The 72089-nt window shown below is 35.0% G+C and overlaps 1 non-coding gene across 1 annotated transcript; it reads left to right on the top strand.

Moving 5' to 3' along the window:
• Positions 1–65015: 65015 nt before the first annotated feature.
• LOC118151815 (U6 spliceosomal RNA) lies at positions 65016–65122 on the top strand. The gene has a single exon (XR_004740222.3). It is a non-coding gene; the product is annotated as a U6 spliceosomal RNA (small nuclear RNA).
• Positions 65123–72089: the final 6967 nt, after the last annotated feature.

Below are 72089 nucleotides of genomic sequence, written 5' to 3'. Positions count from 1 at the left end.
GGAGAGATAGAAATAGTGAACTTTCGTTAAATCCTGGTCAGCAAGTTTTATATGCTAATTGAAGAGCTAAGTGCTACTGACATGCCTGTTTTCCAACTCACTTTCAGTTGTGTCAAACTTACTTTGAAAATTTAAAACCAATAAAACAAATTATTATATCATTGGCTATATATATATTTAATACATTAGGGAACACTCCAATACTTTTCAAAATTTGGAAACTTTAAGGTATATAAAGGGTTTATTTCCTTTGAGAGAGGTAGCCATATGTTTATTTGTAGTGTGGTAAATGAAAGCATAATATTAACTGTGTTTAAGAAAACACGTTTACAATAAAATACACTTTATATGTGGGAAAGACTTTACCTCCCTTTAGCACACACACACAAAACCAACTGTATAGTTACTTGTCTGCAAATGTAGATTTAAGATCGTTAACAAAATTGCTTTTCACAAATCACAGTATGAAGCAATGTGATAGAACTTAAAGGGGTAAGAAATGCACAATTACAGTTGAAAATGTCAATGCTTCATTCTGAGTTATTGATATTAAACAGAAAATCAGCAAGAAATAGAAAATTTGAATAGATTTCTAACTAGACCATCCAAGAAAAAAAGGGGACAAGCAAAATTTTCCTGTATTAAGTATAATATAAGGAATACTATTTCACATTCAACAAATTGCAAAATCAAAAGTATATATTATGAACAATTTCATGCCAATAAATTAAAAAATAGTGAAATGGAAAATACCTCAAAAGAAACTAACCACCATATTTCATTAAAGAAGAAATACATAACATGAATAACCATAAGTCGATTAAATAAAATTCATAATTAAAAATCTTTTAGTAACAACAACTATAACCATCATTCTCAGCAAACTGACACAAGAACAGAAAACCAAACACCGCATGTTCTCACTTATGAGAACACATGGACACAGGGTGTTGAACAATGAGAACACATGGACACAGGGAGGGGAACATCACACACTGTGGTCTGTTTGGGGCTGGGATGCTAGAGGGTGTGGGGATAACATTAGGAGAAATATCTAATGTAGGTGACGGGCAGATGGAGGCAGCAAACCATCATGGCATGTGTATACCTATGTAACAATCCTGCAAGATTTGCACATGTACTCCAGAATTTAAAGTATAATTAAAAAAAAAAAAAGAAATCATCATGCGTGCTTTGAATCTAGGTTTTCTCAAAACTGTGTTTCATCTTTTCCTTAATTTTATTGTCTTTATTTGTATAATAACCTGGGTACAAAAAAATACATAAAAATATTTTAGATTACTTTATACATATACATATTTACAACATATTTAAGCCACAAAATAATGATTTTGTTTTCATTCTCATACCTTAAATAATTAAGAACATTTAAATATTTTACCTTTTGACCTATATAACAATATATATACCTCACTTATATTTGCGTATTCATTATAATTCAATCAATATTCATTGAATGTGATGTCTAGTAAGATGGAAGCGGTTAGCACTGCTTCTCTGGGGTTCACTGTTTTTCTTTCCACCATATAGTGCAATTTGCACAGATGTAGATTACTTTTGCAAATAGAAGTTGTTAAGTGATTATAAACCTAGAAGATGTATATTTAGATTTACTTTAAAGGATTTTCCTACTGTCACTTGACTAATGCTAATCCAAATAGTTTTTGCCCCCTTTTCTCTGCAAACCATGCAACTGAGTAGAGTAGGAATATTACCTTTAGTAAAGTATATACATACCAAGTCACCCCTATTCAAGAGGCTGCTAATTCACTTTGAAGTAGATAAATCAATTTTTCAATTCAGTTTGAAATAGATAAAAGTTTTTTTTAACTGTGTGAGAGAGACAGAAACCTACTGTTCTCAGCCATAAGGAAAGCTGCCCGGGCTCTTAAACACCTTCCTTCATGCTTCAAAAAAACCTTTATTTCATTTTCTAGGTATTCCGCTGAAAAGCAACCTGGCAGATCCTTCAGTATATGTGATTGTAATATTCAATAGCTGAATAAGTTAAATCCCATTTTCTAAACAGTATAGCCTTCTTCATATATCACTGTTTGTTCTTAGGTAAAGAACGTGTTTGCATGTTAAAGAAACAGTACAAGATAATCAATGAGAGGAAGCTTAATAACATAAAATCTAGACTAATGATAACAGAAAAAAATCAATGAAAGACAATATTAAGCAGATATATGTGTGTGCATGCATGTGTGTGCATATATATATGTCTAAACACACATGCACACACAGTCAGTGTTAGGTGAAATAGAATTTACAAAGAAATTTATAAGGTTTTGTAACTAAAATTAATTTATTATATAAAATTGAAATGTAATTAAGTACAATTTATTTCTATATTACATATATTTGATGCTTATCAAAAGATGGATTAAATTGTATAATTCACTGTTGTAGGATCTGTTTTTTTTAATGATGATAATGTTATTTTTAACCATTAATTTCACATTTTAATTTAAAAGCATTTTAATCGTTTCATTTTTATACTTAAATAATCCTATTCTTTTATTTTTAGGTTTGATGTTGTTCATTATTTAATTGTAGGAAAATTCGTCACAAGGTTTTTTTTTTTAATTTTGCTAACATTGAATTAACATTCTTGCCATAATTTGCAATTTGAAGGTTCATATCAGATTTATTTCTAAGTTGAATATCTAACCAAAACAGCTCTCCTATATTATATGGTTTAATTAACCATTATATTAGATTTTCAAGCAAATAAAATGTATGAGATAGCTTTATTAGAATACTAGAATGTATATTGAATACAATACTAAAATGATAATTTATTGAATCTTCTGAATCACTCTGAAAAGTTGGAAAATACACAGTTAATCCATGTAATCTTTTAACAGTAATTATATACATAGTATTTGTGTCTACTTATTTATTTTAATTAGAATACTAGAATATGTAAAGTGTTGTACTGATTAATTTATTGCTTTAAGCACCTGAAAAAACTGAATGTAGATTGATTTTCAGACAGGATCCAACCAAGGTTAATCCATTTGCTCTTTCCTACAGTAATTTATCCAAACTTTCACTGTGGTGTGCAAAGAGATAGTGTTTCTACAAATACTTCAAAGACTTCTTGCTCATAGGGCTCTTTACTGGCCCTCATATGAAAGTAACTAAGTAAAACTTAGTCAAGCAGCATTAGAAAAAAACAAGATAAATATTGCTAAGTACTAATAGACTCCTAAGGGAGTGTTTGCAGATCATGCCACATTTGAAAGATTTGTTTTATTCAAAGAAAAAGTCTGGAGGAGGAAAAGATGAGTGTATGCATCACTGTTTTATATAATATATATATTAGAAAAGACATGATATATATATTATGTCATAATATAAATAACTATATATAATATATATTATAAAGGACAAATAGCTGTTATGATTAACTATTCTAAAATTAATTTCTCTTTTTAAATAATATGTATAAAGTCAAGTTTATTGACATTCTGCTTTCATCACTGAAGGAGTTATGGAAGTGAAAACTCACTATAAAAATGTTAAAATCGAATCCATCACAAGAATTTTAAAAGAAATAAGATTTATTTTAACCTTTTTAAATAAGTATGATCCTATAATACATAGTAAAAAAAAAAAACATTCTTTTGTATTGAGTTTTCCTACTGAGAGCAAATGTAGACATTTTATAGTTTGCATGTTTGTTCTAGAATAACAAACTCACTGAGAAGATTAACATTGTGTTTCTTCCACAAACCCCAGAAGAAAGGTTTGACAATAGCAGACACCCAACAAGATAACTGCTGAGTGAGTAAATAAACTGCCAACTATACTAAGAGAGGAAAGACAATGAAATCACAGTTGTGCCAAAAAAAAAAAAAAAAGGTGGCGTGTTCATTTCCCACTTACGTTTTTCTTGTACCTTTTCTACTGTGACCTGTTTTCTCTGTGGCTCAGATGGAAGGTCACATTCTTATCTCTGTGTCGATAAAATAGATTTAATATCCAGACATTGTTGAGAAAAAATGGAATACTTCTTTTCCTTTTTTATTATTACTTTTGCCACCTTTTCAAGCCTAAGAAACCCTAAAGACCTGGTCTTTTATATATTTGCTATGTGTGAGAGTTTCTTACTAGGCATGAAGAAAAAGGGAGAAAACTCCCCCTCTATTCCCAATAGATTTTAAGCAGAAAAAGAAGAGAAATAAAGTACACCAGGTTCCAAGCTTCTGTTTTGTTTTGTTTTGTTTTCTCTATTTAGGTGGAAGAAAGTTCTAGGATAGAGACATTTTGGAGCCATTAGATATGAAGGAAAGGATGGAGAATACCATGTTTATGAATAGTCCCATAGAATCCCCCGAAAGAGGCTATGAGAACTTAGCAAAGACTCATGTGCCCAGTAATAAATTATTTTTTGGCTTAATACCTGTATCTAATGTCCATCAGCCTTGGGCTAAAGTATAGCAGCATGAATGGCCTGTGTCCAAAATTGAGTTTGTTGCTCTCCTGGCTCAACTTCAATGAAAAGGAGAAGCAAAGGTTCGGATAGAGAACTGCAGTGAGATGTGCCAATGCTGAGTCCATGCTGGGAGTGAGAATAAAGACTCAGGTTTCAAGATCTGAGGTGATGTGCCACCATCACAGAGCAACAGTGAGAGAAATTCACTGTTCTCAGAGAATAAGTGAAAAGAGAAAAATCATAATCACTCGCCACATTTCTAAATGGTTAGCTGTTGTTTTTCATCACCAGAGACCAAGATGACCAAGAACAGATACTTTGCCTCTGAGGATCCTGTGTTCTGTGTCTCATATACGAAGATCATAGAAGCCATATTAATTTCTTACATATGTGCACACCTTCTTATGTAAGGCAATATGAATGGAGAGGAAATGGGTTAGCTGAGCAAACACTTTTCGAAATGACTGTTGGTAATTGGTACTAAATTGAATGCTTTTTCCTTCTGCTACCCTGTTGTGAGATTGGATTAATTATAAAGAATAGGAGTTGTGAGATTGGATTCACTATAAAGAATGAACTAGGTGTTTTTTTCTACATGTGAACGAGTTGACATGAATGAGTTGTTTAAGCACACCTCACTAATTAGTCAAATAATCAGTGTATTATTGATTGACTATGAGATACAAGTTTACTAATATAATAATGTAAATTTATCCAACATGCTTCAGAAATTAACATTGTAGATATTTGGAAAACTGTATTATCAAATTATTATTGTCATCAAAGTAGTGGCATATACCTACCAATGGAACCTATAAAAAAAATGAGAAAAGTGTTGTTAACACAACTAGTACTAACAGTCAGGGACAAAAAAGCACACTTACATCTTGTAATTGTGTGATTTAATTAGAGGACTAGAGAAAGGAAACCAACTTGAGCGGATTGGGTCAAAAGTCTCATTCAAAGGATGAAACTGTTAAGGTTATTGGAAGTTTAAATCTATGTGCTTTAACCAAATTATCATTTATTTACTGACAATTAGTGGATATTTTTCTCCTACATTTATAATTTCAACATGAAAAGTGCTTTATTTCTGAAAAACTGGATATATAAAAATTCAACCTATAGCTTTAATCTGATGTATAAGTAATAATTCTTATTTTTATAGTAATCCTTACCTAACAATAGTACAATATTTTAGCAAATATATACATATATAATAGTTTTAAGACTAGTAGAAACTGATTTCTAGAAAAAAAATTGAAAGAGCTAAGATTTCTTTTTTAACATCTTCTTTAAATTATAACCAATGTGTTTGATTTTGTATTTGTCACAAGTCTTTTGAAAGGTATAGAAAGTAATAGTTTAATTTAGGGTACCAATCTCTCTCTTTTTTTTTCTTTTTGAGATGGAGACTCTCTCTGTCACCCAGGCTGGAGTACAGTGGCATGATCTCAGATCACTGAAGCTTCCACCTCCCCGCTTCATGTGACCCTCCTGCCTTAGCCTCCTGAGTAGCTGGGACTACAGGCTTGTGACACCACACCCAGATGATTTTTTTGTGTTTTTGGTAGAGACGGGGTTTCACCTTGTTGGCCAGAATGGTCTCTATCTCTTTACCTCAGGTGATCCACCCATCTTGGCTTCCCAAAGAGCTGTTATTACAGGTGTGAGCCGCCATGCCTGGCTACCAATCTCTTTTATTAGATTTATGCCTATGATGAAAGACAGCTGAAGTGTTTAAATCTAGTGTTACTAAAGTGGCAAAATATTAAATATTAGGATTCTTCTTTTCGTTGGGTTTCTTTTATAAACTATGTACTTATTGTTTTTTTAAATAGTAAATTACTCCACTATAGAGTCTTCTTAATATCAGTGTCTTGGCATTCTAATTAAGCCAATTGTAGCAATTGGGAAATATTTAAATATAAATTCTATGATTGTGTTATTGTCCAGTTCACTAAATACATACAAACTCAGTTTCACATCTTGGCAAAAAATTTTTTAAATATGACTTTGAGTAGAAATAGTTAATTGTGATTAATGTATCTTTTAATTATTTTAATTAAGTTTTATTTAACTAAAACCTAATTGACACAAAGTATATTTTGGGTTAAAAATGGAAAACTGAACTCAAATGCTTAATCACTCCAAGTCCTAGGTCGACAACTAAACTAACGGTACGCAAAAACACTTACATACTTACAAAGACAAAATGAAGAAGAGGGCAAAGCAAATGAAAAGATTTAAATATTAATGCAAATATTTATCAGAATGAAAGATCATGAAAGAGTGAATCAGCAAGATTAAGGGAGTCACAGTATAAAATACAGGTAGGCAGGGATTATACAAGAAATTGAGGCCTCTAGAAGCCTGGAAAGGCTCAAAACTCAACAGGTCTGGTGAAAGCCGAGGTTGAAGATGATCCATAATAACTAAATAGTCAATAAATGCAATAAATTTTAAAAATAGTTTATTCTGATTATTATGTTGGTCTTGGCCTGGGATACTGTTTGAAGTTAGTTTGACATGGTCAAAATGGAAATTTCTCCTTTTTTACTGGTGGGGTTTTCAAATAGTTTAAAATGCCAGCTGTTTCCATATTAATAAAATAATTACACATGGCAAATTATATCTGCAATAATTTCCACCCAACAAGACCAGCATGCCATTTAGAATAAATTAACTTTCAGATTGCTCATTTCTGGAGTACAGGAAAATTAATTGCTAGAAATCTTTCTATTTTAAACCAATTTGCAAATTACAAAAAACTTAAATACAACTTGTGGTTTCTTTAAAGAGCAAGATAATTTTCTAGAAATTAGTTTTCTCATGTTAAAATCTGGAACGCCTGTAAGTTGCAAAATATACACTGGCTTAAATAAATGCAATTGTATGGTATGTTACTCAAATGTCAAAACACATTGTCAAAATATACTTTTAATATATAATTTTCATAACTATTCAATAAGTAAATTGAATCTGATGCAAATAAAATGTTACTGAAATTTTTGTGTGAGAACTTTTCTTGATTTTTTTCTTAAGCATTTTTTTTTGTTTTCTTGTGTTCTATCGTCTAATGCTAAAAGATTTTAATAAATAAATATTTTAGCAAGCATAGCCAGTAGAAAGTCATATTTTTCTTGCATAATAACATTAGCTACCCTAAATATTTAGACTAATTTTTACCATCTTTATAAAAATAATTCTCAAAAAATTCACCCAATCTGTGCATGATATATAGTCGTAAATAAAATGGATCTTTTTAATTTAAATTTGAATATCTCTAGAAAGTAAAATATTCTATTCCACAGCCAGTCTCTTTAAAGTTAATCCCAATTTTATGTATATTTATTTAAAATTTATTTAAAGTTTCAAACCTCTGCTATATCATTTCTGGAGAGTCATCAGTATATTCTTCACTTAAGAAAATTGTGCCTTTTTTTCTCATTCAGTTGTCTCAAGATACAATTGCAAATATTTTCAAATATTGTGTGTTAACTTTTCCAAACTATCCTCCTCACTTCAAATTGTATTAATTCAGTTGCTTCCATCCATTTTAAGAGACATCAAGTAAAGAGCTATGTATCTACACCCAAAATTTCAAGAAAATGAAAGATAAAACTTTTATATCATTCACTTTTCCAGAATTTTGAAAATAATACCACTTGCAAGGCACTCTAGTGAATACTAAAATGATCCACAGTTATGTGTGATACAATGTCATACTATTGATCATACATATGATTTAAATTAACCTAAAAGCTCATATTGCAGGTAAAGTTCGTTCAATAAGATATTATTTAATTTCATCCCAACCTCTGTCACTTCCTTACATCTTAAAAAGCAGAGTGACATATTCAAAGAATGGAATAAATAAGTTTATATTAATAAATGAATTTTATGATTTTTACAATGTGTTATTTCAATGATTTCTTCCAATTCTTGGAAAGTATACAATCAATTTATGTTGGGATTGAAAATAAAATGTTTTTGAATAAAATTATTGTGAAGATAACTTCAGTTTCCAATAAGCAAAATGAGCCATTTTTGGTTAATAAAGCAAGTTCTATGAATTTCATTTTTCATATTTCTACTAAAATTTAAGAGCACAGAAACCCAAGAGTGAATCTTAGAATAAAAATAAATTAGCAATTGTTGCAGAGAACTTGATCCCATACCAATTAGAAGCAGGAGCCTAGTTTTAAAAGTCATATGAATTTGAATGAATAATGAGTAGTTACTGACAGATCTCATATTCCCTTGCCAATGTTGCAGCTGAGAAATGCTTTCAATGTGTTTCAAAACAATTCAACTATCTTTTGTCTTGGTGTAGGTTAAATATTTTTTTCCTTTTGTTATTTTTATCCATTGCTATTTTTCCTGTTTCCCTTGTGTTTTCAGAAAAGGTTAATAATCTTTTCCTAACTTACTGCATCTAGACTGTGTCATTGAAGGAATTATTTTTAGCTTACATTTTAAAATCCACAGATTAAAGGTTGCAATAAAATCATTTGTTAAAGTATGTAACAACACCATGAGACTTGATGAATAACAAACTTGTTTCTATTAAACTATCGAAAATAAGATTGTATATAAAATATAATTTATAAAATAGTAATAGTACTTTTTTCATATCATCAATAAAATATTTTCACTGGACAAATAACTTATGCTTAAATTCAAGACACCAAAATGAATATATATATATATATACATGTATATTTATATACCTACATAAATTGGTTATTGTAGCTATCAGATTCCTAGCCAAAAAAAGAGCAGCACAACTTAAATGATAATATAATATAGTTTTTAAAGGTATCACTTATAGAAAAATAGGCAAGACCAAGTGGGTTAACAAAGGGTTTTGAAATATTATTTGATAGTTAGATTAGCCATTAGTTTACCTCAGGTCTGACAAAGCAATGAATGCATAAAATTACTGGAATTTGGAAGGACCTCTTGCTCTGGAACTTCTGACTATAGTTGGAGAAACATCATTACAATGAATACAGTGGCATAATAGGTGAATGGATGCATGGGAAATTAATATCCTGTACTCCCTGCTTCTCATTCTCCATTCTCTCTCTCAGTGTCTCCCATTGCCCAATCCAATTAGAAACTACAGACATGTATCTGGGTAATTATTTTATAGAAGTCAATCCACTAGAGCATTGGGAATTCCTCAAAATGGTCAAGGGTAGAGCGAAGACCTGGGTGAATACAGATTATTTAACACAATATTGATTTTCAAAATTCACATGGGAAAGTCTGGTTTCTTTTGAAATATATTAATTAAGTTTAGACATTCTATCAATAACTCTCATATTATATATTTTGGAGGACTGATAATCAACTACCATCTCAGAAATTTTTCTTAACGTGTCCACCAGGAAAGTAAATCTGCAAAACTTTTTTCCCATTCTGTTGGTTGCCAGTTCACTCTAATGATTGTTTCTTTTGCTGTGCAGAAGCTCTTGAAGGGGGATGGATGCAGCAAACCACCATGGCATGTGTATAACCTATGTAAGAATCCTGCACAGTCTGCAAATGTATCCCAGAACTTAAAGTATAACGTAAAAAAAGAAGAAAAATAAGAAAGTAAATCTGTTAGAGTTAATGCTCATGAAAATTATTTTATATCAAAATATTCTGACAGAATCAGAATCTCCGAAGTTCTTCACAGCCATAAGAAGCAGGCTGAATTTGACAAGGTGAAATGTAAAAGATATAATTTCTGTTGGCCAGGTTGAAAAACCTACTAGTTCAAAGCACAGTATGATGCTCAGCAGAAGTAAAGGTAAAACATTCTTAGGAAGTTCTTCCTGTGGTCAGTCAAAAGCTTAGGAATTAACAGAATTCATGACTGTTTGATATGGAAATCAAATCTAGAGTTAGAGGTGATGCCTTAGGATATAGTGTTCCTCTCTATTTTGGATTTGTAACGATATACTGAGTATCCACTGTCAAGATAATTTGTCTATTGGTAGTTCTATGTGATGGCTTCTTCCAAGTGTTAATTTCATAAAACTAATGTGATGAAATAAACTTTTAAGTAATAAATCACCTTATTCCAGAAGGATCTAGTGAAGAAATACAATAAATCACTCACTATACTACCAAAAATAAATATGAAGATAAATATTTATAGCCAATGCATTTAGGTAAAAAGTGTAAAACTAATGACTAACAAATGCTGAGAATCTACTTTCTCTCAGAAATCTCTTTAGCATTTTTGGATATTACGTTATTATTACAGCTAATCTACTGTGTACTGCATCACCAGATCGCAGATATGGACACTGGCACAAGTACCTTGATCAAGGTCACAGAGCTAATGGCAAGGTCAGAATTTGAATGTGGCAATCTGGTTTCAGAGCCTTTGTTTTAGCTATTATTTTACACTTTTCCTTCATCAGAGGTATTTATATGCTTGAGCAGATTACTAAAAATCATATATTTTTGGCTTGTTGGATCAGACATGCTTCCCAGAAGACTGGAAATTGAAAGTGCTCTTGAAACATGAGTTAGATTTCCCTTGGTATCATCCTGACCCCTCTACAATTCCTCCCCTCACAATGTTAGTGAGGCTCAGTCCTCCAGCTGATCCAAAGTCAGGTCATGAACTATAAATTCGAAATTAACAATCTCAAAACTATGTTTCTAGTCCAGAGCTGCTGCACTCCTATTTAGGAGGCTCAAAACTTCACCTTTTGATTCTCAAAAGTTCTGCCTTGTTAATATGTCTAAAACTGAAATACTGCAAACACTCCCTTCAGAATCAGTGGGGCCTAAAAATAATGGTTCCTTTTTCTTTGTGGTAGGAGAATCAAAGTATAAAGTATAGCATCGGGTTTTTTACTTTTGCTTGACACTGCAAAAAAGTCTCCAATTTGTTAGCAGCCTTATTAATTTGGGGGGTATATCTCCATTATGTGTCATGTATGTGCCCAACCAATATACTCAGAGCATATCACATTTTTATTTATTAGGACATTTAAGCAAGATGTCGTGTATCTGTGATGAAAAACAGATCTGTGATATCCTGGGAAGATAATCAATATCTCTCCTTGCTCAAAAAATAGAGAGTAATATAAACTGAAGTCACAGAGCGAAGGAGTACTGTGACTTGTCTTCATGTATACGTACATGCATGCATACATACATGTATACATATGTGCATGCGTACGTACATGTATACATAGTGCAATGTGCATCCATGTATATGCACATACATTGGTGATTGTAGCATGTGCTTTCTGTGTTCTCTGTTTATTGGTATATAGGATGCCCATTTGTCAGATCAAGTTGCACATCAAGTACCAGAAATTGCATTAATTTGCTTCAGTAAAGATATTTTCTAAAGCAGAAATCCTCTAAAGCAAAACGGTTGCAAGGCTTCAGATCATGACTTCAGTTGTGAACTGATGGCCCTTAAACTGTCATTTTATTCCCTTTGGCTGTCCATTGCTCTCACACTTCCAATGTTTTCCATGTCCCTGAGACATACGTGCTGTATAGAACTGGTTGACTTATGACCCATAAGACTGACCTTTAAGGAACACTTCACTTCATGTAACATTTATTAACTGCTTGAAAAACACATCCCAATGTCTGCGGGATTTCCATGTTCTCCTCTTGCCCCAGCACTGATTTGTCTCATATAATTCTGAACTGGTCACGGTTCTTACTTGAATATGAGTATAACTCAGTTAACTTAAACAGAAATGAGATTTATTGGCAGAGAATTCAATTGCTCCAAATATGGAAAAGTTGCTGAAAAATCAAGCTCAGTAAGAGTTAAATAGAAATCAAGACAGGCACAGAACATCCGTGATCAGCCACCTCAGAGCACTGATGCTATGTGACAGGACACTCACTGCCTTGTCCACTCTAGCCACTATGTCTGGACCGCCGCCACTGCCCTGCTGGATTCCATTTCACCGGTACATTAGGTACTATCTTACTAGACTCTCCAGTCGGTTGATTCTGCTATCAAAAATCTCTAAATGTCATCGTGCTTTGGCTTCATTTACTCAAGATTCTAAGTTGTCAGTGGTGGGAGAGAGGGAGGGCATGGCTGTTGAGCTCAGATAACACGTTGCCAAAAGGAAGGGATTATCCAGCCTTCTTCAGCTTCCATAGCAGATGGCTTGGTTGGCTGCCACCTATCTTGAGATTTCTCCCAAATCAAAAGGGTAGCCAAAACAGGAAAAATGTTCAATGAACTTATTAAACAAAATAGTAAAAGTAAATGAGGTAAAAAATAGAAGAAAAAAGAAAATTAATGATAGCTCAAATCTTTAGATCAACTAGTATCAGCATTTTAGTGTTCTTTATGAATATCTTTTCATTTTAACGTGACAGTTGTTCAACTTTGCTCTTTTTAGTGGTATGTTGTACACATATTTCAAAGTTTTAAGTAAAAGTTGTATTTTTATTACATTTTATTTAATAGATGTATATATGCATTTCGATTTATTTTCACAAACACTCAAGCTCAGAGATGATGAGGATGCATCCAAAGGACACATGTACGAAAGCAACTCTCTCTGAGAGATATTGTAGATACAGATACTGCAGATCTATAACAACCATTTAATTAAGAGTGACTTGGTTGGTGGACAATAGTTATGGTAAAGATGCCCTTCCTGTGTGCTGAATCATTCCAAGCCCTTTACTTGTGGTAGCTTACCTTTTTTTTTTCTTTTTTTGAGACGGAGTTTCGCTCTTGTTACCCAGGCTGGAGTGCAATGGCGCGATCTCGGCTCACCGCAACCTCTGCCTCCTGGGTTCAGGCAACTCTCCTGCCTCAGCCTCCTGAGTAGCTGGAATTACAGGCATGCGCCACCAGGCCCAGCTAATTTTTTGTATTTTTAGTAGAGACGGGGTTTCACCATGTTGACCAGGATGGTCTCGATCTGTTGACCTCGTGATCCACCAGCCTCGGCCTCCCAAAGTGCTGGGATTACAGGCGTGAGCCACCGCGCCCGGCCGTGGTAGCTTACTTAATCGTCACCGTGACCATTTGAAGCAGGCACCGTTAATAGTCCACGTTTTACAGAGAAAAAACCTGAAGGCACAAATGCAGAGTAACTTGCTGAACAAGTCACCTGGCTACTCAGAGACAGAACTGGCATAGGGAACAAGCAGTCTCCAAGATTTGCTGCTAATCACTCTATGATGTGAACTGAGGAGGTGAGTGCATTTAAATGGGTCTATTTAATCAACTGCATGGCATCATTCTGGCTGAAATATTATGCCTGGTATGTTTATTTAGAAAAAATATAAAGTTATATAAAAACATCCAGCTAATTATTGGTGATAAATATTTCTGTGCATTTTATCAAATACAAGGCAATGAGGGATGAAAGGGGCAATTTGTATGGATCTTACAAAATGCAAGAATAATACAGGTTTAATGTCAACTATTTTTATTTTGCAAATTGGATTAATGAACATGTATTTCATGTTAACCGAGAAACAGAAAGTTAGCCTGCCATATAGTAGGTGTTACATTGAGGAAAGGACTCCAATGTCAGGTCATGAGCCAGGATTCAGGGAGAAGAGGTATATATGAGTTAGGAAATAATGGCAGGAACTAGACTCCACTCCAGCACAGATTAAGAGTCAGTGTGAGGAAACAGCAAGGTGTGCAACAGAAAGATGGGTAAACAGTAAGTATGGCCTGACATTGCACAAGAAAGAGTCAAAGCACATAAAAGCTAAACCAAGATGCCGGCTGATGGGTGGATTATGTTCTAACAGGTTTAGATCACACCGCTCCCTTAATTCTCCATGATTTTTAGTGTGGCAGATCCTAGCTCCAAGTCACTCTCAAGCCACTGGGCAACTAATGTAGATTGCATAGTCCTTGTGGCTCAAAAAGCGAAATGGCTGGGCGATTCCTCAAGGCCTTAGAAATAGAAATTCCATTTGACCCAGCAATCCCATTACTGGGTATATATCCAAAAGACTATAAATCGTTCTACTATAAGGACACATGTACACGAATGTTCATTGCAGCACTGTTTACAATAGCAAAGACCTGGAATCAACCAAAATGCCCATTGATAATAGACTGGATTGGAAAAATGTGGCACATATACACCATGGAATATTATGCAGCAATCAGAAATGATGAGTTTGTGTCGTTTGTAGGGACATGGATGAATCTGGAGAACATCATCCTCAGCAAACTGACACAAGAACAGAAAATGAAACACCGCATATTCTCACTCATAGGTGGGTGATGAAAAATGAGAACACATGGACACAGAAAGGGGAGTACTAAACACTGGGGTCTATTGGGGGGAAAAGGGGAGGGCCAGTGGGAGGGGGAGGTGGGGAGGGATAGCCTGGGGAGAAATGCCAAATGTGGGTGAAGGGGAGAAGAAAAGCAAAGCACACTGCCATGTGTGTACCTACGCAACTGTCTTGCATGCTCTGCTCATGTACCCCAAAACCTAAAATCCAATAAAAATTAAAAAAAAATAATAATAATAAAGCGAAATGGACTGCTAGAAATATCACCAGGCCTTTGTTTATCCATTTGTAATAACGAAACTGGAATTGGAAGATTTTTACTAAGACTATTAGGAATTTATATTTATAATGATAAAGAATTTTCCCCAATGTCTTAATTGCCCTAGTTATTGTCTGATATGGACTGAATGTTTGTGTCTCCCTAAAGTCCATATGTCAAAACCTAGTCCTCAAGATGATGGTATTAGAAGCGGTGCCTTGGTGGTTCACGTCATGAGAGTGGAGCCCTCATGAATGGGTTAGTGCTCTCATAAAAAAATGAAGAGACCAGAATTCGCCTTTTCTATCATTTGAGGAGATGGAGAGAAGGTGTTTTCTATGCACCAGGAAGTGGGTCCTCAATCTGCTGGCATCTAGATCTCAGACACCTCAGCCTCCAAAACTGTAAAAAATAAATATGTGTTGTTTATAAGCAACCTAATCTATGGTATATTTTTATAACACCTCAAACAAAATGAGACCTTGTTACATTTTGCTTGGAGAGAAATTTCAAGTGTTTTCATCAGCATGTTGACAAATAATACCTAACTGATATGATATACCAACAGACATTTTTGGACCCCAGTTGACACAGTCAGTGAACATTTCACAATGACCAAATCTTTAGATGTGCACAATGTTCTCTGGTAACAAAGGGTTCCATGAAGTACTAACTCTGTGGAATCCATTGCCTAGATGAATGCTTGGCATGACCTTCAGTAGCCAGATAAAATCACAGGCCCTTTATAAAAAGCTCTCAATTATGGCAAATGGGATGTTTACTTCCACTAAAACCTCTCTTCATCTCTCTTCTTATGCAACATCTTCGTGAAAGAAAAATTCAGTTTCAGGAAATAGCAAAAGACAATGCGTCTGTCTTCTCAACATTTTCTATTCTAGGAAATGTATATGCTTTTTTATGAAGGAATACCATAAATCACTCACTACACTACCAAAAGTAAATATGAAGATAAATACTTATAGACAATGCATTCATGTAAAAAGTGTAAAACTAATGACTAACACATGCTGAGAATCTACTTCCTCTCAGAAATCTCTTTAGCGTTTTTGCATATTACATTATTATTACAGCTAATCTACTGTGTACTGCATCACCAGATCGCAGATAAGGACACTAGCACAGAGGGAAAGTACCTTGATCAAGGTCACAGAGCTAATGAAAAGGCCAGAATTTGAATGTGGCAATCTCGTTTCAGAACCTTTGTTTTAGCTATTATTTAACATTTTTCCTTCATCAGAGGTATTTGTATCCTTGAGCAGATCACTAAAAATCGGATTTTTTTGGCTTGTTGGACCAGATATGCTTTTTTATTCTGAAAGATTATTCCACTCAAAAGTTTCTCATACAGTAAAAAATAATATATTGTGTTCAAATTTTTCATTTATAAATATGTGCACACTTTTTACTTTTTTTAACATTTTGCAGTAGACACATAAGAAATACAAAAGATAATTATACAAAATGAAGAACTTGATTCATTTTAAGCTACAGGTAATTATAAAAAGAAAAACAAAGATTTTAAAGGTCAAGGAAACAGCCATCTGCTTAACAACCTGACCATCTGTGAAAAATAAATCAAGGCCAGTTCAAAACTCAGAGGGCCCTAACTGTCATCCGGAAAGATGCCTTATATGTTATTCTGTACCTAACCTCAAGGTATTAGGCACAGATTGGATATTATTATCATCCATTTTTATTTATAAAGCAATTTAGATTTGCCTTGTTAATTACAAATGGTGCCCAGTTTTTCATAATTAAATTACTATGAAGAGAAATTAAAGTTAAGTGAAAAACATCATATTAATATGCACATTTATTAGAATTAAAAACAATGCTCAAATACATTTGATATTTTGATAAAATTATATATGTACAAAAGTATATATTTCACTTATATCTACTATTATCTTTTTTAATTTAAAAATATCTATTAGTATAAAATATTTCTTAAATGCAGGCATAAGTAAAATTGAGTTCATCTGCCAGCCATATAATAAAATGTAAGTCTGCTATTCATTCCCTCTCAATACAATCCTTGAGACAAAATAAATGTATCAACTTCTAAATACAACATAAATATAAATGTGCATGGGTTTGTGTCTGTATGTGTAGTAGGTGTTTTGAGTGGCTAAATTTAAAATTATATAATATTTTGAAACATCTTAGAGATTTCCTAATAGAATATAAGGTACACTCTTCCATTGTACATTTCTGTTATTATATTTTTTATTGTTGTTTAGTTAAAAATACTTTTCTTTCAGGTTAACTTATTCTCAGCATTTGTAACTTTTTCTTATCTTCTGCAAGTATGTTTTTCTTCCATTGTTTAGACTAATTTCTTTAATTTTTATACAATATGTATTGTTCATTTGAAGGTGAGTTATTCTCATAATAAATCAAATTAATGGCTTATTTTATGATTGCTATTAGTACCTTGGTCAGTCTTAGATTTTCAAACAATAAAAGTGCACCATCTGAAAGTATCCTTCGGTAACAAATGTTAAACACCATGTCTGCACAGAATGCAGTTCTAGACATTGAGGAAGCAGAAGTGAACAAGAGTTTCTCCTTTTCATGAAACTTGCACTTTAAAGGGCCAACTTAAGATAGCAATGAGGCTAGGTGTGGTGTCTCAAGCCTGAAATTTCAGCACTTTTAAGGCAAAGGCATGCAGATCACCTGAGATCAGGAGTTCAAGGTGAAAACATGGTGAAACCTTGCTTTTACAAAAAATAGAAGAATTAGCAAGGTGTGGTGGTGGGCGCCTATAATCCCAGCTAAACAGGAGGCTGAGGCATGAGAATCACTTGAACTCTGGAGGCAGAAGTTGCAGTGAACCAAGATGGTGCCACTGCACTCCAGCCTGGGAAACAGGAGACTCTGTCTCAAAAAAACAAAAAACAAAAAAAATGGCAGCAAATGCACTATAGTTAAGTATGGAAAATCCAAGATTAAATCTTGGATTATAAGTATCTCTTTTCCGATCTCTTCTGTTGTTTTCTCAATTAAGCATAGGCACCTGTGTCAGCATTCTCTTCAAACCAGCTTTGTTATGTCTTGTTTAAGAAATCTTTCAAGACTTCAAGGTATACAGAATTTCAATTATATTTTCTAGTCATTGTCTTCACGGTGGTTTGCTTGCTGTTGTCACTGTTGGAGATTTTGTAACTATATCAGTCCCTATGAAGTTGGTTTTATTAGAGCATACATTATCCATTTTAGATTCCATCTTTTTGAATGTCATTTTTTTTCCAGCTCAATTTCTTTCAACTGTCCCTTCTTTCATAATTGACCTGACAAGGAACCTCTGTCATCTACCAAAGTTGCTTGTGTATAGACTCTGTTCTACTCCATTGAATAATCCTGAGTCAATATTATGGTATCAACATTACCATTGCTTCATAATAAGTTCCAATATCATGAATGGCAAGTGGTACCTCTTAACCCTTTTGAGAAATGACCTGATTATAGTTAATGCTTATTATCAAGTTCCATGAATTGCTTTGCTTTGAAATCTATAACTACTTCACTGATTATATTTAAATTTGGGGACAATTCTCAGCTTATTATTTATTCTTCCTATTGGTGGCATGGGATATGTCTATCTTCAGTTGCATCTGTGATAATAAATTTCAATAAAGCTTCATTTTTTGGAAGAAGTCTCAAAATCTGCTTTACAGATTAACAAGTGAAATGGGATAACAAAAAAATGTAGCTTTGAAGCTGTAATTATATTATGTGTTGATTAAACATTGGTTATGCTAAATTTTTGAAACTCTTTAAATGTTCATATGACAGATGACAACTTAAATGCAGTATTTTATTTTCACTAGGTGTTTTTTTAAATCATGAGCATAAACAGGATCAACCATTTTCTCTGACACCTACTTCTATGCATACAAAAATATCCAGAAATATTGTATTATTAATCATCAATTTATCTGTATATTCATTTGATAATTCATTTATTAAGTAGTAATTTACTAAGAAACTACTATGTATTTAACATTGTCATAAACATTTATGCAACAAATCATAATGGCAAGACTAGATTGTAACACTGACATTTGATTTAATTTTCTTGCTCTTAAAGTATATTCTGATGGCACTACTTAATTTTTTTAAAGTAACTCTGTGTATAAGCTCATTTAAATAAGTAAAAGTCAAGTTTGATAGTAAAATATTTCACCTCTATTCCATGAAGAATATTGTGTGTCTGTGACTTAAATATACAAATATATAAAAGGAGAAAATAAGAAACAAAGTAGGCTTCTTAGTGAAAAGATATTAAGAAAATAAAAATCCATTTCCTGTTGACTGTTTGGAATTAAGGAGCTTTTTTGAGATAAGGTTATTTTAAGAAAAATAAGAATCAGATGCATTTGGTAATCCATAGGTTGTATGTATTTATTTTTGCATTAATATGAAAGCTTTATGATTTTGATGAACAAATATATAAGCATATTATAAACGACATTCTCAAGTCTCTTTAAAAAAAAAAGCAAACACAAATATCAGCTGACAAAGCATGTTTATGACCTAGAAACGACACTGTCACCAGTGATTAAGACCTACAAGCAAGACCAGTTTGTGCCTGTAATTTGAAACTCACTTGAGCATCAGATACCTTTTATGTGTGTAGAATAGCCAGGAAAGTAATTGGTTCTACTTATAGCAACAGCAAGTTCAGCATTTTGAGTATTTTTTCTTTCCCTAACTGATGTACATTTTATCTCTACTCAGCTGAGGCAAAAGGAAAAAAAAAAAAGAGGTTTGACTCAGCATTTGTGCTTAGATTCATTAGTGAACTGAAGAAGGGAAAATCTAAACCCTTTTCAGATACTCCCTACTTAAAAATTCAAATGATATGAAGCAGAAATATTCCCAAAGTATGTTAAACAGGAAGAAAAATTCCTTTTTATTAAGGTAAATTCTTCCCATCATTAATATAGTGATTTATAAGGAGATAGTCTATTTCTCTTAGAATTTAAGCAACATTTGGGGAAATTTTAATCACCTACAGAGCATTTTAGAAAATAGTATTCCAAGGACATGCCCCTAGAGATGATGTTTTAATTGATCTGTTAACAAGTCTTAGACACAGCATTTTATTTCTAAAAGCTGCCAGTGCATTTCTCATGTGTGCCAAGGATAAGAACCACTGTTCTAATATATTCCCCACTGCTCTCACTTCACTTTGGAAGTCATTAATTTCTTTAGAGCACTAGGGTATTTGAGTCAGCTATAGATTATCTAAATCTACATGCCTAATCTCTGATGATGAATAAGTAAAAGGGTATTTGTCTTTGGATTTTGAATGTAAGACCCATATTCAAACACAGACATGTAAGGGCCAATAGTGTAAAAGCAATTATAAAATCTATCTGACTTGCACACCTCAGTTGGCCCCTCTGTCAACAGTTTATGAAACACAAGTTGATGACTAAGACAGAAGGAAGTCATAGGGCATCTATAAAAATATTATCAGGGTAAAACTGACTTAGCATCCTTATAAAACCATAACTCTATCTCGATGCAGAGGTGTAGTTGCCTCATTTGCCTTCTCTATCTTATTCAAAGACAGGTGGCTATAAATAAACTGTTTAAAGGACCTCAACTTCTGAAGATTATGAAAGTAGAAATAGAGTCCACAGCCTCTGCTAATAAATGACTTTAAGAATACGATGGGAGAGAAGACAAATTTTTATTGTAAAAATATGATGATTGCGTAGAAAATAAAGAGTAGAGTATCTTCCTCTACACATATGCAAATTATTATAATAGTTCACAATTGTTTAATGCTTTTGTGATGGACATTTATTTCTTGCCTACACAGAGCCCATCATTAATATACAAATATAATACAGGTAACACACATATAGGTATTTACAGAGCTTTCTCTCTTCTCCCCTGCCATGTTTCATTAAGGAGTAATAGTCATGGTACCACAACATTCTGGCCACAGGGGAGGATGTTTGATCCAAATCGGTATGCTCAAAATTCTTCTCCGTGAAATAAAAGCAAGCAGAGAGAGGCATGATAACAGGCCAATACTTTATTCCAGACATTGCTGATTCCTAGGCATGGTCTTGCCTGTTTTGCAAGTTTCTTCACCAGATATATAATTTCCGCTATTGGCCTATGCCAATTGGAGTTGTGATTCTACTAGTTGCAAGACAATTTTTTTTCAATGCTGTACTACTATAAAAGCATCGTGACATTTAGTACTACATTTGGAAGTATGATGCAGAAAATTAAAAAGAAATCATGATGTTATTGCTTAATAGTTGTAAGACTTTTAGGTAAGATATTTAATTACTTTGAAACCTGCATGTCTTCATGTCTAAAATTGAGGATATGTAACAACTTTCTTCATCATGTTATTGTGAATATTAAATGGGATTCTGTGCTTAATGCAGGAGGTCAGGTACATAAAAACTAATAAAAGTGTTAATGTTATTCTTCACAGATAGTTTAGTTTAGTCATGTATTTTCAGTTTCACATATAAAGAACTAACTCAGAAAGGTTAAAATAACTTGTCTAACTTTGTTATGATACATATGTGATTGGAAATCGAAATTTATTTGCATAACACCAACCCAAAATCTGTACTTTTAAAAATAATTTAAAGTAAAGCATGAATACAAATACACAGACATCAAAACATAAAGTAACAAGTCATCATAAGTACAGTTGTTTACACAAATAAGTGTATAGTAACAATTCCTACATGTAGAGTGAATAAACCACGTAATCTCTGCCCATATATAAAAATAGAACATTTGTAGCACCCTAATATAGCCATCCTATAATCCGTGTCAAAAAAATTCTCCATTCTCATGACCACCACGTCTAAATTTGCCTGTTTTTAATTTTTGTACAAACGAAATCATATAGTATTTACTTGGTGGTACATGAGGGTCTTTAATGAGATCTTTCCATGTCAAATGTAGGATTAGCGTGTTGATTTAAATTGCTGTTTAGTGTTACATTGTATGTGCATTGTATACCTATTTCAAAATGTATTTATCCTTTCTACTTGCGAGAATAACTTTCTTTTCCACTTTGAGGATACTGGAAATAGTGCTTTTATGAATATCCTTATACATGTCTGTTGCTGCATGTTCTTATGCATCGCTATTATATGTATATCTGGAGTGGAATTTCTGACACACAGGTTGTGCTTATGTTCAAGGCAATGGAGTTGTTGCAGTATTTACTTTCTCCTTCTCCTCATCAACTTTTGGAATTGTCACTGCTCCCCCCACGCCCTCTCCCTACTTCCTCTCCCTCACCTACCACATTGCAGAGTGACACGTCACACTGAGTTTTAATCTTAATGTCTCATACGTTGGCTAATATTTTAGCTATTTTTGTTTTTGTGAAGTGCCGTTTAAGTCTCTTGGCCATTTACCTTTATATTTTATTTTATTTATTTATTTTTTGAGACGGAGTTTCACTCTTGTTACCCAGGCTGGAGTGCAGTGGCGCGATCTCGGCTCACCGCAACCTCCGCCTCCTGGGTTCAGGCAATTCTCCTGCCTCAGCCTCCTGAGTAGCTGGGATTACAGGCACTCGCCACCACGCCCAGCTAATTTTTATGTTTTTAGTAGAGACGGGGTTTCACCATGGTGACCAGGATGGTCCCGATCTCGTGATCCACCCGCCTTGGCCTCCCAAAGTGCTGGGATTATAGGCGTGAGCCACCTCGCCCAGCCTATATTTTCAATCTTATACTTTCATATTTTTCACCTTTTTCCATAACGTCTTCTTCTTCCCTTCCACGGCTCGTTTCTTGTTTCTTTTGCTTTGTTTTTTCCTCTTCACAGCATCATTTTGTAAACAGAAGTTTTAAATTTTAATATGATTCAAATTATCGATCATTTTGGTGTCGGATTTAAGAAACCTCTGCCAGTCTTATAATCATGAAATGTGCATTATCTTTAAATATCTAAAATTTTCTATTTATCTTTCTTATTTTGACCATAGTCCATTTAATTTATTGTTATTTGCTTGAACCCAGATACATTTATTGATGAAGCTATCCTTTCCCATTATTGTACAATGCAAATTTTTAATAAACCAAGAGTCTATGTTAGTATAGATCTCTTATGGGACGATTTACACTGCTATAATGATTTTTTATTTACTCTTTACCAATTACAGCCTTCTAATATTTGTTGATTTATAACCAATATTTTTATATAGCAGTGTACATCATCCAACATTGTTCTTATTTAAAAACTGACCTATGGTATTATACCGTGACTCATGACCAATACTCCTCCACCAGTATCACCAGCATGTGAATCTCAAGATGAAGGTATTCAATAGGTACTGATTGGATTGATATAATTTAATTACCAGAAAAAAAGATCTTCCATATCAACAAATTTCTACCTGTGGCTTATGAAACAAGTCATTAACCTCTGAAGCACTAGCAGAAAAAAAAAATTAATATTTTTTCCTTTAAAAAACAGTGTTACTAAAATAATTTTTTTTTTGGACGTGCTGTGGGAGTTTGTCTTCACTTCTCCCCACCTTCCAGGAAGCCAGTGAGAGCTATCAGTTCATTTCTAGCTGTGGATTTAGAAAACACCCATTCCCCAAGTAGGGTGTCCTGGAGAGGTGGTTGATTTTCTTTTTTTTTTTAAGAAAGAAAGAAAGAGAGAGAGAGAGAAAGAAAGAAAGAAAAGGAAATGAAGAAGAGGAAAAAAGAGGAAGAGGAGGAGGGAGAGAGAACTGGAGTGTTGCTTAATTGCCTAGGCTAGAATGCAGTCTAAAAATGGGTATTTAAAACCTCCCTTATACCATCAATTGTGCTTAATAATGGCCAACCAATATTTCATTTAAACCTGTGAGTAGGTGTGATGTGGTACTGATAACAGTGCATATCTTGTGTGTTTAAAGTGGAGAGTTCTATAAATGTTTATTGTTTACTTGTAAACTTAATAAATAAATTTTTCTTATCAACTGTCATATTGGGAATTTAATTTCTGAAAAGTGAACAAAATATTTTTAATTACTGTTATTAGTTTACTATTCAGAATATGACTCAGAAACAGCCAAATGGAAGAGATGCATGAGGCAAGATATGCGGAAAGAGTCCCAGAGCTTTCCTGACCTCTCACCACCCTCTTAGCACCTTAATATGGTCACCAACTTGGGAAGCTCCAGAAAACTTTAATTTTGTCCTTAATTCCTTACTTACTCTGCCAGAATGTGATATCTAAAATGAAAATTCCACAAGAGGAGGGGCATTACCTAGTTCATTGCTATATCACGTATATGTACAGCAGAGCGGAACATATAATCGATGCTCTGTAAATATTTGTTTTAAATGAATACATATGTAATTTTATATTAATTTTAATATATATTTGTATTTAGCTTTTACTGTGTGTATGAACTTGTGAAACAAAAAATGCAAGCAAAGCTTCCAATTTATTCTTCATACGTACCAGTCTTACTTAATTATAGGCCTCCCCCAATTTTTTATTTGTTTGGTTTTGTCTTTAGAGTATTTTCAAGATGGCCAACTAGGGCAATTGCATGCCAGTTCTCTTCAGAAGGAAGACAAATGTTACCTTTGATTGGACAGGCTTTGAACAGAAAACGGAGAGACGAGAACCAGGACCTGTAGGAGCACCCACAGGAAGAAGCCAAGAAACCACAGAAAAGTAAAGCAGCAAAAGCCTTGCTGAAATTGATGCCAGAGGAACTTAGACCCCAGTGGAAATGGTAGGGGGAAGTGCTGCTCTGCTCCCCTCAACCCTCTGACAATCGGCCTTACTGCAAAATTTTTTGTTGGGACCCTCTGCCCTCATGAGCCAGGGCAACACTATTGGTGGTGATTAGAGAATTTCTGAGGAGCAGAGAACCAGGTAGCTAATTTGCTCAGCCATGCCCATTCTTCCCTCGGATCCAAACTGACAGTGGATACCATACCAGCCGTGCACTCATGGTGTCATTGTCCTGCCTGGATATCCTTCACCCTTGAGTCAGTGAACCACCAGACCTGCAAACATACCTGACAAAGGACACTGACTATGGCAGGCATAGAGGACCTGCAGTTCCCCAGGGAGCTGTGGGTCTCTTGGAGATCTAGCCCTTGGCACACCTGTAAGGGAGGGAAAGTTCAGCCACCATAGTCTCCCTTGGACAAAGGAAACACAGTTGCATAGCCAATCATCAAGGTGGGCAGCACTAGTACCTGGGAATGAATGTAGCTGAGGGGTCATCTCCCACCCTCCATGCCCAGCATACATTGTTACAAGTGCAGCAACAATTCTTTCCACTGGGGCGTGGCAGGTGCACACTGAGAGAACCTCTGTTAGCCCCATATAACATAGCCTACACCTGCTCAGGCTTTCACAAATTGTGGGGCCCAACTCTCCCTCTCTGCACAGACCAGCAGTGCCTTGGAGATGAGAGCACAGGCCACAGAGTTGCCTTCCCTGGAATAAAGGAAGATGCTCTGCTTGGACTCTCATTCCAGAGGTAGCCATCATAAAGTTGGATCTGCAGTCCACAGCTGCATTGCACCTGGAAACCAAAGGACAATGCCTTTATAAACAGTAGGTCAAGGGCTGGATGCAGTGGCTCATGCCTGTAATCCCAGCACTTTGGGAGGCCGAGGTGGGGAGATAACCTGAGGTCGGGAGTTTGAGACCAGCCTGACCAACATGGAGAAACCCCATCTCAACTAAAAAAAATACAAAATTACTGAGGGTGGTGGCTCATCACTGTAATGGCCAGCTACTCAGGAGGCTAAGGCAGGAGGATCACTTGAATCCAGGAGGCAGAGGTGGCAGTGAAACAAAATCACACCATTGCAGTCCAGCCTGGGCAACAAGAGTGAAACTCATCTTAAAAAAACAAAACAATAGGTCATTAGCCCAATGACAGGGGAATAATGGGGAAGCGGATCACATTTCTGCCAGATCAGAATGAGGAGCTGGTATATCCCCCAACCCTATCCCAAGACTTCAGAGCACCCCCTCACAATTTCTTCCTGCCCCCACCCCCCATCAGGGTGGATGTGACAACTCGGCCTCAGCCTACTCGCTGGCTCTTACTGTTAAGCATCATCTACTGGATGGAAACTTGAACTGCACCATCAAAAAATTACATATCCTTGTGACAAACAGCATCTGAGAAAGCCCCCTGATGAAACCTATCCACAATCAAGAAACCCTTATAGAGTCTTGGCCTCCTGCAAACATCCTGAAATTAAGCAAAATGCTCACACACAACATACATGATAGTCATATCCTCAAGGAAAAAAGAACCTAAAAAATAAGAAAAGCCCCATTCAAATGGTAGCAAATTCAAAAATAAGAAGTGACAGTTCCCTTAGATGAGAACGAATCAGCATCTATGTAATGATTCTGGCAATACAGAACCAGAGTGTTCTGACAACTCCAAAATATCACACTAGTTCCCTAGCAACCAGATTGAAATGTCTGAAATGATGGGTGAAGACCTCAAAAGATGGATTGCAAGGAAACTCAATGAGATCCAATAGAATGTTGAAATTTAATACAAATAAATTGAAAATATGACCCAGGATATAAAAGACAATATAGTTATATTAAGGAAAACCAAACAGAACATCTGGAATTCAAAAATTCACTGCAGGAATTTCAAAACACAGTTGTAAGACTTAGGAATACATTAGACAAACCAGAAGAAAGAATTTCAGAGCTTGAAGATGAGTTTTCATGAATTAACCAATTCTAAATTTTAGTAAAATGAATAAAGCCATGAAGAAAGATGGGATTATATAAAGTGACCAAACCTATGTCTTGGCATTGCTGAAACAGAAGGAGAAAAAGTAACCCATGCAGAAATCATATTTGAGGGAATAATTAAGGAAAATGTCCTAAACTTTAATAGACATGTTGACATCTAAATATAGTAAATTCGGAGAACTCCTACTAGATACTATAAAACATGACCATCCCCAAGGTCATAGCCATTAAACTATACAACATAAAAGCAAAAGAAAAAAAATATCTTAAAGGCAGTTAGAGAAATGGATTAAATTACCTATAATAGAAATCCCATAAGACAAATCTAGTATGCCTCTCAGCAGACACTTTACAAGGCAGAAGAGATTAGAGGCCTATTTTTACCCTTGTTAAAGGAAAAAAGGAAGAACCAAAAATTTTATTTTGGCAAAGTAAGCCTCATAAACAAAGGGGAAATAGTGCTTTCCAGAAAAACAAATACTAAGGAAATCTGTTACCACCAGGCAGACTCTAAAAGAAATACTCAAAGGAGTTGTAAATATAGAAACCAAAGAACCATACCCGGTACCATAAAAGCAAATGTAAGTGCAAAGCCCACAGACCCTGTAAAGCAAATATGTAAGACTGCAAAGCAACTAGTTAACAACATTATGTCAGAAACAAAATCTCAAATGTTAATATTAACCTAGGACATAACTTAATACTCCACTTAAAAGACATAAAGTGGTGAATTAACTAAAAAACAACACCCAACCTTCTGTTGCCTTCAACACACCCTTTTCACATATAACGACACCCGTACACTCAAAGTACAAAGGTGGATATATCATGCAAATGGAAAATGAAAAAGATCAAAGGTGGTTGCTCTTGCATCAGATAAAATGTACTTTACACCAACAACAATAAAGGAAAACAAAGAAGAGAATAACATAATGCATTCATTTCAACAAGACGATTCTATTCTCAATATATATGCAGCCAACATTGCAGCACTCAGATTTATAAAACAATGATTTCTGTCCCTGATATATAGAAAGCCATACAGTAATAGTGGGGGATTTCAACACTCTATTAACAGCATAAGAAGCTCACTGAGGAAGAAAACTAACAAAGAATTTCTGGACATAATGTGGAGAATTGACAAAATGGACAATATTGATATACAGAGAATACAATGGTAAACAACACCAACACCAAAATGTATTTTCCTTCTCATCTTTACAGAGACAATTGTCTAGGAATGACTGTATGCTAAGTAACAAAGCAAATTTTAATAAATGTAAAAAGAAATTCATACCAAGCATCTTGTTAGACCATAGGGGAATTAAATTAGAAATCAATACAAAGAGGAATTCTCACAGTCACACAAATACATGGTAACTAAACAATTTGCTCCTGAATGACTTTTGGGTAAACAATATAATTAAGGCAGAAATGAAAACAATATTTGAAAAAAATGAAAATTGAGATACACAACTCATTAAAACCTTTGGGATACAGCAAAAGCAGTGAGAAGAGGCAAGTTTATTGTACTAAATGCCTAAATAATACATATAAAAAGATCTAAATTAACAAATAACATTGTCCCAGCACTTTGGGAGGCCAAGGCGGATGAATCACGAGGTTGAGATATTGAAACCATCCTGGTCAACATAATGAAACCCCGTCTCTACTAAAAATACGAAAAAATTAGCTGGGCATGGTGGCGCGTGCCTGTGATCCCAGCTACTCAGGAGGCTGAGGCAGGAGAATTGCCTGAACCCAGGAGGCGGAGGTTGCGGTCAGCCAAGATCACGCCATTGCACTCCCACCTGGGTAACAAGAGTGAAACTCCGTCTCAAAAAAAAAAATGGTAACTAAAGGTACTAGAAAAACAAAAACAAATTAAACCCAAAAGACAGAGCAGAACTATGTGAAACTGAGACCTAGGAATCTATACAGATGTCACAAAACCAAAAGTTTGGTTTTTGAAAAAAATAAACAAGATTGATAGATTGTTAGCTAAATTAACAAGGAAAAAAGAGAGAGGAGTCAAATAAGAACTAGTAGAAACGACAAAGGTAGCATTGTAACAGATCCCATGGAAATTCCAAAGAACCTCAGAGACTTCTATAAACATCTCTCTGCACACAAAGAAGAAATTGTAGAAGAAATGGTCAAATAACTAAAAATATATAATGTTTCAAGTTTGAACTAGAAAGAAATTGAAACCCTGAAGAGATCAAAAATTAGTTATAAAATAGAATGAGTAATAAACAACATAGCAACCAAAAAAAAAAAAAAAAAGGCTTGGACTAGATAGTTTCACAGCCAAATGTACAAAGATGAGCTAGTACATTTTAATGAAACTATTCTCAAAAACAGAGTAGGGATTTTTTCCTAATTTATTGTACATAACATATTTATTTATTTGTTTATTTTTGAGATAGAATCTCACTCTGTTGCCAGGCTAGAGTGCAGTTGGCATGATCTCAGATCACTGAAACCTCTGCCTCTGGGGTTCAAGTGATTCTCATACCTCAGCCTCCTGAGTAGCTAGGACTACAGGTCCAGCCACCATGCCCAGCTAATTTTTGCATTTGTTTAAGTAGAAATGGGGTTTCATCATGTTGGCCAGGATGGGCTCCATCTCTTGACCTTGTGATTCACCCGCCTTGGTCTCCCAAAGTGCTGGGATTACAGGCATGAGCCGCTGTGCCTGACCCATAACATTTTATCTTCATACTAAAATCTGGCATGAACACAATAAAATAAGAAAGCTAAAAGGCAGAATTCTTGATTAATATAGATGCAAAAATTCTAAAAAAAAAAAAAACCAGCAAATCAAACCCAGCAGCATACCAAAAAGATCATTCATCACAATTGAGTGGTCTTTATTTGCAGTATGCAACATATGCAAATCAATAAATGAGATTCACGATATAAAAAGAATCAAATACTAATATCATGTAATTATCCAATAGGCACAGAAAAAGAATTACGTACAATGCAACACCCTTTAATGATAAAAACCACCAACAAATAGGCATGGAAAAAACGTACATTAAAATAATAAGAGATATTTCTGACAAACCCACAGTGAACATCACACTGAACAGGAAAAAGTTAAAAGCATTCCCTCTAAGAACTAGAACAAGACAAGGATGTCAACTCTAACTTCTAGTCAGCATAGTAGTGAACATCCTAGCCAGAGTGATCAGGCAAGAGAAACAAATAAAAGGCATTCATATAGAAAAAGAGGAAATCAAGTTATCTCTGTTCAATAATGATATGATTCTATACCTTATTAGTCATTTCTTCAAAAGACTCCCAGAGCTAGTAATCAACTTCAGTAAAGTTTCAGGGTACAAAATCAGTATCTAAAAATCAGTACTATTTCAATACACTGATAATATTCAAGCTGAGAACCAAATGCATTTCCATTTATATAGCCACAAATAAATAAAATAAAAAATGGTAAATCTACAAGAAAGTGAAAGATCTCTACAAGGAAAACAACAAAACATTGTTGAAGGAAATCATAGTTGACACAAACAAATGGAAAAGCATTCAAAGCACATGAATTAGAAGAATTGATATCAAAGCACATGAATTAGAAGAATTGATATCATGAATTAGAAGAATTGATATCATTATAATTTACTGCCCAAAGCAATTTATAGATTTGATGCAATTCTTATAAAATTGCCATCATTTGTCACAGAATTATTTTAAAAAATTCTGAAATTTTTAGCTAATAAAAAAGAACCCAAATAGCTAAAACAATTATAAATAGAAAGAACAAGGCCAGAGGCATCACACTACCTGACTTCAAACTATACTACTAGACTATATTAACTAAAACAGCATGATACTTGTAGAGTAATAGACACGCAGATCAATGAAACATAATGGAAAACCCAGAAATAAAGCCATACAACTACAACCAACTGATCTTCAACAAAGTCAACAAAAATAAATAATGGAGAAGTTACCCCATTTATGTAATGGGGATGGGAAACCTGGCTAGCCATATGCAGAAGAGTGAACCTGAACACTTACCTCCCTTCATATAGAAAAATTAACTTAACAGATTAAAGACTTAAATGTAAGTCCTCCAACTGTGAAAATCCTAGAGTAAAACCTAGGAAAACTTCTTCTGGACATTAGCCTAGGCAGGGAGACATCTAAAGTAAGTAAAACAAAACCAAAAATAGGTAAGTAGGACTTAATTATCCTAAAGAGCTTCTGTGCAATTAAAAAAAAGAAAACTCTCGAGAATAAATAGACAACCTACAGAATGGGAGAAAATATGGAAAACTATGCATCCAACAAAGGATTCATATCCAGTGTCTGTAAGAAACCTAAATAAATCAACAAAAAAGACAAATAACTTTATTAAAAAGTAGGTAAAGTACATGAACAGATGCTTCTCAAAAGAAAACATAGAAGCAACCAACAAACATGAAAAATGCTCATCATCATTCATGATCATAGAAATGCTGACTAGAGTTCACCATGATACCATCTCACACTATCCAGAATGGCTATTATTATTAAAGAGTAGAAAAATAACAGGCATTAGGGAGAATGAATGGGAAAGGAACACTTCTACATTTGTGGTGGGAATGTAATTCAACCCTTCTGGAAATGAGTTTGGAGATTTCTCAAATAAATCAAAATAAAAGTACCTTTCAACCTAACAATCCTACTACTTGGTATCTATTCAAAGGAAAAGTAGTATTTTACCAAAAAGACTCATACAGTTATCACAGCACTATTCACAACTGCAAAGGTATGAGTCAACCTAGGTGCCCATGAATGTTGAATTGAGTAAAGAAACATGGAGAAATACACCATGGAATACTACATAGCTGTATGAAAGATTGGATGCATGAGCTTTGCAGCAATAGAAATGCAGCTGGGGGCCATTAACCTAAGTGAATTAACATAGAAACAGAAAATCAAATACTTCATGTTCTCACTTATAATTGAGAATTAAACAATGGTTACACACGAACATAAAATTGGAAACAACGGACACCGGTGCCTCTGAACGGGGAAAGGCGGGGTGGGGTGGGGCTATTTTTTTTAAAACTACCTTTTGGGTAGTATAGTCACTATTTTGATGATGAGTTTAATAAAAGCCCCAACCCTATCATTATCCAATACATGCATCTAACAAACCTAAACATGTACCTCCTCAACCTAAAATTTTTAAAAAGATGATAAGAAAAAATGACAAGCATCCCAAAATACATGATTTCCATAATCATGCAATATGAAGTGAGTTTGAGTGAATGGTTTTTCTTCAGGCATAGGCAAACATGATTTATACTCTTCTGGATGCTAATTCTTGCCTTCCTAGAGCAGGTAATGAAGTACAAAAAAGAGAAAATTATAATTTTAGTTCTATTAGCAGTTAAAGAATAAGAAGTGAACACCAATTACTGAGTTAAGAGAAGAACCAATATGCTCAAATGCATTGTGTTTGCTAAACTCAGACTAGGCCAGTATTTCTCAGTAACATCTGGTTTTAAAGCATTTTTCACTATATATATGTGTATATATATGTATATATATATGTGTATATATGTATGTATATATATGTGTATATATATATGTATATATATGTGTATATATGTATGTATATATGTGTATATATGTGTATATATGTATGTATATATATGTGTATATATGTATGTATATATGTGTATATATGTATGTACACATATATATATAGTGAAAAATGCTTTAAAACCAGATGTTACTGAGAAATACTGGCCTAGTCTGAGTTTAGCAAACACAATGCATTTGAGCATATTGGTTCTTCTCTTAACTCAGTAATTGGTGTTCACTTCTTATATATGTATGTATATGTGTATATATGTATGTGTGTATATATATATATATACACATATATATATATATACACATATATACACATATATATATATACACATACATATATACACATATACATACATATATAAGAAGTGAACACCAATGTATATATACATATATATATACACACATACATATATACACATATATATGTAGTAGGCAGAATGAGCCTCCCAAAGATGCCTGCACCATAATTCTTGAAACATGAATACATTACATTATGTGGCAAAGATACTTTGCAGATGTAATTAACTTTATGAACCTTAAAACATAAAGACATTACCCTGGATTACCCAAGTAGGCCCAATCTAATCACATGAGTCCTTAAAAGCAGGAAACTTTCTGTAGCTGGAGACTAGAGTAATGAGGCTGAAAGAAAGTGACTTGCCTTTGATTACAGAATCATGGAGTCCATAAGCCAAAGAATATGGATGGGTGGCTTCTACATGCTGAAAATGACTTCCAGTGCGTACTCAGCAAGGACACAAGGACCTCAGTCCTATAACCACTCTTCATTTGATAGGGTAAATTTAATCCATTAAAAGTAATTATTGATAGAAAAGGACTTACGGTTCTCATTTTACTGTTTTCTGTGTGTGTTGTAGTCCTTTTTTCTCTCTTTTCTTTCCTAGCTGTCTGTCATTGTATTTAATTGATTGTTTTGTACTGATATGTTTTGATTCCTTTCTCTTTTTTGTTTGTGTATCTTCTATAGATATTTTCTTAATGGTTACCTTGAAGCTCACATAAAACATCTTATCATGATAACAGTTTAAGTTGTTAATGACGTAAATTTTATATTTAAAAATCTATATATTTAAACCCCCTCATGCACACACACTTTATGTTACTGATGTCACAATTTACCTCTATTTTGTGTGTTAATTAACATATTTTATGGTGTTTAGTATTTTGTTAATTATTATAAATTACATAAAGTTTTTCTAGAGTTGTTAATATTTTTATATTTTATATATATATCTTCCATATCTGAAACACACTTTTGCTGGTATAGCATTTTGGTTTGGCAGGTAATTTTTTTCTTTCATCAATTTGAATATATTATTCTATTCCCTTCCAGTCTGCAAAGTTCTATTGAAAAAAATATGACAGTCTTAAGGCAGATCTTTTATACATAAGGAGTTACTTTTCTCTTGCTTCTTTCAAAATTCTTTGACAATTTGTTCATAGTTTGTTTCAGTACAGAGATTTCTTTGGAATCCCTTTATCTGGAACCCATTTGGCATCTTGAATCTGAACTTCCATTATCTATCCAATTTGAAAAGTTTTAAGCCATTATTTATTTGAATCAGCTTTCTTCTACTTTCTCTCCTTTCCTTTCTGAGGCTTACATGAGTGTATAACTTTAATAGATGGTGTTCCATAAGTCCCTAAAGTTTTCTTCACTCCTTTCATTCTTTTTCTTTTGGCTTCTTTGAGTGGATAATTTCTAATGAACTTTCTCCAAGTTTACTGATTCTTTCTTCTGCTTGATGTAGTGCTGTTGAATCCTTCTAGTGAATTTTTTAGTTCAGTTATAGAAATTTTTACCTTCAAGATATCTGTTTGGGACTTTTTAACAGTCTCTACATTGATGTTGAAATTCTCTCTTTGTTCATTTGTTGTTTTTCTGACTTTGTTGAGCAACTTTATGATGATTATTTTGAATTCTCTCTCATTGAAAGTATGTATCTGTTTTACTAATTTTGGTTTATCAAGATTTATCATATTTCTTTTTTTGAAACACATTTCCCTGTTTCTTTAGTTTTCTTGACTCATTCTGCTGCTATCTGCATATTAGAAAAAACAGCCACCTCTCCCAGTCTTCATGGATGGGTCTCATAAAGGAGAAGACCCTGGTTATGAGCCTGTCCAAAGATTGTGCAGATTTCCTCAAGCCTTCACGCTGGTCCAAACTGCCATCTTTGTTTTCATTGGCCCTAGTCATTTAGAGTATTCTCAGTACTGTGAGTGCTCCATGACAGGTGAGATAGAAGCCACTGCTTTGGACAGTCCTTAGAAAAAATTGAAACATTGGATGTGTGATCCAATTTAACAGGGAAAACTTTTCATGAAAAAGTCAGGGTGCTGAAAGTTTCCTTCTGATCATATGGCGTTCTGCTTGGAGTAGTGGTGATGGCAAAAATGTATCTGAAATTTTCTTGGAATGTGAATGTGACTGGTGTCCCTGTTACCAGGTGCAGGATCTTAACTAGTTTCTAGATTACTCATGCACACACAAAAAAATGTGTATGTGTTTTGTCATTGAATTCGTTTCTGGAAAAGAGAGTTCCTGGGCTTTTTATTGTGCCATCTTGTTGACAACACCCCTTCTACCAGGTTTTATATTCTTCAGTCACCTTTTGTGTATCCTTGTGGGAATAGTTGCCTAAAGTGTTTTGCCTTACTCTTGCTTCATACATACTTGGAAGAGTCAGCTTCCAGAAGAGCTCTTCTTTAACTTTAGAGCTAATGAAGGCAATATTTTATTTCCTTTGTTAATATTTCTCCTTACTGCATGTATACATGTGTGGGTGTTTGTATACAATATTATTTTATTAACTCCATGAGTTTTTCACATTTAATAACTTAAAAATTAAAATTTGTATTACAGTTGACAATACACCATAATTCACAGACTATACTTTTATTATTTTTCTTAATAATACAGAAATTCAAGGCATAGTTTAAAATCAATGGCATCCTACATTTGATGAGATAAAGTATATACACATGTGTTTGACAGATAGTAGTGGGAGACAGAGAGAGACTGTGAACACAATTCTACTAAAATAATTTGCAGACATTGATTACAGGTAACAGAAGCACTTGCTTCCTGAATTTGCCACCATTATTACTTTACAAGGGGTTCAGAATGACCAGAGTCAGGTTTTTTTGTGCTCTAGTACTTGCTCCAGGAAATGTTCTATCTAGAAAATTAAACCTTTCCCTTTTTGAGCAAGAATAATTCAATATGGAGCATCAAACAACATTCTGAGATGGACTGGAAAACCTAGTCTTTGTATTACTGGAGAAGATTTTTCATTCACACAGAGGTGATTGCTAAACATGTGAGCACAAACATAATTTGGGGAGGTGGGAAGAATGCATACAACAAGAAATAAAGAAGAGAAGATTAAATATTGAATCATATCAATCTTTAAAGGGAAGGAAGGGAAAGCCAATCAGGATAAAAGTCAGTTGCAGCATTCAAAAGAAAAGCAAAACCGTAGAACCAGAAAAACCAAAAGAAGTCTGAGTTTCTAATACGAAATGTCAATCATTGGCTGTATTTGACTTAACTTGTTCTTAGTGACCTCCTTAAGGAGAAATACAATATCAATAATTACTTTTTAATTTAGGCACAAATATGTGATGGAAATTTCTAAGTTCATAATTCAAGAAACCAGAACTAATGTGCAAAATATGAAAAAACAATGCTTATAGCACTAACTTCTGAACACTACAGTTTCTGAAACTAAAATTAGCAGGTTAAATAAGGAACATTAGCTATAAGTTTCTAAAATATGTCATTTACTATAGTGAACAAAGTAACCCCAAAACACTTTAGACAGAAATCTTTAATATAGTAAAATTGTTTAAATATGTCATTTATCCATTAAGCTGTCAGACAACACTCCCACACACAATGAAATGCCTGCTTCTTGACAGTTGGAGTTGTGTGGGAAGATCTCTGCACTATAAAGGCTAAAATAAATGCCCTAAATATACATTGCACAGAAGGAACTTCCAGTTAGAGAAAAATATGGCATTAATATAAATAAGCTCTGCATCCAAAATTGTTGGGAAACATAATAATAGTATACTCTTATGTAAAATGTTAGTGAAAGAAAAAAATTGAATTAGGACTAGAAAATAGGAATTTAGTAGAATTTCATATAATCGAATATATCCATGGATTAAAATTGTAATAAAAAGTGGTAAATTTGACTTAATTTATTGATAAAAGGATTATTTGATTTAGAAGCAAAAGTATAATTTATTTTAATATACAGAAATATTCTAGTGATAATAAAAACTGCTTTTCCTACAAATAATGTAATTAATTATTGGCAAAATTTGTCAAGATAGCCATGATGAGAAATAGGTGGTTCACCTTTAAAGAGCTAATTACACAAACATAGTTGACCATTTCAAATTATAGTCTCATGGACTCAAACCTGCAATGATAACCAATAACAATGCCATCAGCCTCATCAGCAACACCAAAAAACTGTCAATTATTTAAGTTTGTGGTGAGAAGTGTCCACTGTTGGGTACTTCCCAAAAAGGTTTCATAATTCCAGCCACAGGTTTGCAAAGGAAATACTGTGGTCTTTAACAAATTAAGAAACTGATACCAAAATATTTATACTCTCCAAGATCACAGAGTTTTAGGAAAAAATGATAGTGGAATTTAAATCAGATGCATTTAATTTAATAGCTTGTTGTTTTTCACTTACATGTATATTTGTTTCTACATGTTGACTACATTCTGCAAGTAGAATGGACTTGGAACTTAAATAACTTTGAAATGATTTGACTATAGCCTTAAATATTTTGCTTACTTTCTCTAGATCTGTTTACCCATAAACTAAAGAAGATCTGTAAATTTTCCTCATTTATATATATTCTTTACTTTTCCTCTAAGTTCTACATTTCGCAAAATTTATGTTCTTTTAGTCAATCATTGTGTGAAAAATTGTCATGTGTTTTAACATTGTAAGTGCTAAAGATGAGTGGTTGAAAAGAAACAAAATCCTTGAGTTTGAGTCATTCAACTATGAAAGTAAAGAAATAAATACGTGACATAATATATTCATTATAGTTACATATATATATATGTATGCACACATTTGTTAATGCACACATATGGGAAATATAATATTTAATACTGTGTATATAATTTATATGAGATAAAATTAGGTTATGAAATAGATTGCAACTGATGGGTTGTAAAAGTGTATTAATATTCCTTTTCTTAGGTGACATTTAAACAGACCAAAATGAAGTGAGGCCGGGCTTGATGACTCATGCCTGTAATCCCAGCACTTTGGGAGGCCAAGGCGCGTGGATCAGAAGGTCAAGAGATCGAGATCATCCTGGTCAACATGGTGAAACCCTGTCTTTACTAAAAATACAAAAAATTAGCTGGGCACGGTGGCGCGTGCCTGTAATCCCAGCTACCCAGGAGGCTGAGGCAGGAGAATTGCCTGAACCCAGGATGCGGAGGTTGCAGTGCGCCGAAATCGCGCCATTGCACTCCAGCCTGGGTAACAAGAGCGAAACTCCGTCTCAAAAAAAAAAAAAAAAATGAAGTGAAATGATGCCTGCCAAACAACTGGAGAATGTCATCAAAGACATGGAAAAAAAAAACAAAGGGAAAAAAGTCTATGACAATAGTGAGCTCCTGGCTTTCCAGTGTCAGCAAGGAAACTGTGTAGCCTTGTTGGAACAAATATCCTGACGGGTAACTACTTTCTATTTACTGCAATCACCCAAGTGTGTACTAATATTTTATTTTACTATGATATTGAAATAACCTCCCACAGGTTTTCCCATTTCCACTAGTGTTTCGCTTCAGTCAATTTTATATGGATTAGCCATAGAGGTGTGTTCACCAATCAAATGCAATCAAAAAGCTACCAGTGAATATGATCATATTTATTAAAAAATTTCAGATTTCTTACTGTGATCTAAATGCCTCTACATGTCCACCTGTTACAGGACTTGATGGTGGGCAGATGGTGAGGCATAAAAAAAAGGCCTAATCAGGGAAAACTCTTGAATTTTGACCTGCCTAGTTAAATCATGATGCCATTTATGGAGATGTGGAAGATCAAGAGAAACAACTCAGAATGGACAGTTAAGTATATAAGATTAAATGTTGGACCTATTACATAGAATACATGCAAATCCAAATGGAAAAAAGTAGTTGTGAAGATAAAGACAGTAAATCAAGGGATCAAACATTTCGAGAAAGGGAAGAATTTCTTAGTAAGGTAGTACATTTCTGCTCCAATAAGAGATTGTGTGCGTGTGTGTGTGAGTGTGTGTGTGTGTATACAAGTACATAAATACTCTGACGTTGAGTCTTAAAGAGAATGAGATTCTCAAAGATAAAAATATTTTTTAAAAGGTAGCAAATGGGTTGTAAGAAAACTACCTATGCTATCTTCAGACAATGGAAAATGAGAACACATACACTCAGATACAACCCACCCAAACACACAGTGAAGACTTAAAAAGGGGGAAGAGTTGTTATTAGAAAATAACTGGGTTTTGATAAAAGCAAAATTTAAAAGAGGATTTTAGGAAAGAAATAGAGAACATTGTAAGAATTTTACTTCAGAAAGGCTAAAAATTCGAGGAGCTGATGGACAATCATTTGGGATAGGGTGGGAGTGTTAGATTAAATTAAACTAAGATACATAAAAGTTTTACCAGAAAGAGAGACTTGGAGTCTAGTCAGAGGTATGGTAAACAGTATAAATGACCTCGTGGGCTCTGCTCAGGGGCATATTGCGGAATGTAGAATCCTTAGGAAGTTGGTGTGTGAGTGGGAGGAGGAGGGATAGATATAGGCAGGGACTCTGAGAGTAGCATATGAAGATTTAAATGCATGTCTAAACATTGTTTCTTTCAGATGTCCTTATTTCCCTTTCACGGTAGAAAATGCAAATATCTTTACTTCAATTATCCTTTAAAAACCAACAATGTATGGGCTTTTAAGACAAATTAACTGGAAAATGTTAAAATGGAAATTAACATTGAATCCAACATGGTATTAGATTTATAAATAGAATAAAATACATCTTTCAGTATAAATAGAACATTGCGATTTTGTGCTTCTCTATTTTATGTATTTTCTGTTACTATAGAAACCTCCTCTGTAGAGCCATATGTCTATTTTAATCTTGTCAAGCCTTTTCCAAGGTAAAAATGATCAACATATAAAACAGCATTCAATGAAGAAAAAAATTACAGAGCTTACAAAGGAAGACTTAATTTAAAAAGTATTCTATGTATAGTCATGGTTCCATATTATCCTATCTACTATGTAGAAGCAAACTGAATACTCAACCTATCTGTGTGTTCAATGAGTAGAGTGGTATTCTTAATTTTCTCTAAATCATTTGCAACATGGGATTTTCAACAAGTTAATCTTTTGGTTGATTGTAATCTGTGTGGCAACATAGTACAAAAGAAAGTGAAATTTCTCCGTGAATCCCAGCTCCATTTACTACTCATACAAGGTATTCGTCCCAGTAAGCCTTAGTATCTGCATCTGTAAAATGAGAGTAATCACGATACCTGTCTCATAATTGTGTGTGTGTTTATGAACTGAAATGACATATACATCTAACACTGCACTTTAGAAAGGTCTCATCACTTTGATATCTATCATAGCCTGGCAGTGAAAGTGAATTCTGTTAGAACAAAACTCTCTTGCCTTCTACTTACCAATTGCCTGTCTTATAGTTAACATCACTCTGTCAGAGTTACAAACATAAAGCACTTAAAACATTAGATAAATAATATCTTTATAAACACTTTCTATTACTAGAGATATGAGCCTTTCTTAAAGTGTTCAATAAAAACAAATCACTGAAAGAAAGAAATCCCATATGTTGTCTATATAGGATTTTGACAATATCCTATATAGAGAATAAATCCCATATGTAGAATATATATAGAATTATAGAATATATAGAATACAATCCTATATAGAATACAATACATATATAAAAATTTTAATGCTTTTTACAAATACAGTGGACTAAATGTTTCAGATTAATAATAAAAAATGCTGTGTCAAAAGGTTGAAGAGAACTCCAAAACACATAGCTTTAAATTATGCTCTGCATGAAGAGGTTAAGAATGTGTGGCAGGCCATGTATTTTAAAATCATTAAATGACACTAAATCAAATATTCCTAGTAATGTATTGAAAAACACATCATCACCATTTATAGAGAATCTAGAAAATTAAAGATGAGCTGTCAAAACCTAAATGATATTCTAAAAGAACAGTTTTAAACATAGTTCTCTCTGATAGAAAATAAATAACTCAGAAAATGAGAGAGAGAGAGAAAGAAGTAACTGAAAGCTTATAAGTAATCACAAAACAATAATAAATGTTTAACTAGATATATTAATGTGGAACAAAGTGCTTTATTCATAGTTTTCAGGATTTTTCAGAAATGATAAACTACAAACAGGGCATTAAACATCAGCTGTTCTTTTAAATAACAAGTTTTTATATGCTTGAAAAATTTCCTATTTAGGCTTCAGTGAAAAAAGAGAAAAATGGGAAGGTTAATGTGACAACCAAAAACAAGTTATTTTTGAGACAGGGTCTCACTGTGTCACCCAGGCTGAAGTGCAGTGGTCTGATCCTGGTGCACTGCAGCCTCAATCTCCCCTTCTCTGCTCAAGCTATCCTTTCTCCTTTGCCTCCCAAGTAGCTGGGACTACAGGCATGTGCCATGATGCCCAGCTATATATATATACATATTTTTTCTTTTTGTACAAATGGGGTCTAGCCATGTTGCCCAGACTAGAACAACTAAAAGTTCTAACAACCATATTATTCCCTGGCTGTTATGCGGTTAGTCAGATATGTTCACATAAGAAATGTTCCCATGGCAAGAATGGATCTTTGTCTTAGTTAGTTTTGTGTTGCTCTCAAGGAATACCTGAATCTGGGTGACTTATGAAGAAAAGAAGCTTATTTGGCTCTTGGTTCTTCAGACTGTAAAAAAAAAAATCATGGTAGCAATAACTGCTTCTGATGCTAGTGTCTGCTTCTGGTTACTGCTTCAGGCTGCTTCTGCTTGTGGTAGAAGGTGTAAAGGAACCTGTTTGTACCAGATACCACATGAAGACAGAGGAAGCAAAAGGCAGGGACGTGCCAGGCTCTTTTTGAAAGCCAGTTCTCTGAAGGTGCTGAGAACTAACAGAGCACAAAAAGTCATTTATTTCTTTTCCTCCAAATACCAAACCATAACAGGAAGATTAAAATAATAAAATAAGAAAGAAGATAAATAAAAGCAAAATTAAGGAAAAGAAAGAAGGAAGGGAGGAAGAATGGAAAGGAAGAAGAAAAGGAAAGAAGAAAAACAATTGAAAGAGAGAGAAAATGGACAGATTACTCTTTTAGACCAGAACAAATTCTATTTTTCTGACTTTTAATAGATTTTGGGTTGTAGTGTCTAGTGTCATAAATTTAAAATTCAAATCAGACCTGGAAAATGTGTTTGGTGTGCAAGTATAGACAAATAATTTAACTTTGCCACTCTCGATTTTCATATCGTTAATGTTCATGAAGTGAATGTATAAAATAATAGCTGTAGCAAAGCGATGTGTTTCAGATTAAATGAGGTAAAACCCAACACAGGGTGAGCATATAGTCAAATTATTTTAAAAAGCTTGTAGTAAAAGCTATAATTATAATAAAATCATGGAAAAAGTAAAGAAAAAAAATATTTACAAAAGGAATGGAGAGGGGAGTGATGAAAACAAGATAGTGAAGTAGGAAATTAGTCTTCATATCTACCCAAAAATAACAATTAGGCAGCTATTTACAAATGAAGATATGTCTGGGAGAACAGAGGAGTTCAGTTAAGAAGGCACAGCAGGACTGGGCTTGGTGGCTCATACCTGTAATCCCAACATTTTGGAAGGCCGGGGCCGGTCGATTACCAAGTCAGGAGTTCAAGATCAACCTGGCTAAGATGGTGAAACTCCGTCTCTACTAAAAACACAAAAATTAGCCAGGCATGGTTGCAGGTGCCTGGAATTCCAGCTATTCGGGAAGCTGAAGCAGAGAATTGCTTGAACCCTGGAGGCGGAGATTGCAGTAAGCTGAGATTGCACCACTGCACTCCAGCCTGGGCAACAGAGAGAGACTCTGTCTCAAAAAAAAAAAGAAAAGGCACAGTGGAAAAAAACAAACAAAAAAATAACCACACAAAAAGATTAGGAAGAATAGACTTATTGTTTTCTGAATTACCCCATTCCCCTGGTTGTGACAGCTCAGCAATGAGAGGAAACTTCCAGAGCTGCTAGTTTTTCTTCGGAGAGGAAGATGAGCAGAGTGAGCAACCAGCTTCCCCGGACTTTTGGGCGCTACCCAAAACACGCACTTTGGTTTCTCCTCACCCGGGAGACCAGCAGAGTTGAAATGTCCGGAGACGGCTAGGAGCAAAGAAGGGTGGGAGCTATCAGCATCAGCAATATGAGGAGTGCTGTGGTCTCCAGTGGCCCTCTCTACCAAGCAAACGAACAGCCTTCACCACTGGGGACCTCAACCACTATTGCAGCTGCTGTGGACCATTCAAAAAAGGGGCCACTGCTATGATGCCACCCTAAGCTTGAGCCAAACCTCTTCCCCTCTGCAACATGCCCCTGCCCTGGTCCTGGAGCTTCAGTCATTCTGTGTACACACATGGTCCAAACCCTGGCTCCAAAGCCATTTGGCAAGCACTGACACCTCAGAAACCAGCACCGCAGGCTGGGCACATAGACGCTCTGTATACCGGCACCAGCGCCACAGTGATGCTCCACACATCCCCAGACTCCAGACACTGACTTCACATCTCCTCTCCAGCGTACCCACACATCACACACTCGTGCCACAGCCCCTCCCAGTGCACCCGCATCCGGGACCGAGCACCAAGAGGGATCTCCTCGTCTGCGACTTCCACCCATAAGGAAAAAGAGAGCAGGAGTACTCTAGCGGCGTCCACCACTAAGAGACTCAATAGCCCTTTTTGTTTGTTTGTTTTTGGAGCACAGTGATGCAATCTTGGCTCACTGCAGCCTCCACCTCCCGGGTTCAAGCAATTCTTCCACCTCAGACTCCCGAGTAGCTGGGACCACAGGCACGTGCCACCACGCACGTATTTTTAGTAGAAACGGGGAAAATTTTTGTATTTTTAGTAGAAACGGGGTTTCACCATGTTGGCCAGCATGTTCTCTATCTCTTGACCTCGTGCTCCTCCTGCTTCGGCCTCCCAAAGTGCTGGGATTACAGGTGTGAGCCACCACGTCTGGCCGGGACTTGGCATTCTTTACTCCACTGAACTTTCGTTATGGTGCCATCCCCAGAGCTGGAATCACTACATCTCACCCAGGCTCAGAGGCAGGAGAGATTGGGAGATGTTGGTCAAGGGATACGAAGTTGTGAAAAGGAAGTTATAGAGAGCTAATGTATAGAAATGTCGTTATATATATAATGTATAGCAGTACCGTTAACGGTACTGTATTGTATACTAGGAATTTGAAATTTGCTAAGAGTTTACGAATTCTCACCATATACACAAAAAAAGTAAGCATGTGAGTGATGAATATGTTAATTCACTTGCCTATGGTGAATACTGCACAATGATAGGTATATCAAATCATTAAGTGCTATGACTTAAATATATAAAATTTTATCATCAACCATACCTCAATAGAGTTAGAACAGAAAAGGCAAAAAAAAAAAAAAAAAATAGAGTAAGGAGAAAATGTTTTTTAGGGAGCCTAGCCTGCGGGGAACAAGGAGAAATGAGCACACATCTTTGTGCTAGGCTTGTTGACAGCTAAAGCAAGTACATAAATACGATGAGTTTCATGAGTCTAATTATCCTTTAAATGGATGCTTACCATGCCATTAGGGAAAGACAGAGCGTTTCATAGAGTAATAAAGTCTGAGTGAAATCTTCATATAGGGACATGAAACAACAAAATTGATAGTGTCTTTGCAAGCATTATGTCAAAACGTGGATAAAGACAATCATCTCAGAATTATTTCTCAAAATTAAGCAAAGACCATAATGCTAAAACCGAGTATTCTGAAATTGTTATTATAGGGATCTAGAATATTGTCATTATGTAATTTTCTGGTGAAAATCTGTCAGCTCTAATATTCTATACTCTGACTAATGTGCAAAGTGCAAAGAGATTGTAATATTCTTCAGAGAGAGAAGTAAACTCACTTGTGTTCTTTGTATTTTAAATGTATTGCTGTTAAAAACACAAGCAATAGTTGTTTAATATATTTTGTATTGCCATATACAAAGGTATATGCCAATTATTTTTTTATTGCTCTTACTGCTGTTTTGTAACTTTTCTATTTAGGATAAATCTTGCTTCTTCTATTCTGTTATTGATAAAGCTAGGGAAAATTCAATCCAATACTTGTGTGGTCTTTGACTTCTCCATGAACACTAATAAAACTGAAAGTTTTGCACCCACAAGCATCTATATGGGGACATGTCAGCAGGAGAAAAATGACATTCGATGTTAACTAAAGACCTAAGTCATTGAGTTATTGTAGTTATGTGTTCTTTTATGTGTACATATTACCTGTGATCTGTTACATGTTACATGTTACAGACCTATGATTACCTGTGGAAATTCTGCTAACATCTGTTCTTTGCGCATGAAAATCCCACAAATATTTCATGAACGAATAAACAGTTGTTTTATATTGGTGGACTTTGTAGTTAGTGATTCTGCCATGTCATTGATGGATGAGAGAATGATAATATGTGATCAATGAAGCAATCATAAGAACAAATCAACATAATACAATTTACAAAGTTGCTTTTATAAATTTTAACTCCCTGGTTTGCTATCAACACTCAAGTCAGTTCCACCAAGCATATGAACTGCTATTTCTATAGTGTTTGCATCTCTTAAAACACACATACCCAGTCAACACCCTTTATTTTCTCACCCAGAGGGAATATAATTAAATAATTTATGGAATGTTTGATTTGTCCTAAATTATCACAAAGTAAATGACAGACATGGTGGAGCACAAGGGAATAATGACTATCTCAGGTTTTCAGAGCCATTTGGTTCATGAAAAAGAATAATATATATTATATATACTTAATATTATATATGTATCCTGTTTACATATATATACTATATTCAGAAAATATTATCTCATTTTTCTAGTCCCCACACTAACACACCCATATATCCTATGAAATTCCCAATATTCCAGTTCAGTGAAAAATTAATGTGAGCTGAGATTAGAAGACAATTGTTTTAGGTGACAAATGAAATCTAAGTGAAATATGGAAAATTCAGACTGTATTAATGCAAAATATAAATATATTTTTTGGAAATTATTTGTGCCTGCAGACATATAATATATCCATTTCTTCCTGATAACTTCTAGGGTTTAAATGAGAGAAACAAGAGATTGTTGTCATTGATACAGGTACTGGGTTTGTTAGACCCCTCCTGCACAAAATCAGATGCAAGAAATCAAAAATCGAATGCAAAATATCTTAATCAATTAATTGTTTATTATATGAAAAAGTCCTGGCTACTTGACTGACCAAGTAATCGGGTCAAAAATATTTGAACAGCCAAATTTTTTTCGTCTTATACTTAACACACTTTAGCTTTTTGGGTTTATCCTTACTCAATCTTTATAATCACAAGATAGATACAGAAATTGCAGGGCTCATCTCTTGACATGAGAATATTCAAATAAAATTAAGTATGCCTCTGAAAAATTCTTCTCGTGTCCTATTTGTCAGAATTATGGAGCATGCTCATATTTTTCAGCCCAAATCAATCAGTAGCAAGAGAAATGAGACATTCAGTGGCAAGAGGAATGGAACTGAAATAATTGTCATAAGGTAATGTTTCTTAATCTCCACTGAAAATCATAATCACTTGAGGGACTATCATAAAAAGTAAAGAGGTTTCCATACATTCTGAGTTTGTTGTGAAGTGGGTTTGGGGAATTATATCTGTTTTGTTGTTCGGGTTTGTGTTTTGTTTTGTTTTGTTTTGTTTTGTATGTGACAGAGAAAGACTCTGTCACCCAGGCTGGAGTGCAATGGCATGATCTTGGATCACTGCAACCTCCACCTCCCAGGTTCAAGTGATTCTTATGCTTCAAACTCCTGAGTAGCTGGGACTATGGGTGATCTGCCTGCCTCGGCCTCCCACGTGCTGGTATTACAGGCATGAGACACCACGCCCAACCTGGGGAATTATATTTGTTTAAAAATTTCATGTAAATCTGAGGCAAATAAGTAGCTTTTACCAATTGTACTCTCCCTGAACTGGTTATTGTATTTCCTCACTTGAGGAATCCATACTCCAAAAATGTTGGGTTCTCCGGGGGAAAAGAATGGAGGAATTAACTTAGGCAAAGCAAAAACTCTAACCTCGAAGTGCTATCAAAGAGAAGGTTGCAGGAGAAAAATGCCTTTGGAGGGAAAAAACCTTAAGAAGAAAAGATATATTAAAAAACTATGAGTTTGTGTCCTTTGTAAGGACATGGATGAATCTGGAAACATCATTCTCAGCAAACTGACACAAGAACAGAAAATCAAACACCATACGTTCTTGCTCATAGATGGGTGTTGAACAATGAGAACACATGGACACAGCGAGGGGAGAATCACACACTGGGTCCTGTTGCAGGGAGGCCAAGGGAGGGACACCAGGGGAGTGGGAAGGTCAGGGAGGGATAACATAGGGAGAAATGCCAGATGTAGTTGACGTTGGGATGGAGGCAGAAAACCACATTGCCGTGTATGTACCTATGCAACAATCCTGCATGATCTGCACATGTACCTGAGAACCTAAAGTACAACAATTAAAAAGAAAGATCTATTAAATGGGGTAAAATAAATAAAAGGAGAGAAGATGTGGAGGGTTTATCACTAAGCTGGTAGGAGGCACATAAGCCTGAGAACAAAACGTGAAAGTAAATACGAGAAGAAAGAATCCCCAATAATCAGAAAGAGTGTGGTATTTTGTAGCCCAGGAGCAAACTGGTGGTTGAATAAGCATACATAAATCTCCCAAATCTTACTCCAATGAGAATAACCCATTGCCTAATGCAAGGAATATACTAGCTATATCCCTTCCATTGTGGCTTTTCTCCTAAGCATCAGCATATCACTTATCTGAGTACAGAGCATGAATAATACGTTTCCTATCTTTTTTGTCATTAAAATGCATGCTTCCACACCCAATGCTCCAAACTCCCTCTATTAGCAAGGAAGAGGGAGTTGAATCCTGAAAGTCTAATGGGATGGTGATGGGTATCTCACACCTGTTCCTGCACCTATAAATGATGCAGTGTAATTGAGACTTTTGGAACTGAGGTAGTGGTTGATGACTCCTCCATGAGGGTTCAATATTGGCTTATAATCCGACTGTTCTGAAAGCATTCAAACTTAAAATAATTGCATAATTTAACATGATACAACTCAACAAAAACTAAGTGCAGGAATTGAGGAGAAGTGAATTAGGATGAAAAAATTGCTCAATAATCAGGTAGTCTGATATTTCACAGCCTAGGAGCCACAAAAGAGAAACATGTACAGAATGAATAAATATGTGAACAATGATCAATATTCAAGAGCATATGAACAAAGATAGATCTTACCAATTATTCTCAGCTTTGTATGTGTGTGTAAAGAAAAAATGTTATATTATTATATCTAGTGAGGTTGCAGTTATACAGTTTTATTCTTAATATTTGTCTATGCCTTTGGTTATTTGTTTTTTATACCCTTTTATCTCTTGAATAATAAGAATTCAGACATAGTTAAAGGCACTGTTGAAAATTTGTTTCTGATCATAAATGTTCGTTTAATGAATTAAGAAACAGCGTCAAAGTTGTTTTGTTAATATTAAGATATAAAAATACTCAAAATCAATGTAAGCTCAAAAATCTAATGTGTAAAAAGGATATTAATTTTCTACCTATTCCATTTCCAACGAGTCTTAGGTTTTCCTTGTAATATATTTTGCTTCCACATTTCTTTTTTCACAGGAGAATATTTATCTCATTTGAAGTGTTTAGTCCTAAATCAATGTGATTTTAACAATAATACAAAATAAACAATTTGCATATTCTCATTAAAAATATCATGCAATCCTAAAACATATTAAATTTTTAAATAAAAAGAAAAGCATGTAGAGGCAGAACAAGATGGCCAATTAGTTCACTGATTGCCTTCCCCTCAAGAACACCCAACTGGATTACTATCCACATAAAGGAACATCAAATCAGGTGAACAATCACAGTGCCTGGTTTTAACATCATATTATGGTAAGAAGCATTGAAGAGTGTAGGAATGAGTGTTGAATCACTTACACCACCCCATCCACATTCCCTAACAGTGGATGCACAGCATGGAGAGGGAATCTGTTCTTGAGGGAGAAAGAACACAGTGATTATGGGACTGTGCATTGGAACTCAGGGCTGCCTGTCACAGCAGAAAGCAACAGCAGGAAGAACTCAGCTGGTGCCCATTTAAGGGAGCATTTAGACCCCTATCAACAGGGGAATCACCCACGTCAATGTTCAGAACCTGAGTTCTGGCAAGCCCCAGAACTGCAGGCCAACGTGTTCTAGAGTCCTAAATAAACTTGAAAGTCAGTTTAGGTCACAAGGACTGCAATTTTGGGGCAAGTCTTAGTTCTGTGCTTTACTCTGAGCCAGCAGACATGGGAGGAACATGACTTACTGAGACACCTGCTATAGTGGGCAAGAAAGTGTTTGTGCCTTTCCTGCTTCAAACCCAGGCAGTGCAGCTCACAGCTCCAGGACAACTTCCTTCTCTCCACTTAAGGAGAGAAGAAGGAAGAGTAAAGAGGACTACGTCTTGCATCTTAGATACCAGCTCAGCCACAGAAGAGTAGGGAACTGGGCAGAGTTATGAGGATCCAGTTTCAGGCCCTAGTTTCTAGACATTTCTAGACACACCTAGGGCCAAAAGGAGATCTGCTCCCTTGAAGTTAATGACCCATTTCTGGCAGGATTCATCATTGTGGACTAAAGAGTCCTTTGTCTCTGCAAAATCAGTGATATCCAGGTAGAAGCCACTGCAGGCTTTGGGTGAGACTCTGAGATTTGCTGGCTTCCAGTGTGACTCAGCACATTCCTAGCAGTGGTGGCTATGGGGAGAGACTGCTTCTCTTTGAGAAAAGCAGAATGAAGAGTGAAGGAGACTTTATAATGCAGCATTAAGTACCAGCAGAGCCACAGTGAGGAAGAGCACCAAGTTGGCCCTTGAGGTCCCCAATTTCAGGTTTGGCTCTCAGACAGCATTTTTGGAACTTCTCTGGGTCACAGGGAAGGTTACTGCCATGAAGGGAGAGTCCCAGGCCTGGCAGCATTCATTCCAAGCTGACTGGAGCTCCTTGGACCTTGAGTGATTATCATCAATAACAAGGCAGTACTTATTGTGGGCTTGGTGTGGTGGTGACCATGGAGAGAGACTCCACTCCTTATGGAAAGGGAAGAGAAGTGTGGGAATAACTTTCTCTTATGGTGTGGGTGCCAGCTTAGCTACAGTAAAATAGACATTCAGGTAGAATCCAAGTTTTCCAGCTCCAGACCCTGGATCCTGGACAGTATCTCCAGACTCATCCAGAGCCAGTGGAAATTATCAGTCAGACACAATACTGACTGGCTGAGTATACAGTCCTAGGGCCTGAGTCAACATAGGTGGTAGCCAGGCAGTGATTGCTGTAGGTCTTAGGTGAGACCCAGTACAGTGCTAGTTTCAGGTTTGATCCAGCAAAATCCCAGGGGCAATAGCCGCAGAAGTGCTTGTGTCATTCTTCCCTCAACTCCAGCAGGCTCAGCCCAGGAAGACAGTGACTCTCTGAATGGGGAAAACTGAAAGCCTTTGCTCTAATACCTAGAACTTGGTAAACATACATTTACCACTGTTGTTCTATATCAGGAAGTCCCAGTCAGGAGAATCACACAAGAGAAAGAAATAAAAGACATCCAGATTGAAAGAGAATAAGTCGAAGTATCATTGTTTACAGACGATATAATCTTACATTTGAAATAACCTAAAGACTCAAGCAACAAACTATTAGAAGCAATAAATGAATTCAGTAAACTTGCAGGATACAAAATCAACATATAAAAATTAGTAACATTTCTATAGTCAAACAGCAAACAATCTGAAAAAAAAAATCAAGAAAGTAATCTCATCAATAGGTGCTACAAATAATATAAAATATCTAGGAATTTACTTAATCAATGAAGTAAAAGATGTCTACAATGAAAACTGTAAAACAATGGTGAAAAATATCAGAGAACACAAAAAATGAAGATATTTCATGTTCAGATATAGAATCAATATTGTTAAAATGTTCATATTCCCCAAAGCAATCTACAGATTCAATGCAATCCCTATCAAAATACCAATGATATTGTTTTCAGATATATCAAAAACAATCCTAAAATTTATGTGAAACTGCAAAGATCTAGAATAGCTAAGGCCATGCTGAGCAAAATGACCAAAACTGGAGAAATCACGTTACTTGACTTTAAATTATGCCTCAGAGCTATAGTAACCAAAACTGCATGGTATTGGCATAAAAACTGACACATAGACCAGTGGAACAGACTAGAGAACCCAGAATCAAATCCATACAACTACAGTGAACAAGAGAACGCAGAATCAAATCTCTACAACTACAGTGAACCTAGTTTTGACAAGGGTACAAAAACATATTGGTAGAAGGACAGTCTCTTCAATAAATGGTACTGGAAAACCTGGATAGGATTCTGCCTGATTCTCTATTCTACTGTAGCTGAACTGGCACCCACACCACAAGACAGTTCTTCCTGCTCTTCTCTTCCATTTCCACAAGCAGGAGAGTCTTCTTTTCTATTTATTTTTCAGGCTAGATAATATAAGATAACCTTTCCATTGAATCTGTCTCAAGTTATGTAATAGACCATATGTTGATGAATGAAAGTAAACCTCTATCTCTTGCCATATACGAAAATCAAATCAAAATGGAAGGAAGACTTAAAATTAAGATGTTAAGCTTGAAACTAGTAAAAGAAAACATCTAAGAAACTCTTCAGGACACTGAACTGGGCAAAGATTTCTTGAGCAATGCCCCAAAAGCAGACAATTAAAGCAAAAATATGGTACACATCATCACAGCAAGTTAAAAATGTTTCACATAGGGGTCGGGCGCGGTGGCTCAAGCCTGTAATCCCAGCACTTTGGGAGGCCGAAGCGGGTGGATCACGAGGTCAACAGATCGAGACCATCCTGGTCGACATGGTAAAACCCTGTCTCTACTAAATATACAAAAAATTAGCTGGGCATGTGTGCCTGTAATCCCAGCTACTCAGGAGGCTGAGGCAGGAGAATTGCCTGAACCCAAGAGGCAGAGGTTGCAGTGAGCCGAGATCGCACCATTGCACTCCAGCCTGGGTAACAAGAGCGAAACTCCATCTCAAAAAAAAAAAAAAAATGTTTTACATAGTAAAGGAAATAATTAACATAATGCAGAGACAACAGGGAGAATGGGAGAAAATATTGCCAAATTATCTGTCTGACAAGGGATTAATAACCAGAATTTAAAAGGAGATCAAACAGCTTTTTAGAAAAACAACAACTAATAATCTGGCTAAAAATGAGTAAAGGGTTTGAATAGACATTCTGAAAAGAATACATAAAATGGCAAACAGTTATGTGAAAAGGTACTCAACACCATTCATCATCAGAGAAATGCAGATCAAAACTACCATGAGACATCATCTCACCCAAAAGTTTGGCTTTTATCCAAAAGACAGGAAATAACAAATGCTAGTGGGGATGTGGAGAAAACAGAACCCTTGTACACTCTTGTTAGGAATGTGAATTGGTACACCCACTATGGAGGAAAGTTTCGAAGTTCCTCAAAAGACAAAAAGTAGAGTTACCTTGTGATCCAACAATTCCACAGCTAGGTATATACAAAAGAAAGGAAGTCAGTATATTGAAGTGATATTTACACTCCCACTATAAACTCTTCACTTTTGCGAATAGTTTATTGCAGCACTATTCACAATAGCCAAGATTTAGAAGCAAACTAAGTTTCCATCAATAAGTAAATGAAATGAACAAAGAAGATGTGGTATCTATACACAATGGAGTACTATTCAATTATGGAAAAGTGACATCCTGTCATTTGCAACATGTATTTAACCAGAATCACTATGTTAAGTGAAATAAGCCAGGCACAGAAACACAAATATTGCATGTTTTCACTTATTTGTGGGAGCTAAAAATTAAAACAATTGAAACGATTTAGTTCAATGTGCTACTCATGGAGCAGCACAATGGCTACCTGAGGCTGGGAAGGGTACTGGGGTTGGGGGAAGGAGTAAGAGTGAATGGCTAAAGGGTACCAAATTATAGTTGGATAGAATGAGTAAGATTCAGTATTTAGGCCTGGCACAGTGGCTTGCGCCTTTAATCCCAGCACTTTGGGAGGCGGAGGTGGGCAGATCATGAGGTCAAGGGATCGAGATCATCCTGGCCAACATGGTGAAACTCTTTCTCTACTAAATGTACAAAAAAAATTTGCTGGGCATGGTGGCAGACACTTGTAGTCCCAGCTACAAGGGAGGCTGAGGCAGCAGAATCACCTGAACCCAGGTGGGGAAGGTTGCAGGAAGCCTAGATTGCACCACTACACTCCAGCATGGTGACTGAGCAAGACCCTGTTTAAAAAAAAAAAAAAAAAAGTTTCGGTATCTGATATCACAAAAAGGTGATTACAATGAACAATAGACTTAAAAATAACTTTTAAAAAATTGCATTGTTTGTAACACAAAGAAGGTAATGGATACCTCATTGGCTCTGCTGTGATTGTTGTGCATTGTATGCCTTTTTCAAAATAGCTTATGTACCTCCATAAATATGTACACCTACTATGTACCCACAAAAACAAAAAATTAAAAGTTCAACATGAAGTAAGCATTTTACTGCTTTAAAAGAAAGTGCATATGAAATAAAATATGTGAAAACTATAATGTAGATAAAGCTTGACGCTGGAATATAAATCTGCAGTAACTTAGTTTTATTTTATAAAAACAAAAAGAAGACAGAAAAGAAAAATGATTATATACAATATATTTATACAGCTCAATTTGGAAATATGCTTAAATATCCATTCAAGTGAATTTTGATAAATCTTCATTATACAATTTTATGGAGTCATTTGTGAGACACTGTTACGGTGATTATGAGGGAGTATTTCTGGGGTGATATAACTTGAACTGAAATCTGAAATTTTCTACTTACTTGATATGTGTCCTTGACAAATTTTATATCCCCTCTATACGTCAGTGTTTGACCGAGGAGAGAAAAGTGATATGCTGTTCCACATGGTGACAGAGGTACTAGTAGTGTTAGTCATAATAAGTACACTGAAAACTCACTCTTGTCTAGAAATTATGCTTCCTTTTTATTTATTATTCAGGCTAGATAATATAAGATGACCTGTCCATTGAATCTGTCTCAAGTTATGTAATAGACCTATTCAGATTATATGTTTGATATATCATATATGTAGCAAATTCCAGACTTCAACCTGTGTTATCTCACTCTAGAAATGTTCATGCATAAGCTCTGTTATAGTTACTCACAAATGACTTTATAATAGATATGGGGTCATATATTAATCTGGTTATACCAGATATATATACTCTGATTATATAAGATTGTCACAGATTACTTAAGGACAAATAAAATGGTCATGACATAGTATTAAATGATTAAATGAACAAAGCAGAATGATGCAACAGATCATGACTTTGCCAAAATTTCTAAGACTTACTTATTGCTGGGAGCGGTGGCTCGAGCCTGTAACCCTAACACTTTGGGAGGTGGAGGCAGGTGGATCACATTGGGTCAAGAATTCAAGACCAGCCTGGCCAACATGGTGAAACCTCATCTCTACTAAAAAAACAAAAAGTAGCCAGGTGTGGTGGTGGGGGGGGGGGGGCCTGTAATCCCAGCTACTCAAGAGGCTGAAGTAGAATTGTTTGAACCTAGAAGGCAGAGGTTGCAGTGAGCCAAGATTGCTCCATTGCACTCCAGCTTGGGCAACAGTGCAAAAACTTCGTCTCAAACAATAACAACAACAACAAAACTGACTTATTTAACAATGTGTATCTATCAACTCTCTATGTTTCTGCTTAGTCGTTAGAACATAATAGAGCATCATTTAAGAATACAGAAATGAAGTCCAGTTGAAAGGTTTGCGGGCTGCGCGTTATTTTGTGTGTATGTGTATGTGTATGTGTATGTGTATGTGTATGTGTATGTGTATGTGTATGTGTATGTGTATGTGTATTACCCTCTTTTATTTTTTTGATTTTCCTTTATTAAGAAAATGTCAAGTGACGTGTAGACATTGCAATTTTTTGTCAGAGGTTAATGATAGTATTTGTTCTCATATCTAAGCAATTTAGCAAAAGAAAGCCTGGCTCACTCTATATTTATAAGATTTACTAGCGATCCATAGTCCAGCTCTTTGTTCACAACCAGGTGGTTTCTGTAAATGGTGTTTTGAGATCATTTATTACCTCCAGTGGGGCATAACAGTGGACCACAAGGCTATCCAATATCATCACTCTGTCATACTACTTGAGACAGGTTCAGTGGATGGGGCACCTTATATTCTCAACTGAGTTTTCACAGGAATTTTACAAACACATCATGATATCTGCCTCCTTATGCCTCCTTAAAATACGTATAACAGTTCTTTGTGTACCTTGGATAGTATTTACAGTTTTAAAGGACACCTTCTATGCTAACAATAATTAACTATCTGATAAATCTCAAGGGGTCTTCAGGGAGAGTTGACTGAGGTTCCACTGATGCAAAAGTGCATTCACTCATCACTAGATTTCCTGGGGTATTGGTTCCAGGACCCCTCTCAGATCCAAAAATCTATAGATGCTCCAGGCTCTCTATATAAAATGGCATAGTATTTGCATGTAGCCTATGCATATCCTCCCATATACTTTAAACCATCTCTAGATTCCTTATAACACTAAATACAATGTACATGCTATGTAAATTGTTTTACTGTATTGTTTAAAAAGTGAAAACAGAAAAAAAAGTACAACAGTCCTTTTTTTTTCTCAAATATTTTTTATCCATGGCTGGTTGAATCCACAAATGTGGGAACCCACAGGTACAGAGGGCTGACTCAGTGTGAAAACAAACAGACAGAAATACACTGAAGGCCATGGCATTTTGTTGAGAAATGCAAGCCTGAATAGCTTCCTTAATTCAAAAGGTTCATGATTCAAGGCTTAGACTAATGAAGTATGTCAGATATTTCTCTTTCTCTGCTAAAGTAGTAGTATCATGTGGCAACAATATAAAAATGATGTGAAGTTTCTTGAGCCTGAAAAAATTAAATTTTATTTCAGAGACAGGGTTTGACTCTGTTGCCCAGGCTGGAGTGTAGCAGCATAGTCATAACTCACTGCAACCTCAAAGGCTTGGTTGGGCTCAGTGATCCTAATGTCTCAGCCTCCAGCCTCTTCTGTAGCGCAACTACAGACATGCACCCTCACCACACCTGGCTTTTTTATTTTTTAATTTTTTTGTAGAGATAGAATCTTCACAAGCTGATCTCAAACTCCTGGCCTCAAGTGATCCTCCCACTCTGGCCTCCCAAAACACTGGGATTACACGTGTGAGCCACTACACCTAGCCAAAATTTAATGTTTGGCAAAACTGTAATTTGTGTGAAATTCACATTATTTAAATTTTATGGTTAGACATGTGATTGATATTTTATAACATACACATGCAATGTAGTCTTTTTTGTAAAACGTAACTGGCACTGCATGCAAATTAATCAAAAGGGAAAACAAAATATTAACAATAGAAAGACAGGGTTAAACACGACTTTTGCTTTTTTATATAGTTTGTTTGGAGGGTAATCACCAAATTACATAAATGAAAACATTTTATTAAATGTTGGCTAAATAGATAAAATTAAATAGAATTTTAAAGTAGCATTACTAGGATAATCAATATATTATAGTTTGTGAAATAGACACACATGTGCCCACACACAGATAACATGTAACAAGAAATAAGTCACTTTTTAATCCTATGGATATGTTCTTCACAATGAAGTTAAGACATTGAGTGCTTCACTGTTAAACAGTATAATCCTTATAATCTTTAATCCCTCAGTATTTCTGAAATATTTCCCCCTACTTTAATTTCCACAGTGAGTTTTCAAAGTAAAGGAGTTACACCAGTGAATGCCACTTCTAGTGTGGATGTCAATGGTGCTGCATTTTCTTAACAAAAAAACGTTAGCATACAATTTTCATTATTTTCTTTCCAGGGATATCCTCTTCCTACATAGAAATACACAAATTGCTAAAAAAAAAAAATAGTTGTACAAATTACATTTGCACACCATGCCTATCTTCGGAAACTCGGCCCGACATGCAATAATTCTTAGAATCTAAGGCTTTGAAATAAATGTATTAGGTGATATTCTATTTTGATGGGTTTTTTTTTTCATACTGATGAGAAGACAGAAACATATACTACCGATCACAGACAACTTCATGAAAAAGTTGGGAATACAGCAGAAACAAACTTGGGGAGAATTAATCAGCTGGAGGGACTCATTGCCAGGAAAACTCTCCCACTCACCCACTAGAATCTTGACCTGGAGGTCAAGAGATCCCACACTTGGATGGGTGCAGTGGCTGATGCTTGTAACAAGGCACTTTGGGTGGCTGAGGTGGGTGGATCACTTGAGACCAGGAGTCAGGCAGTAGCCTGGCCAACATGGTGAAATCCCATCTCTACTAAAACTGCAAAAATTTAGCTGGGCATGGTGGCATTCACCTTGGGTCCCAGATACTTGGGAAGCTGAGGAAGGAGAATCACTTGAACCTGGGAGGTGGAGGTTGCAATGAGATGAGATCGTGCCATTGCACTCCAGCCTGGGCAACAGACTGAGACTCTGTCTCAAAAATAAAATAAAAAAAAAGACCCCCCACTTAAATTTGCACAAACTCTAATGTGATCCTAGGTGTGCTTGGAAACTCCCAACTGCACACTTAACAGTGCTAGTGTCTCCACTACATGTTCTTACCAGGCTTCTTAGCTTTGGACTACAGAAGAATACAGCCGTGGCTGCCATTCTGATCCTTAGCTAGTGCTACGTGTTTGTCAATACTCTGGCAAATCTTCAGTTTCACGTGGTGTGATGCAACAGCATTGGAATTAGTTTTAAAAGCCCATGATTTGCACAAAACAAGAAGAGTATTCTAGACACTCAAACGAATCCCTAGGCAAAGAAAATTTTTCTCTCTTTCAGTTTTTCCCTATATGCAAACCTACATTCTTACGCTATTTTCTCATAGTACTATCTTGGATCTAACATCTGTTCTTGATTAAATGACTCCTGTGCCTTTTTGTTTCTCAGTAGTCAAGAACCCAAACTTCCTTATCTAACATTCTCTTTTCTTTCTACAGGGTGGTTGTTCTATTGCTTTCTCTTTCTTTTGATTTTAATAAATACTTTTCTTGCGATTGAATGAGAAGGATATCTCCAATTAAATGTTCTCATTAATTACCATTAGTGCTATGCTTAAAATTTTTATGACAAAAATGTATATCTCAGTGCTGTTCTTCTTTCAGTGCTCATCTTTCACTCCTTTAACTCCTACATATATGTAGATTGTATATGTGTATATACATGTATACATATGCACACACATATATAAGAGTGTGTGTGTGTGTGTTTGTGTATATGTATGTAGGAATTAAAGGAGTCAAAGATGAGAATACATAAAATTTATAAAGATATCTATACCTTTGTATATAATGGCCCATCATATATAAAGGACCATTTGAATCAATGACAGAAAAGTACTATCTATGATTGAGTGGAATTTCAGGAAGTAATTTTATGATATGAAATAATTTGAGCAGCAAGGCAGATATTCTAATTCAAACTAACTCAGAGATTCATAAAATTATCAGCATTACATTTAATTATAGTTACACAATAGGCAACATTGTGTAGAAACAATTTAACTGAGTCTTTCAGCCTTGGGATCTTCTAGAGGTTGAAGCCAAGATGTTGGCTGCGATGAATTGAAGGCTGGATTGGAGCTGCATTATCAGCTTCTGAACTTTCTCATCTGTCTTCCAGAGGCTTCAGTCCCTCAATTTGTCAGCCTTTTAGTGTGGCTTCTCAGGCCCAGAGCAAGCGATAGGAGTAAGAGTGAATGAGAGCATGAAAGGGAGAGAATGCTCAAGACAGCACTCCCTCTTCCACGGCCTGGTCTTGGAGTCAGAGGTCACTTGTTTTATATTAATTAAAGAATTTGCTTTATCTAGTCCTCACTCATTAAAAGGGATTGCAAAAGTACATGAATGCCAAGAAGCAGGGATCTTTGTGGGTTGTGCTGAAAGCTGGCTACCACACTCAGGACTTTTTCTATTTGCCAAAGTTATTGAATATTAGCTTTTTACATTAATACATATTTTATATGGTATTTTAAAGTTTTCTAATATTCAGCCACATATTTTCTTTGATTTTACATGTAATAATTTATTTTCTAAATAATGAGAGATTTTCCTCTTGTTCATACATACATGCATACATACATACATACATACATACATACATACATATATATGCCATTATCTTTTTTCCTTACCCCATTGCTTTGCTAATGAAGTAGTGTAGAGAAGAGATAACAGTGAGAAACTTCTTTGCTTTTTTCTTGATTTTACCGGGAGTTACACCAATAGTTTACTATTAATTCTGTCAGTGTGGTTAATTTTTTTTGGTAAATATCCTTTGTCAAGATTACTACAGATCAAGAGTTTCTTTACATGTCTAGTTTTTTGTTTTAGATGAATAGGTGCTGGATACTTCTCATAGCTATTGAGATAACGATATTGTTTTTCTTTTTAGTTTAGTCATCAAATATTTACTGAGTGGACACCATAGACAAAGCACTCTTAGATAACAGAATAAAGTAAATAAAACTGTTAATTACTCTGTGTAATTGGGCCAATAGTGTGTCATACTGAGGTTTTATCCATTTTGCCATGATATTTATTCAGTCATTACATATATACATACAGATATATGTTAAAATTTGTTAGAGACGTCACTATTCACAAAGGTTTTTTCCTTTAATATAGAGCTAGTTTGTAAAAGCAGCTTGATAGTTTCCAAAAATATTCTCTGTTCTTGATCAGTTGCTATAAAAGAGCAAATATTTATTCCTTGGTTAGGTTAGGTAGAACTCATTTGATAATTCGTGTGGATGGTTGGTTGGCTGCTGTAATGACTAATTTTATCTGTCAGCTTGACCGCCCAAGCATTTCTTCAGACATCATTCTGGATGTGCCTGTGAGAGGTTCTGGATGGCATTAGCATTTCACCTTTAGAAGGTGATAAGTAAAATCAACCATGGTACATCTATACCATAGGTTACGACTCAGCTATAAAAAGAAATAAATTAGTGACACATGCAACAACTTTTGATGGATCTCAGGGAATTATTTTTAGTGAAAAGGTCAGTCTTAAAATATTACATATTATATAACTGATTTAAATATCATTTTTGAAATGATAAGATGATAGAATAGAAAACAGATTCATGGTTGCCAGGTATGAGGTATAGAAAGTGTGGAAAGGAAGTGAGGTGCTGTTGTAAAAGGATGCAGGGGAATACTTTGGACGAAACTGTCCTGTATCTTTATGTGAAGATGACGTTAGCATCGAGGAAAAACTGGGTCAAGTGTATGTGAAGCCTCTGTGTATCATTTTTTACATCTGCATGTGAATCTACAATTTTGCCAAAATCAAAAGGTGTAAAAGGATAAAAAATGGTATTGGTTCTCTGAATAAAGCAGATTATTCTTCCTAACACGTGAACCTCATCCAATCAATCGAAGGTCTGAATAGAAGGAAAAGGCTGATCTTCCCACGAGTAAAGAGAAATTCCTTTTGCCTGACTGCCTGCAAGATGGGAATTGTTTTTTCATGGGTTCAGACTCAAACTGAAACTTGGATGTATTTGGGTCTTTTGCCACTTGAGTAGGTGAGGAACATTTCGGGGTTTTAGTTGTCACAAACACGAAGTCGGTGTTCAAATTCCCAATTGCCTCAACAAAAGCCGTATTAATTTTTTAGTTTGTTTTCAGAATTGTTACAGATGAGGGCTACCTATTATATGTCTTATAATTCTCCTTAGTGTATAAGTCTTCATTCGAAATGGGATGTCCCTGTGTTATAAACTAAATTGTTTTCCTATATACAATCTCCTAATCTGGATTTTGCTGAACGCATTTGTGTGGTGTGTTTAACCACATTTCTGTGCCGTCAGTATTTCTGGTAAACCAGCAATTTGATTGTGATGGTCTAAGTATTTTTGCTCCTCCATCCCACTAAATTCACATGTTGAAACCTATTTCTCCATGTGATGGTATTAGGAAACCCAGTGTTTTAGGAGGTGATTAAGTGAAGGGGATTGGTGCTCTCTTACACAAGTGTCCTATGTGGCGTAGTTTTCCCCTTCAGCTGTGTGAAGTGACAATGGGAAGGCAGCCTTCTATGGAAGAAAGAGGCCTTCACTAAACACCGAAGCTACCAATGCCTTCATCATGAACGACCAGCAGGAAGAGCTGTGATTTTTATAAGTTACCCAGTCAACGGTATTTAGTTATAGCAGACAAAGACATTGATTTAAAATAATATGTTGAACCAATGCTTATTAATTTTTTTCCAGATTACATGGGTTGTATGTTCAGGAGGTACATACTCTCTAGCTAGCTCTCAGTTTTGTATTTTCTGATATTTGCCACCATTTGTTCTCAATTTCCAGATATTATTATGCCTTTGAGTAGCAAAGTGGTAGTATTTGAATTGTATTATTTCTTCTTTATTCACTCACTGGAATGCTTTTATAAAGATAAACTCCTTATGTAGTATTTGGGCACTGAAGTTATAGTATACATATGTAACTAATTTATGTGGCATTATGAATTAAGGTTTAAAAAAGGAACCAAGTAAAAATTAAGTTTTCTATCACCAGTTTTCAAAATAATGAGTTGTGTCATTGAAAATGAGAATGGAGAACACTTCAATAGTGATTTATTTGTTACTATTTATTTTCCTTATGAACTTATGAGTTAAAACACAGCAAATGTTTAATTTTTGATGGTTGGGTTGTTCACTGCTGCTGATTTGGTCATAATTTCGAGTATTTTTCAGAAAATATTTTTCACCATTAAATATGAATTCATACAGATATTTCCATGCATATGGCTAAATTTTCTTCATGTGTATTTATCATAATATTTTGCCACAGGTTGAATGCAGAAGCAGATATGACAATCCAGTAATTAACTATCAAGGCAGACATTTACAAGAATTGCAAAATTCTGACAGTGACATTAGCTCACTAATTTTTTTTTCATCTTGGAAAATGTAGTAATAGTTATACATAAAGAAGCAAGATGACACACATTTTATTTTGCTTCTATATGTGAAGATAATTTCATTTCAATTTTAAAATAATAATAGAAAGAAAAGTATAAGGAAACAAAGAGTATTAATCCTCACTGTTGAAAATGAAAAAAGCGTCTTCTTCCTCTCTTTTTTCTCAGATCTTTTACTTTAGAAAACTTGTATTATAAGTTATTATGAGTTGTCTCTGTCTCTTTAAAATGTAAACCTTTTAAAAATCTAATTAAGCCTTCTACCAGCTTTAAGACCCAGAAACGTATTTTTCAGGTGCATCAGTCACCTCTTTAAAATGTAACCACTAAGGAAGACAGTGTCTGTATCTTTCAGTTCCTGTGGGAAAGTGAGAGCATACCTTTACTTGAGCAGCTCCTCTTCCAGGTTGCAGGGCTACATTTTGTTATAAAGGTAGGAAAAGTTTATTTTTCCGTTGTATAAAGCCTATTAGCTAACATAGATGGTCACCTCAACAGCCAAGTGAATTTGAGATGAACTCTTTGTGACAAACTTTGCTGCCAAGTCCTCTAACAAGGCTTTGTTATTATTTGTCTTATGAGCATGTATATAGTGGGTTGTATCTGCTTGGCTGTAGAAAAACAGTCTTTCCTGTCTTTGTCATCTCTTTGTGACTTGCCTGTGATATGCATCACATTCTGGCTTCATCCTTATTCAGTGACATAATTGCTCTCCTTTTTTATTATAATTTCAACTTCTATTTTAGATGGAAGGGTTCACGTGCACGTTTGTCACATCGGTAAATTGCATAACGCTGAGGTTTGGGGTATGAATGGCCCCATCACCTAGGTAGGGAGCATAGTATCCAACAGATAGATTTTCAGCCCTCACACCCCTTCTCTCTCCCCCTTTTAGTGTTCCTCAGTGTTTATCGTTTCTATCTTTATGTCCAATTGTACCCAATATTTAGATCTCACTTGTTAGTGAGAATATTCTAAATACTCAAAGGCAATGACAACAATGGCAAAGGCTAAAATTGAGAAGTGGAACTAATTAAAGAAGACTTTCTGCACAGCAAGGACACTATCAACAGCATAAAGAGACAACCTATAGAATGGGAAAAAATATTTACAAACTGTGCATCCAACTAAGGTCTAGTATTCAGAATCTAAAAGAAACTTGTACTAATGAACAAGCAAAACCAAGTAAGTCCATTAAAAATTGTCTTCTCAAAGAAGACATACGAGGGACCAAAAAGCCTGAAAAAATGTTCATCATCACTATTTATCACAGAAGTGCAAATCAAAACCATAATCGATGCCACGTCACACCAGTCAGAATGGGTGTTATTAAAATGTCAAAAAGTAACAGAGAAAAAAGGAACACTGACTTACATATAGTTGATGAAAATGTAAATTAACTCAGCCACAGAGGAAAGGAGTATGGAGATTTCTCAAAGAACACAAACAGAAGTACTATTTGACCCAGCAGCCCCATTACTGTGTATACACCACAAACAAAACAAATCATTCTACCAGAAAGACACATGCACTCATCTGCTCATTGTGGCATTATTCACAATAGCAAAGACATGAAAACCAAACAACAACAAAAAAACTAGTTGCCCATCAATAGTAGATTGAATAAAGAAAACATGGTACATGTATGCCACGGAATACTACACAATCATAAAAAAGAATGAAATCATGTTTTTTACAGCAACATACATGCAGCTGAGCTGGAAGCCATTATTCTAAGAGAATTAATGCAGAAACAGAGACCAAATTCTGAATGATCTCTTTTTCTTCTGCCTTTGGAAACGTTTCTCTGAGTCAAAATAGATTTTTTTTTTAAATTAATGCCCCTAACAACAACAAAAGCGTTATGGGACATAAATGCAACCTTTTATTCTTGTTTGTTGTACATGAATGTAGTGTTCTCAAATTGTAGAAGGAAGTAGCTTGCATGGGAGCACAGTTAATGATAGATTGTCAATTTTGCAATGCTAGGAATTTTTCTGTTGCTTGGATCAAGATTCAAAAATATTGCTTAACATATTTTGAGTTTCTCTTCTCTTTTCCTCCCTTTTATCTGAAAGATTTCTTTTGTTGTTGTTTTTGGTTTTTCTTTGCTCTCGTGGTCCCTGTCCTGCTCATGTTCAACACTATTTTCTTTATAATGAGATTCTGCTGAAAATGTATTTGTTTTGCATTAGATCCTAGATCTGAGGAGTTATTTTACTAGGTCCTCAAAATTTCCTTTGTACTCACTCACAAATGCATTGGAGTGTACAAAATCCCTCATCATATCAACTGCAGATCTTAAGTAAGCAACTCCCATTCTCCAATGAGTGCCTGTTAGGTCTTGTGGGATTTTCCCACCTGCAAGTGTAGAATTTGCCCATTTACTTCAGTCTTCTTTCTTCTGCACTTATTCTGACACCAGGCAGGTCTTGCAGCTTTTGAGGTCAGTGAACATATACACTTATTTTTCAGGGGATTGTATTGATTGTTTGTTTGCATAATTACCTTAGTTACTGTTTTGGGGTGGGATAAGGGAAAATCAGGGAGATTAAAAGACTAAAATCTAAGCTAACACCACTTCCACCTATCCAATATCCTCATCAATAGTTGTATTTGGAAACTGGTGTCACTTTCTTCTAAAAACCAATAATTACTTCATATTTTATGTCTTTCTCCTAACTTTTCCTTTCCTGTCCTTTGATTTGATGTTATCTCTGTGTGTATAAAAGATGAAGCCACTCTGATTTTTCCCACTGTTATAGGAAATGTGATTTTTATACCTGAGAGCAAGAAAACTCCTATTCTTAATGTATTTTAAGCACATTTGGCCTATTTATTTAATTCCAGTCTGAAATTAAGTCATATCTCTATATTTTACATGTTTTCCTTCCAAATACCTCATTTATTTGCTCTAATTAATATTATTTTCTTTTTGCACTATTATTTTCTTAATCAGTTTTCTGGTTCACTGAATATGCTTTGGGTGCTAATGATTTAATTGGTTATTTCTGATGTGATTTAAATCATAGCTGCTTTTTATTTTTATTAAATTTATTTTCGTGCTCGCTTCGGCAGCACATATACTAAAATTGGAACGATACAGAGAAGATTAGCATGGCCCCTGCGCAAGGATGACACGCAAATTCGTGAAGCGTTCCATATTTAAAAAAAAAAATTATTTTCTATACTCTCAGCTCATTTGTTATTTCCTGTTGTGGTGTTATCAAAATTAAGATTATTTTACAATGCTTATGTCTGTGTTAACAGATAGTTGTTAAAGGATATGTATTGTTTAAATTAAAATCTTGATTTTTATACAAATATAAATTGAACAAATGTCAAAAGTTTTAGCTAACTTATTAATTAATAAGGGAACAAAAAATATCTTACAACTAGTTCAACAGAGATTTCAAAAAACACCCACTGGCACAAGCACACACACACACACCGTCAATTGTGCTAAAATAAATTACAAACAAATACAAAATTTATAAAATTTTTCAAACATTGGAAAAAATCATTGCCTTAATATTTTGCATTTCTTTTAAAAAATTACAAAAGATTGCCTTACATTTCTTTCTCATTTCTCACTCTTCCTATTCTCTTTTCTTGTCTTAAAATATATATATATGAAAATATGTTTTAATACACTATATGTATTTTCTTGTCTTAAATATATATTCATATTTAAGTATATATATAACTATATTTACATATATTTAAGACAACAATGTATATATAGTGTATTAAAATAAATATCTTGATATATATATATATATATATATATATATATATACACACATGTAAGACAAGAAAAAAATATATATATACTGTATTCCATGCAGATTGGGATAGAAATAAATTCATTCAATAGTGATATTATCCCTCTATATTTTGTATTAATACTCAAAATGTTTAGGTTATTTTAACTGTGTTCTAATTTTGTTTCATTTTAGTAGGTTTCAGAGAGAGACAGAGAGAAGGGAAAACCCGTCTAATTTTTCATCTTTTAAACCAATATTTAACTGGTTCTACAGTCTTATATTGCAAAGACAGCAGCCAATACAAAAGTTTGCTTTCCATTTAACGTTTTTACAAAGCTAATTTTACCACTAGCTTTTTACTAGCCAGTGAAGAAATAGTCGAACTATTGAATATATGACCATGGTTTTTATTGTACCAGAAAATTTGTATTTTGTTAGAAACAATGAAAATTGCATAAAATTGCTATTGGTGTTGAATCAGAATCTTTCAGGACGGCCTGTAAAAAAGAGTCTTTCATTTAAAAATAATAATTTTCTTCTTATTTAAGTGATAGGTCTTTGGGACTTACAGCTTTGAATACTCCTAAAGAGTAGAAGTTTTTGTGTTATTTAGAGTGGAAGAAATAATTCAAATTTTGAGATAAGGCAGTACCTACTTCTTTAGCTGCTGAGTTGGGTGGGCACCTTGAATTTTGAAGAGGTCATAGAGATAAATACAACAGACTATCATTCTCTAGAAGTGTACATAGTTATTTTATTTTCCCCTCCTCACTCCAGCCTACAATTTCAGTTTGGTTCATGACTAGAAATATATTTACAGATTCACAGAGTCCATAGATAAAACAGATTTATTCAACTGCACTGCACATTTAATATCGGCTACACCAAAGTATTTATACTCTATCTGAGAAAAACACTCATAGGAGTTGTTTAGAAAGCTTTGAATCACAGTTTTAGAACATTTGGATTATGTGGATTAAAAAATATATTTTTATGTGTTGAATAAAATAAAATCTCAAAAGCCATTTTTTATACCCTAAATAAATGTTTTCCAAGATTCATAAATAATTTTTTAAACACAGTAAGGTTACTATAACTCCTTTTACTATGAATAAGCACCTGCTAATCTTTGCAGCAAAAAAGGAGGCAACTCAGGGTGATTTGGGATCCTGCAGTAACAAATGAATGCAAAGAAAATGTTACTTCTTTGAAGTCAAAAGGGACAACTGATTTACATACACACATAAGGAATATTTTCAAAATTATATAAAATCTAATTTATTACTCTAGAAGATTTAATATGCCTAGAAATATATGTTTTTACATTGTTCTTTTACACATTAGTTGGATTTAAAGTTCTACATTTACATATCTGATTCTTAAAAGCTTTGTACTTTTATATTACATTTCACTTTGATCAATTATTTCAATTAAACAAATGGATGTATTAGCAATACATCCTTGATATCAGTAAAATAGAATAATATGGATAGACACAGCTATAGGTCAAGAAAACACGCATGCATGCATGCACACACACAAAAGCACACACATTCATTTTCACATTATTTGGTTTGGCTCCAACTCTACCACACAGCAGCGACAAAAATTGAAAATGAATGCCCATGATTGTAATGAACACTTTATAGAAACACGCTCTTCAGAATAGCATATGGTACTTTAATTCAAATTCACTGCAGGATGAGGAAAGAGCTTCACAATTGTGTATTAGGGGAAATAAATAGCTGTCTAGGGTTCTTTAAGTATAGGAAAAGGCATTGGGATAAAAAAAAATAAAGCTATACTGAAACACATGAGTTACACTAAATGTCTTTTTCCTGCTGGGAAAAAAAATGCCTAGGGATGTTTTAGTTTAATCAATTACACACTTAGCTGCACTGGTAATCTTTCTTCCCCTTTTCCTTTTCTTCCCTGTTTCCTTTCTCCTTTTTTCCCCCCTTTTATTTTCTTTACCTTTTCCTTTCCTTTCATCTTCTCTTCTCTCCTCTTCTCCTCCCCTCCATCCTCTTACCTCCCTTCCCCTTTTCTTTGCTTTATTATTTTGCTTTCTTTCTTCCTCACTTTTTAATCAGGCACGAAGAGCTACAGATATAATAGTACCTACTTTCGTGAGGCTTTCATTCTGTCCACCAATGACGAAGATTTGTATTAATTCAATAATTTTAGACATAAAATTTCAATAGCATATATTTAAATATATTTCTGTAATAAAAAGTGTAAGTCAAGTTGTAAGTAGTTATTTTATATTTCTAGTACTATTTTTTTTTTCAATGAAAATGGAGACTGATCTCTTTCCACTAACCTGGCAGAGTTGCTATCAGGTTCACTTTAGAAAACTTTTTTCTACATGAACGCACTAAGGATAATTGCAGGTCCCATATGCAGATGATGAGCTCCAATCAGAAATATCTGAATACAAACTTTCTCAGTCATGGTGCTAAAAGTCATCCAGAAATGCAAGATGGCGATAAAGATTTTCAATCTTGTTAGAAAAATAATATAAGCATAAAAAGATGAGAACTGGTTGGGTATGTGGCTTGCTCTTATAATCCCAGAATTTTGACAGACCAAGGCAGGAAGATCACTTGAAAGCAGGAGTTTGAGGCCAGTCTGGGCAACATAGCAAGAAACTGTTTCTGCAAAAACATTTAAAATACAATAATTTAGCCAGGAGTGTTGGTGCATGCCTGTTGTCCTAGTTACTCAGGAGGCTGAGGTAGGAGAATCACTTGGACCCAGGAATTCAAGACTGTAGTGAGCTATGATTGCACCACTGCATTCCAGGCTGCACAGAACTCCAGGGCAGCAGAACTAGACCCTGTCTAAAAACAAAAATGAATTAATTCATTAAAAAGTTGAGAACTGTGACAAAACCATGTAGAAAAAAAAAAATCTAAGTCTAAGTTCTTATGTGGACACTAGGCTGCCTGCATAAAAGTCTCGTATTTTTCTGGTCAAATGCAGATGCCTAGGCCCACACCTGGATTTATGTAATCAATATTTCTAATAAGTTTCTTAATTGTGTTAAGTACTGAGAATCATTTAGGTAAATTCTAGGAAGTTGTTAACTGCGTTACAATTTCTCATGTGTGGCAAACAGATCTATTAATAAACTTCAAAGGCTTATCAAGAAGTCTCTCAAGTTGAAAGTCCTCAACATGCATTCTATATGCCAGTTGGCTCTGCAGGACATTCCTTCACATGCAGTAATTGTCAAGGCAGACACTAAGCTTGAAGCTCTGGAGTTCTCTATGAAATGACAGAATTGAGAAATTTAACAATTCCTTTTTTATCTTGGGAATTACAAAATCTTTCTGGTGTATTACATTTTATAGATTTCTTCCATATCTGTTAAGATAGGCAGATGGATAGATTACTGTCACTTAAATGAGATTTTTGAGAGAAGGTGCATATATATTTTGATAACTGAACTGGATGCATATTGTAATTAGTACTCTCAGTAACAATAATACTTCTACTTACAATCACTGGGAAAATGTGGCTCATTATTTTAATCATTAGACATTCCAAAAGTGTTTTTGCCTTTGTCCCTTTTCACATTGCTATAAAGATACTACCTCAGAGTTGGTAATTTATTAAACAAAAGAGGTTTAATTGACACAGCTCTCCTTGGCTAGGGAAGCCTCAGGAAACTTACAATCATGGTAGAAGATGAGGGGGAAGCAAGGCATGTCTTACATGGAGGCAGGAGAGACAGTACAAGAAGGAAACTGTCAAACATTTCTAAAACCATCAGCTCTTGTGAGAACTCACTCATTATTATGACAACAGCATGAGGGAAACTGTCCCCATGATCCAATATCCTCCCACCAACCCTCTTCCTCAACATGTGGGGATTACAATTTCAGATGTGATTTGAATGCAGACACAGAGCAAGACCCTATCAGTGATGCACCCGTCCATATCCTAACTTTGGAAATATATGTAGCCATTTGTTTTGCTCCTCTATTAATAAAATCTCAACTCTTTATAAGTAGACCGGAAAACACTTATCAGGTAGGTTATTATAAGATTTACATTGTAACATACAAACAATACCTAGAAAACTGAAGGTAAAACACTTCTGGTCTTGCCAATGTTGTGCCTAGAACACATTGTTTAGTGATATTAGCCTTTGCAGTCATCCTTAGTTAACCAATTGATCTCAAAAGTCTGTGGATCACTAGGTCAAGAGATGGAGACCATCTTGGTCAACATGGTGAAGCCCCGTCTCTACCAAAAATACAAAAAATTAGCTGGGCATAGTGGTGCCTGCCTGTAATCCCAGCTACTCAGGAGGCTGAGGCAGAGAATTGCCTGAACCCAGGAGGCGGAGGTTGCGGTGAGCCAAGATCCCGCCATTGCACTCCAGCCTGGGTAAGGAGCGAAACTCCGTCTCAAAAAACAAAAAAAAAAAACAGTAGTTATGGCTTTGCTAATCAATAGGTAGAACTGAAATATCAGTCAATGCCTAATCTGATAATTCTTCAGTTGATTTGTTCTTTGTAAGATATTTGCATATAATATATATTTCATGTCTTTATCTGTTGGAAGCACATAATATTGTTTTTCAAATCAGTTGCCTGTAGTTAATTTTCCTATTGCCTGAACTTCAGGAAATGATTTATCTGGGTTTACTTGCGATTGACCATGGCATTTCCAGAAATAATAGAAAAAAATATGTCAAAAATGTCTACATTGCTATAAATTGTGGCTCTTCTATTGGCTGAGAAAGAGCTAGAAAAATGCTAAGAAACAAAATTCAATGCATTAGATATTCATCATAATTTCTAGAAATGGATTTTATCTCTACCACAGGACTTTATTCTTGATACTTAAAGGCATATAAATAATTTCCCAAGAAGTAGAAACTTGGGTATGTGCTGAAGCAGGCCTCTTCAAACAGAGTCATAGTCATATGAAATACATGGGAATTAAGAGATCTGGGACTTACTTTTGATATCTTATATATGTGATTTCAATGATAAAAAAACAATTTGTCTTTTACCCAATGCAATACTACATCTGATTGTTGCAAAATTGTCTAATGTTGCCACGAAAGAGACAGAAAACACTAAGGGTTGAAAGAGCACTTTGGAGAAAATATCTGTTTCAAGTGCGAAATAACATCTGCTAAAGATATTAATTGAAAGATTAGAGGGCCGGGCACGGTGGCTCAGGCCTGTAATCCCAGCACTTTGGGAGGCCGAGGTGGGTGGATCACGAGGTCAAGACATCGAGACCATCCTGGTCAACATGGTGAAACCCCGTCTCTACTAGAAATACAAAAAATTAGCTGGGCATGGTGGTGCGTGCCTGTAACCCCAGCTACTCAGGAGGCTGAGGCAGGAGAATTGCCTGAACCCAGGAGGCAGAGGTTGCGGTGAGCCGAGATCGCACCATTGCACTCCAGCCTGGGTAACAAGAGCAAAACTCCGTCTCAAAAAAAAGAAAGATTAGAGAGGAGGAGGCTGGATGGTGGGGATATTAAATTAGGATTCAATAGAATGCTTGCTCATACCATTTGAATGCAACTTTAGACTACTTTGTAAATAAATATGTAAAGTAAATGTAACATCAATGTCTTCAGATTATTTTTCACATTGTAGTATTATTGCATTAATAACAACTCTACAAATACGCCAACGAGGTGTTTTCTTCTTAAAATATGCCACTTGACTTCCATTGCAAATTCTGGAAGTGTTGCTAAGACTAGACACCAATACTTTTGAAGATCTCTGATGCAATTGTGACAAACATTACTTGATAAGAGAAAAAGTCTTTGGCCACTACTTGGTTAGGAAAGAACATGAATATCTACTGTGAACTATTTGAAAAAATAATTATTTTCTTTGAAAGAATATTTTAGTTGCCAAAGATAAAATATTATACACAGAATCTGATGTCTTCTGCTATTTGTTTACCTTATTTAGATGTAGTAATTTTTTATAAAAAAAAAACTTAAAAATAAAAAGCATATTCAAAATAAGAAAATGTTCTACAAAAAATCATACATATCTATTTTTTATATTTTGGTATGTCTACCAAACAGATAACATACATTATCTCTACGTTTTAACAGATTTTTTTTTTTCTATTTTTTTTTTTTTATTGGATTATAGGTTTTGGGGTACATGAGCAGAGCATGCAAGACAGTTGCGTAGGTACACACATGGCAGTGTGCTTTGCTTTTCTTCTCCCCTCCACCCACATTTGGCATTTCTCCCCAGGCTATCCCTCCCCACCTCCCCCTCCCACTGGCCCTCCCCTTTTCCCCCCAATAGACCCCAGTGTTTAGTATTCCCCTTTCTGTGTCCATGTGTTCTCATTTTTCATCACCCACCTATG

The sequence above is a fragment of the Callithrix jacchus genome, chromosome 2, assembly GCF_049354715.1.
Source record: "Callithrix jacchus isolate 240 chromosome 2, calJac240_pri, whole genome shotgun sequence".
Taxonomy (NCBI): Eukaryota; Metazoa; Chordata; class Mammalia; order Primates; family Cebidae; genus Callithrix; species Callithrix jacchus.
The sequence above is the reverse complement of the archived record's forward strand: the minus strand, read 5'-3'. Positions and strand labels throughout refer to the sequence as shown.